The 60,948-nt window shown below is 35.0% G+C and overlaps 4 protein-coding genes and 1 non-coding gene across 6 annotated transcripts; 1 reads left to right on the top strand and 4 right to left on the bottom strand.

Annotated features, from left to right (window-relative positions):
- Positions 1 to 6,764: 6,764 nt before the first annotated feature.
- Positions 6,765 to 6,836, bottom strand: TRNAT-CGU (transfer RNA threonine (anticodon CGU)). Its single transcript has one exon. It is a non-coding gene; the product is annotated as a tRNA-Thr (tRNA).
- Positions 6,837 to 10,790: 3,954 nt separating this feature from the next.
- On the bottom strand, positions 10,791 to 11,829 carry mRRF1 (mitochondrial ribosome recycling factor 1). The gene has a single exon (XM_068772225.1). It carries the CDS (start codon positions 11,744 to 11,746, stop codon positions 11,000 to 11,002), a length of 747 nt encoding a protein of 248 aa, XP_068628326.1. The 5' UTR covers positions 11,747 to 11,829; the 3' UTR covers positions 10,791 to 10,999.
- A 578-nt stretch (positions 11,830 to 12,407) lies between these two features.
- Positions 12,408 to 17,621, top strand: LOC137929340 (poly(A) RNA polymerase, mitochondrial-like). Its single transcript, XM_068772238.1, has 7 exons — positions 12,408 to 12,532; positions 12,602 to 12,777; positions 13,190 to 13,513; positions 13,806 to 13,934; positions 14,932 to 15,143; positions 15,804 to 16,036; positions 16,740 to 17,621. The coding sequence occupies exons 1-7, from the start codon at positions 12,439 to 12,441 to the stop codon at positions 17,363 to 17,365; spliced, it is 1,794 nt and encodes a 597-aa protein (XP_068628339.1). The 5' UTR covers positions 12,408 to 12,438; the 3' UTR covers positions 17,366 to 17,621.
- Positions 17,622 to 20,802: 3,181 nt separating this feature from the next.
- THADA (Thyroid adenoma-associated protein homolog) lies at positions 20,803 to 51,981 on the bottom strand. The gene is made up of 27 exons (XM_068775424.1): positions 51,864 to 51,981; positions 48,666 to 48,837; positions 47,409 to 47,642; positions 46,122 to 46,377; positions 45,230 to 45,408; positions 44,483 to 44,706; positions 43,549 to 43,733; positions 42,948 to 43,138; positions 40,545 to 40,734; positions 40,005 to 40,160; positions 38,934 to 39,148; positions 38,246 to 38,360; positions 36,875 to 37,020; positions 36,125 to 36,295; positions 35,103 to 35,267; positions 34,489 to 34,564; positions 33,114 to 33,298; positions 31,141 to 31,282; positions 30,300 to 30,527; positions 29,064 to 29,216; positions 27,393 to 27,512; positions 26,232 to 26,335; positions 24,644 to 24,728; positions 24,351 to 24,526; positions 22,784 to 23,535; positions 22,234 to 22,496; positions 20,803 to 21,201 (listed from the first exon to the last, which is right to left on the bottom strand). Exons 1-27 carry the CDS (start codon positions 51,979 to 51,981, stop codon positions 20,917 to 20,919), a joined length of 5,286 nt encoding a protein of 1,761 aa, XP_068631525.1. The 3' UTR covers positions 20,803 to 20,916.
- Positions 51,982 to 52,416: 435 nt separating this feature from the next.
- Positions 52,417 to 55,690, bottom strand: LOC137930725 (neurofilament medium polypeptide-like). Of its 2 annotated transcripts, none has more exons than XM_068774054.1 (2): positions 54,241 to 55,690; positions 52,417 to 52,616 (listed from the first exon to the last, which is right to left on the bottom strand). In XM_068774054.1, exons 1-2 carry the CDS (start codon positions 55,688 to 55,690, stop codon positions 52,459 to 52,461), a joined length of 1,608 nt encoding a protein of 535 aa, XP_068630155.1. In that variant the 3' UTR covers positions 52,417 to 52,458. The 2 variants fall into 2 exon arrangements, with proteins under 2 accessions (XP_068630155.1, XP_068630157.1); XM_068774056.1 differs by lacking the exon at positions 52,417 to 52,616 and adding an exon at positions 53,751 to 53,774.
- Between the last annotated feature and the right edge of the window lie 5,258 nt (positions 55,691 to 60,948).

Below are 60,948 nucleotides of genomic sequence, written 5' to 3' on the forward strand. Positions count from 1 at the left end.
AAATCATTGATTTTTAGATAAGGATTACAATATAGTAATCGACAGTAGTTTTTATATCTATAACTAATCATCCTGTATATCAACCTTTTCACTATACAGTAATACCCCGCTTTACGCGAGGTATACGTTCCAAAAAAAATCGCGTTAACTGAAATTCGCGTATAACGAAGTTTATGATTAAACATAGTCAAAAATTATTACATATAAATACAAATCATTTTAATCAATCACTTTAATTCTAGGAACATATATATACTCTTATTTTTTACGGAAAACTACATCTATTGTCTTTTGGGTAACGTTTTATTTACGTTCTTATAAAATACGTTCATAACACCCAACACTGTTTTTAATTGTTTGACAGATAGTCAAGACACCATAGAGAAGTTGATGACTACATTATATCTATACGCACTCTTTCGCGTAATTCGAGGCATTTGAACGCGAAATTTGCAATTCGCGTTATAGTGAAACCGCGTATAACGGGGTCGCGTAAAGCGGGGTATTACTGTACTTAAAATAAATATGACCGACAGAGAATATAATGCAGGTGAACAGAGAACAGAAATAGACGACGTAATGTAAGTAATAATGTAATAATGTGTTTGTAGATTGTACCACTTGGCGCGGCTCCAGCTGAGATATGTCATTCATATACACTCGGCGGCCATCTTTAGAATTCGAGAGCATTTCGAAATCTAGAACGAACGCATTTCCTTATTGCTTTGACATCAAAATATTCAAACGTGTATTACGCATACGACGGGTGCATTATCATCATCATATCAGCTAATCAACGCCGCAGGGCTTCCATGATCACCGGTGATGTGTTGCCCGTATCCAGCGACTTCTTTGAAGGCTTTTCGTTCCTCTTCTTGTTTTTGCAGAACCTTATGCTACTTTATTCTTTAAGTTCACGGACCCTTCCACTAACTTAGTTCCGATGAAGCTGTAAAAGTCCCCGGGCTAACAGCATCAACTTCAACCAAGAAAGCTTAAGCTTTCTATAAATGATTTTTTCATTTTTTCATTTTATTATTTACTAACATTCTAAGTAAGAAAAGTACCAATATTTAGCCACTTCCGCACATGCAGTGGTAGTCGTGCAATGAAATGCACCGCCCGCCAGCCCGCTGATACATGCATATGCGGCAAACAATGCGAATCACACAACCGCCACCACCAAATTACTCAACACGTGTTTCACCCCTCAACGGGGCATCTTCAGGAGTTATGTTACACCGCTTAGTGCCAAACACAGAGGCATTGACTCCATTAAATATTTACTAACATTCTCTTTCTTTCAAGCTTCACATTTTGTCACTCTTTTTTCTTACATTCTTCTCTCTATATTATATTCGTTACTAATATTTTCATTATTAAAAACTCTTAAAAACTTTACAAGCTTTGTAAAGTTACAATTTTTCCTTATTACACTAGTCACAATTGCTTTCATCTGTATTATATCTTTTATTACACTATTTTGTCGGTCCATCAAGTTGGGGACATATCCACGCCTCGTCTAGTGTCTCGTGGTCGTACCTTGACAGTCTTTAATCATTGGTCGCCCGAGCTATGTTACCCGTCACCGATGTTCTTCGTTCTTCGGTGGAACTTCTTAAATGTTCAATCGACTCCGGCTCGAATTCGAGTGCCGGTCTGGCGTAAAAATCAGGGGGGAGTCAATAGCCTCCCTGATAAGCTGAATAGATAAAAACTCATTCATAGCCCTCTGCAAAACAATTGCAAAATGTGCCATTGAAAGGAACAAAACGCAAATACAATAAATAAATAGAAAATAGATAAAAAAAAGGATAAAATAGAACCAAAGTGATACATAAAACTGTGATAGAGAATAATTATAGGATAAGTAATAATAATGTAAAATGAAAAATGTAATAACAAAAGAGGAAAGAATGAAAGATTGAACAGAGCAAAAGAGAAAGATAGAAGAACTGTAGTATGAAAGATAGATAATAGACCGAAAGAGACAATAAAGTACGAAAGAAGAGAAAGAAAATAAAAAACTATGTGAAAAAATAAATTGCAAATAAAGTCCCTGTCCCACCATAAATAGGGGTACGAGAGGCCCCCAACAGCGGGGGTTATAAAAAAAAATGTTCAATCTTGGTAAATTTGGGAACATTGTCTCCTTGCGTTTATATTTCAATTTACATGTTTTATTTCATTTACCGGTCTTATTCTGCCTGCATCAAGTGACTTTCCGCGATCTTCACTATGCTGTCCGAGTAATTAGTAGGTTGGTATATCCACGCCGCATCTAACGAATCGTGGTCGCCAATTGAAAACCTTTGATCGATAGATGTAACATCTTTATGTTAAAATCTTTTTTACATCAAGAAATTAATACCCAATTTGAACAGCCCATTTTGATAGAAACTAAAATCAATTTGAGGTCTCTTAAGATGACATCCGTCAATTTAAAACTCCAAGAGTTCCTAACATCTAAACACGGAATGAACAGATTACCAGTTTCGGTTGCAGTATAGGATCGAGGAACCAAACATCGTCTCTCTAGTGATCAACGAGAAGAATCTCTGGAATTTTCTAGAATATATCAGAAATGTAGTTTAGTAGAAACCATTAGATGTTATAAATAAGTAAGGAACATAAAGTAAAGGTTATTGTGATTGAATAGAATTGATAGTGAAAAAATTGTAATATAGGATTAAGAAGTAAAGTAAGAAATTAGGATAGCAAAACAAAGTGTAAAGTAAGCTAAAGAATAGGACAGAAATAAAAAACAAAATGAATGAAAATCGTCTTGTAGTATATCTGAGGAAAAGCGACTGAAGCGAGGCGATGAATGGAAGGAGATAAAGAACGAAGAGGTTTGGAGGAGTTTGTGATGGAGAAAAAAGAACAGAAAAAGATCGGACTTTGCCTGGAGGTTTAACATGGCAGGGCACAGAGAGCGCCTAACCTAAGACCCCTTTTAAGGAACGAAGCTCGTAGGCGGATCGGTAGGGAGGGGCCTTTATTTGGGCCGCTGAAATCTAGGTTCGATTTGTTGGACGTTATCAGTAGTGACTACATTCTAATACTGCCAAGAAGAGACCTCGGCTTGAGCTGTCGTCAGTAATAACCGTATAGCATTCCGACACAAGGGCAAGCGAGAGGACCTGACCTTGACTTGGTCAGTTGCTACTCCTTAGCTAATAACACTTCTACTACTATGGAAAGCATTCGCGCTGGGAGAGATGGCGGAAGGAACTCTAGAAACTACTATCTAGTATGATACGGGGTTGGCGTACCCTGTGATACACGATCCGACCTTATTTCCGACGAGACCGGTTACTTATCGGTGGCTTGTTTTATTATCGTCGCGTCGTCCGGACAATATACAGCATGGTTTTATTTAACTGGATCGTCCTCTCTCGTCTGACACGGCAGTTATTTACGGAGTGAGAGTGTCGGGTGCGTCTGCGCATGTCGCTGCAGCGGTGAGTCACATCCGACACATAATTAAACGACGCTTGGCCGCCCCTTTCGGCCAGAGTGAGACGGACGTGTCACGCGCTCGCTCTCGTGAAGGGCATGTATGGTATTTTGGCATCAACTCGCTTCATTCACTGATGAAAGTGCACAATGTCTACATACGGCTATCTAGTAATATGTGACTTACAGTGCTCTGGTTGTGTGTAGAGGTGACATTAAAAATCAAGGTCCCCCACTAGGGGACGAGGCGCCTTATCACTATAATGCATTTGTTTAAGCGACTGTTCTTATTTCGAATACCAAAGATAGTCGCTTAGGCATATTTAGACAAACCCACACTTGATAAAAGGTTTTATAAATAAAGAAACTGAGGAGTACACCAACTTATAATGTTTGGGTCAACATCATCACCGTTTCAGCAATAGCACATCCACTACTGGATATTGGCCTCCCCCTTTGATTTCCTATAGTACCGAGAAGTTGCGGCCTGTATACATTCTTCCGCAACTTTAACCAGGTCGTCTGGCATTATCCGAGCCGTGTGGCATATACATTTATTCAATTTTTCACATAGCGTTCAACGTGTTAATGTCGAGGTTATTCAGGATATGAATAATGTACTGAATGTGAAGGTCCGGGCGAAGGCGGGCGGATTTGGCGGCGGGCCAGGCATGCGCGGGAAACGGATGTACCGCCCAAAGCGCACCGGACGCATTACAACAACACACACACACGCCCGCAAACGCGTCAATTACTTGACGTAGATTCAATTGTTTATTAATTGATACATATATGTACAGAGCTATTGAATATATGTATAATTTTTAAACAGTTGAATGTATAGATCATTTGCTGTCAATGTACGGTCCAATCTATACAAAAAATGGTTTCAGAAATGTTTATTTACTTACACTTTATGTACACCATAGATAAAAAAGAAACAATTTATATAGATGTACAAAAGGCTGTCTTATCACTCGAGGTGATCTCTACCAAACAAATTTTAGATGAAGATGAGAGATATGAAGGAGAGCGCAATTTAGTGTGTACATACATACAAATACATACATTCCTACATACACACACATATATATATCACGGACCCTTCTGCTCCATGAACTCAGCTCCGATGAAGCTGTAAAAGCCTTCGGGCTTGCAGCAACTACATTAACAGAGAGTAGTACCTCCCTATATCTTATTGCATTGAATACGTAGAGATATGCAATAATTTAAATTGCGAGAATTTGGTCTTCATTTATATTTGGACTTTGTTTACCCATTTATAATTATCGTACCTCGCACATACGAGAACACTCCGCATCACTTTGGTTAATTGCTTTTATTTATTTTTGTACTCCTTCTTTTCAGCCGATATACTCTACTAAAATATACACCACCAAAGATCTTCACGACAACCGGTATTGCTTCTCCCGTATTCAGAAACTTCACGTGATCTTAGCTATGTCAGTTCGTCTAGTGGAAGGCCTATCCACGCCGCGTCTGCTGGCCCGTGATCGCCACTCGACAACCTTTCAGCCCCAGCGGCCACGAGCGATCAGATGAGAAATTCTAGAAAATAGGTTAGCCCAAGAGGATAGGCCTTAGTTCTATAATAATATAACAGAGTATATAAAAATAAATTATAGGAAAAATCTATAGTATAAAAATAAGGTGATATACGAATTAGACAGATAAAAATTTTAACTGCGATACCGTGGAAATTGTAGAGAAGAAAGCCTCACTCTCTGATGTATGGAAGAAAGAAATAAAAAGTACGAAAGAGATTGTGGTAGAAGAATGACGAAGCGAGCGAAAGAAAATGTGATATATGAGGAGAATTAAACTTAAGTAATAACTGAAAAAAATATTAAATTGAATAATAAAGTCCCTGTACCATGATAGGGGGTGAAAGAGAGGTTCATAATAACGGAGGCCATAAAAAATATCTTGGTTCTTCTGTGGATTCGATCTCGCAGTGAAACTCTGAACATAGCTCTCTTTCTTTTCTTTGAGTGGTAGTGGGGGAAAAGGTGGCATATAAATAACAAAGCAGCGACGGATTGAGCTCACTCTGTGTATAGCTCTCTTTATAACTCTTTGGGTGACCCTGAACATTCTTATAAAGTTCACTGTAAGACCACGTCTCGGATTCGTAAGTTACCGTCAACTCTGTTCAAATACCTTCGTCTTTCGGCATTGCTGTATTGTATACTATTTTATTTAATTTTTTCTTAATATTATTTAGTACACTTTCTTTCAGATAAAATCATAACTTCAGAATAACTACGTAAAATTATATAAACACAACTTTAACCCTTAATTGCCTAGAGTTTCAATTTTGATGCCATTTTTTTAAACCGAATCTTCACATTACTATTAGTTTTTTTTAGGTTGGCTTGTACGAATTTTACTGTTGTATAATATTCTTTCCAACGAAATTAAAAAAAAAATCTATTTTTCCATTCATCTAGACCCTCAAACAAACACAGTAATATTAAAATAAAATCACTTTCGTAAATCAGGATATTAAGGGTTAACTATTTGAAATGTAACCACTAATAGCTCTACCACACATGCCTGAGAATCTAAAGGAGAAATAATTATAAAAAAAAAATTTACTGGACAGTATAGTACAGTACCCGGCGATAAATATTACACATCGACGTTTGGAAAGAGACAATCTAATTTCGGCTTCGTAGAGCGCTATCTCTGTCGCACCTTTACTTATGTGACGTTTTGTCAGTTGTGCGACAAAGATAACACTCTACGAAACTATAATTTGCCGATTGTCTCTTTCCAAAGGTCGATGTGCAATATTTATCGCCCGGTACTGTATGTGCGTGTTAGTCTAAAAATTAAAAAAAAAATCGAAATACAGTAACAGCGCCATCTATTATATACCTTAAACAACACCGAAACATTTTCATTGCGATTTCACTATGTAGTGTTTACAAATGTTAAAACTGATAAAATAATGAGCATAAGAATCTAACACAATTTCAGATATATATTATTTAAAATATTTACGGTAATATCAAATAATTTAATTACTTCAATCGTAAATATTTTATTAAATAAAAAGTTTAGCAAAAATAATCAAATGTAAAAATATAATTACACAAACAAGTTAATATTTTATAATATACTCTTCTCAAAATTTTAATGTATCTATAAAATAATACATTTCACAAAATAAGTTCAAATTATTTAATTAATTTTTTTATAAAAATGTCAATTTTGATTTCAAAAACCCTGTAGTACTTTTATAAAAATTAGGTAAAGAAAACAAAATGTGAGATAATCGATGCCTCCTGTGAGGATTGAACTCACGACCCCTGGTTTACGAGACCAGTGCTCTACCACTGAGCTAAAGAGGCGATGTAAGATACTGTGAAATAATGATTTAAATTCAATTTTACATCACATTTAAATTTTTTATATTGAATACGATTTTTAGAAGAAAAAAAATATAAAACTCTATCTAGCGCTAATCATCGACATATACATATCCTCATATACTATAGTTATCAAAGTAAAAGGCACTGACATATATTCATTTTTATAAGCTCACTCTGAACCAGAGATTACCAACCTTTTTTGTACCATGAACCACATTAGACTTGCTTTAATTCTTACGCCCCCTTATGTAACATATATAACTTTTAAGGTTCAACTCGTCTCGAATCCATTTTCGAATTGTCCGCCTTAATTAACAGATTGCCCCTCTGTGGGTTATATGCCCAACATTTGAAAACACTGCTCTAAAAGATCGATTTCAAAGCACTGTATATGTCATAAGATTAACAATATACATTGCGATCTTCGGAGCAGGCTATATCCAGCAATGGGTATCTTACGGTTGAGATGATAAAACTAATTCGTGTTTAAATAAATAAAACGTATATAAAATTGTTCGTTACCTCGCATCCTTTGGGCTGGCATCTGTGAACAAAAATGAAAATATTATAACACAAATTTTCACTACTAAACTTTTTTTCTAGACACCTAATGAGTCTGGAAGCTTTATCGTAGATCACATCATCGCGTTTCATCAGCCGCGTTGGTGAACGTGGACATTTATAACAAATGTCAGTTTTGTTTTATAAATAACTCCTTGTATGCCTCAAGAACTCAATGAATACAACTCCATGATTTGGTTCCAGTAGTACCACTTGTCACACATATAATGCCAGCATGAAGATTGACACTAGAAAAGTTCCCAGGTTATATAGAAGAGGTGACATTGAGTCCAAAATGAAGTTCAGTTTTGTCATATTATAACATATATTTTTAATATTATTTTTAAAGTTGACTTTGTTATGGCCCACCCTATATATTAAAAGTTTTAGTAAAGAAGTAAATATCTTTTTTTTTTAAATAAACTACAAAAATAAAATAATATGTAAAAAACAAACTACATATTTTAAAGAGCATTTTTTTAATCCACTCTGCAAACCTTTGTCATTACATTAAAATTAATAATTAATAATTTTTCGCTGGCCGTAATTAAACATGTAATTAAAAGTGATGCAAAAAGATATTAAATATAGAAATTATATTGATGGCATATTAATAAAATTAAAAAAAAATATGTATAATTACACATATTTTACTTCTATCAAGAATTCTTTAAAATTCTTGATACAAGTAAAATGAATTTGAAAAAATGTGTATTCATCAGTGATTTTATTGGTGAAAGCTTTTTTCAGTAGCTTTTCCAGATGCTGGTTAGTTAACACTACCCGATCTTTGAATCCCAGGTAATATGTTTTTTAGAATAATAAGACAAAAATAAAAAGATTCACAGCTACAATTATTGAGAGTTACAAATATCCTTCAAAGAGCCAGATATCGCTGGTAGGCCACATGTTGCCGACCTTAGATATATAAGCAAACCTATTTTCAAAAACTTTACCATACACCAAGCTACATTGGCTTGGTTAGGACCTCTCTGACAAGAGTGCACTAATGAGAAGAAAATTTTAAGAATTTTCAGCTATATCTTTTAAAAATTGTGTTTTAATGTGTAAATTACAAGATAATATATTCAGCATTACCAATTTCCTCTGCCTGGATTGCCTTATCAACTGCAACTTGTCCAACGTCATTTAGAACCACACCACATCTTTTGTACAAGCGACTTCTCAGCCTCATAAGTTTCTCCGTTTCCTGGTAAGCCTTTATTTCGTCCTGAAATTTTCAAACTTTATTTACAATTGGACTTAAAAAAATTGAAACAAGAGAATGACCTAGACACTGCAAACTTATTTAACTGTAGCAGAGAAAGCCTTCAACAATTTTATATTTATTTATTCATTTACATAATGTTTTAGGTAAGACTTGTTAACATTTTTGGGTAATAAATATAATTCAAATATATAGTGGATCTTTCCCAAAGCTAATAGCCAAATACACTATTGGAATTAGTATCTCTAAAATGGAGTGTTTTATGTACATCAGATGATATTAAAGGAACAGGTGACACCTTTTCATCAAATATATGGTTTTATTTAACATATAACATTACTAAGGAGTCTGGAGTAAGGCTTTTTGTACAACAAAAGTGAATACTTGTAACAGCATTTTGGCCTTCCCTATTTCAGAATGAGCCTTCATGGAGTGATTGAGATATACTTAAAAAGAAACTCCACTAAAAAGACCAATATATATAGTATAATATTTCTGTTGACCAGTGTATGTAACATATATTAATTCTAAGAAGTTTAGCAATAAATTACCTAGATAAACAACTTTAAATTAATATAAATGTGAAAAACCTCTTATGATCATTGCATTAATATTTTTGGTACAAATGCAGTCTCAATTGCTAGATAAAGTTGAACAATGATTCTATTTTTGTTTTGTCTTGCAATATATCATCATCATATAAGCCGAAAGACATGTGATACAAGGCATGGGTCTCTTACATAATTCATCACAATGACCCTGTCTTGCTTTGCCTGCATCCAGTAACTTACTGCGACCATGAATATGTTATCGGTTCACTTAGTGGGTAGGCCTTCCACGCCGTGTCGACCAGTAAGGGTGACAAATAAATAAAATTAAATTGTTTTCATCTACTCACTTTTAATTCTTTTATTCTTGTGTGAGATCTACTTGAAAAGCACTCTCTCAGATGCGCATCAGACCAGTCACTTTCTTGAGCCCCTTGTAGCACGGAAGGGGCAGATGCATGCTCTAATGAAGGCGTTAAATTGTCGCGCTTCCGATGCTTCATCACTCGCGGCGGTACATTCACAGGCACTAAAGATTTTAATGTCCGTTTCGGTTTTACGACTAAAGTTTGTTTCACTTCTTTCTTACGAACAGTTTCCGGGACGTAGTCATTCAGCACGACTGGTAAATCATTAAAAACGGGTTGAATGTTCGAATTGGATTGACGCTTCGCGCCAACTTCCGTCGAAGAAGTTTTATGAGTTAAAACACTAGAGCTTGCCTTTAGATTATTTCGGTAATGATTATACACACGAGGCATCACTCTACCGTAACTTTTTACTTTATTTTTACTATTATTATCCATTTTTAATAAGAGTCAAAATTTGCGAATTGTTCTTTGAACCGTTTTGTAAACAAACCTTTGTTTTGACAGCTTGACGGATAAAACCAGTGTTGGCATATATTTAAACATAAAAAACTTATGGTTTATTCTGTTCCTTAAACCGATGTTTGGTTTTGCATCTATTACGGTTTAGTTATTTTTTTTATTAAAATACCTACTTGATCCAAAATTGTAAAATAACGAAACAAATTCAAATGCATTAAATTTCTTTTCAAAGAAGTAAGATATGTAAAATATGAACGTATTACATTTTTAAAGACGATGTAGACAATCAAACCATTAATATATTATGTCTTCTATGAATAGTATATTTTTTTAATTTAATTGATAATATAGCTGGCTATATTACTTAAAATCCAACGGTGGTGATAACTTCTGACCCTTTTAATTAGGCCCGTACGATATCAAAACTTTATATATATTTTTAGTTCACCTCTTACCTTAAAGCGCAGTAGTCAGATTTACCATGATAGTGTAAAGACAAAAACCCTAACAAAGTAAAGTTTAAAAAAAATGTAGTCACATTTCAGAATCATTTTATTACAGGATTAAAAGTATTGCTCAAACTTAAAATAAATGGATTCTTAGAGAAATTACTGAGCAAAATTAGAACAATTACTTTGGTTACAATATCTAGTGTTCAAGACAAGATAAGCAGGATTTTTTTCAAGTTTTCCACACTTTCTGTTAGTGTAAATAATAAAAAAAACAGTAAAAACAGTTATAAAAAAGATTTTTTATTATGCCTCATTGTAAATATTTATACATAATCAAATTTAACTTGATTAAAGATTGACAATTTAAATTGCAGCTGAATTCCTTCTTAAACCTAAACCTACAAATTTGTTCTTAAAATTTTTAAAAGCTTTGAACATCATTTGAACAACTTTTAACATGGCATGCTTATAAACTACTTTATATAAACAGATAATTATAGTAGTTAGGTGACTAAATAAAATATTATTTGCCTACAAGTTCTGTGTGCTTTGTTTCATAAATGCTCTTCGCCTCATTTTGATATTCATCACACAATGCTGTTATTTGCTTGCTAACATTAAAAGCTAGGTCCTCAGATAATCCAGTCTGCTTCTTAACTTTTTTAATGAAATCATTTTGTACATCTTTAACTGTGTCTCTACATTTTATGTACAATGCTTTTGCATTCTTTGCTAATGCTTCCCGGTGCTCTTTAGTCACTTTTGGAACAGGCACATACAACGTGGTACCATCTTGCTGGGGATTAAGGTTCAAACCAGAATTATTAATCGCTTTTAAAGCATCAGGTATGACTTGAGGGAAGGATGAAAAGTTAATTACTATTGTTTTTGGATTTTTACGAACAATCTGCGCGAGTTCTTGAAGCTCATATTCCTTCCCATCGAACTTTACTTGAAGCGATTCAATGGAGCCGGTTGTGGAACGGAGTGATAAGTTTTTGGCGAAATCATCTTTCATTTTCTCAATTGCTGCTTTACATCTATCTTGAATTTTATCCACTGCAACCACTTCCGCCATCATTGCAGGATTAATATCCACTTTCGCACCCTTCCCCTTTTTATCTTTCCCTTTGTCTTTATTCTTGGCATAATTTCTTATTATAGGAAAATTTAATGGAGTTGTGATAATTCTTTCGTGTTTGAGGTTAGGATAACTTTTAAAAGAATGATTTATAACAGGTAGCAACCTTTGTAATATTCGAGTTCCCATTATTAATAAATGTAATAAACTTAAACCTAAATAATAACTGGTTTATTTATTTTAATACAGATATTTCACCAAGTACTCGGCAGACTTGACGTAAGTAAAAATAATAACCACAGATTATGCACTTGCTCCGGTAACATGTGATATATACACTAATATTTTAATTCGGTTTTTGTTATATTTATAAAAGATAAATATTTTTATTTAAGCTTTTGCGACATTCGGTTAATTACGTGAAATATTTTATTGCGATATGATTTCTTTGTCATTCATTAATTTTTTTACAATAAGCATACACATGTGTACCACACAGCGAAAGCCTGTGACATTTAACTTTATTTTCAATATGATTCTCATATCATGGAGTCATTATTATGACTTACGAAAAAGTACTCTGTCAAAACTTTGTAGCATTAATTTAATCTTAGCAGTTAATTATTAAAATAAAACCAAATGTATCACTCCGAACATTTCTATTGGCCAATTCAATATTTATAAAGTATTTATTAGTTACGTTTGGGAAAATATGTCTTACTATATTTTAAATAATAAAAAGGATATAAACATGAAATTAGTTTTGCGTTCCTTTTTATGTGTACTATGTAGATATAAATCTTGGGTCTTACATTAGTTGACATTGACGTTTTGGTATATCAAATTTGAATTGATGTTATGTTTATATATTATCGTTTAAAATGACTGTCTTTTTTCAAACAGGAAAATTATGTATATTTCGAAAGACTTTAAACACCTCGACATTTAAATTATTGTTTTATCGTAATTATTCAGGTATTGATGATTTGAAAATTTTGTGAAGTTAAAGGTGGTTTGGAGGTTATATTTTCAGATGATTTTCAGATCCCGTAAGAAAATTTAAGAAATTCAATGATGTGGTCGCCGAGCGGAAGGGCGAGGCGCGACGAAGTATTGTGGTCCAAGTTAATTCGGAGTCCTCTTTTAACGAACTGTACGGATATTGTTCAAAATACGCTTCAATTAAAGACATTCACCACTACAGGAACTCCGAAAGAGAGGTGTTAAATGGTTTATAATTATTAAATATATATATATATATATATTTAAAATGACTTAACAAAGTTACGCTAATACCTACCCATTTTATTCAATTTACTATAAAACTCATCAACATAAAAAATATTCCGAGTGGTTTCCTTATTCCTTGTAGTGGAATTGTGCAGTGCTAGTTTGTATATAGAAGGGAAACTTTTCTATACTAACCAAATAGCACAATGAAAGTCAAAAGAAAAAAAAGTAAACATTTGTAGTCATAGTTTAAGAAAGAACATTCTAGGATGAATGGTGAATGGTAATAATTCTAAAAATATGCAGCATATATTATTATTTTTCAGCTGTTTCATATGATACCCTGTCTAGTAAAATGTATATTATTTGTTTATTTAATGGAAGTTTTGTTCTTGTTTACAGCACTTCATGCTTATTGAGTTTGCAACAGAGGAGAGTGTTAAAGAAGTTCTGAAAGCATGCAGTTCTCATCAAAACAATCCAGATGTAATGCCAATCAAGTCGCCATTTCTCTGGTTTAAGTCGGTAGGGAATAACAAAGCAAAATTAAACTGCCCAAATACAAAGAGGCTAGCGACCACAGATGGTGTTGTTTCAGTTGACAATGAAATCCTGTTGGAGGAGTTACATAATTGTGAGACAGTCTCCAGTCAGATTCAACACTTGTATGAGAGAACAAAGCTGAATGATTTAGGTGTGAGACTCCGATACATGGTGGCAAGGCAGGTGAGACAGTCTTCAATATTTTATAGTAAGTTACTGGAGGATAATACTATTTAGTACTAATAATCAATGTTCAAATAACCATTGCTCCATTGAAACAATATAGGAAGCCATGCGGTAGCCAAGCAGTAGAGGACTGAGACATGTGGTCATAGGTTATGGGTTAGATTCCTGGGATACAATCTTATAAAATTCATACTAACAAAAACAACTTTGGAGGTGACCTATACCTTGCATAGGATGTAAATGTCTTGAACTGACGGCATTAAAATTTCAACTGTCTCTATTTTTTCAGTTTGAAGTAATATTCAGCAGTCTATATGCAAATACGGAGGTGCATCCATTCGGCTCATCTGTCAATGGCTGTGGGAAAATGGGCTGTGACTTGGATCTGGTTCTTACCAGTATTTTAAATAATGATATGGTAATTTGATGCATTTAACATTAGTTGATTTTGCTTATTATATATAGAGTAACTAAAAAAAAATTCATAGTGATTTTGAAAGTGCTGTAGGAGTATAGGAGCGAGAGGTATAACAGTGAAATCTCTTTATAACCAACTGATATATTTATGCTTGCAAGCATAAATCCATCAGCTGGTTAGAGGTAACAGGTGTTAATTTTTAGAATGGGTTTCTAAAACAGCATTGGTAGGGTCAACTCTGGTGCACCAATGCATTGCATTGAGGCCTCACTAAGCCTAGTATTTAGATTATCAGCTCTGTACCCATCCTTACTTTATACAATGTAATGGGCACACATACAGTGACTCCATGTAATGCTAAGAAGTAATACAATTTTGCATCGCAGGAAGATGACTAACACAAATTTATTATTTTGTGCAATAAACTGCAGTTTTGTATTATATGTACAAAATTCTTTAAACTTATTACTAATATAGCTTTACTGCCACATTACTTGTCGTGTAGTTATGATAAATGCCTTCAACTAGACAAAGCAGCTCATGCTTGGATTGATTAACATCAAATATGATTTAGAGTTTTGGTTTCAGGATAAGTTTTTTCATAACATCAAAGTCAAAGTCATATTCTGCTATCATTATTCAGTCTATAATTGCTAAGATTTGACTATCATAACTTATTTCAAGTGAAAGTCATAGTGCTTAGTGACATCAAAAGACAGTAGTACTGCTGTAGTAGTACTGCAAAACATATATTCCATATTTATCAGTGGCAAAAAACGCCCCTTCGCTTTCCAATTGCACGCACTTGTCTTTACGCATATTTTTTATTTGTTCCACTAGTAGCAAGCCTTCCTTTGCGGAGAGCCAAATCGAAAAAAATAAACAACTTGTGTGGTTCCTTTATTCCTACTGATACACAGCAAAATTAATATTTTTGTTATCGATATGGCAAGCACAATACCACAAAGTAAAATTGAAGTTAATATGTTGGTGGCAGAGCGACGATAGGCGGCGGTTGGTGTACCAGGAGAAGCATGCGGCGAATCGCACGCGCGGTACCGCGCAGCAGCTGGCGCTGTTGGGCACGCTCCTGGAGCTGCGCGTACCGGGTGCAGCAGGCGTAGTGCGAGTGCTGGCGGCGCGCGTGCCTATCCTCAAGTGCACGCACCAGCTCGCCGCGCTGCACTGCGACCTAACTGCCAATAACACGTAAGCACTCTCTATCTCTCTTGTCTCTCTCTATTTCCTTGTGGCCATCCTTAAGTTATTCCAGCGGATGAACGGCTACTGCAAGGGATAGGCCTCCCTCAAAGATTACTATGATGACCGATCAGCTACTTCTCACATCCTTGACTATGTCATCGGTGTATCTAGAGGGGGGCCAATACAGATCACAGCTCTTTGTCGCCTCTAGAGAACCTTTTGGCCCCAAAGGCAGTTAGTTGATTCAGCGATGTGCCCTGCAATAGCAATGTTGGTGACCTTAGTTCTTTTAGAGACCTCCACCTTTTATATTGCTAAACAACTTTGAACCTCCTCCATGATATACCTACTGCAATTTGAATCCTATTAAATGATACCCAAAGGATATGAAATCTTAAAGAAGGTTATATGAAAAATCCAATTCCTCTTCCAAAATTAAAACTACATATATCAATAACAGAGTTATGCTAGCAGCATTTTAATTTGAATGATGACTATGCTTGTCCGAAATAGTAAATTATTATATTGTCTAAAAGTTATTTGTCAAAATTCATGTCTTAAGTAACAGTATATTGAATTGACAAGAATATTAGCATCTCAATAGCCAGCTCTATGCATTTATTGTTCATAACACCACCGGTGAGGTTAGATGCTTGTGTTCCTTAGCACTGGGGTGCACATGTCGGAGTTGCTGTGGATGTTTGGATGCCTGGACGCTCGCATCCGGCCGCTGGTGTTCGTGGTACGCAGCTGGGCGAAGGCGGTCGGCCTCACCAGTCCACACCCTGGACCCTGGATCACCAACTTCCCCCTCACCCTCATGGTGATCTTCTTTTTGCAGCAGAAACGAAATACAGGATTTATTTTGCCGCCTCTTAAACTTTTAATCGATAAAGCAGGTAATAATTTTATAATTACTATTGTAGTCTATTCCATAATAAAATTAAAGGATATTACTTTCACATATATTTTGTTTGTGAAATTGTAAATATGAATTAACAGGATTGAATCATCAACTTAACAATATCGCACAATAAATTAAAATAAAATCATTCTTTTTTAAATAATAATAATAGAGACTTTCAAACTAAACTACAAGGGGCCCAAAGCCCCCATATGTATGTATAAATACTTATGTTTAGACCAACTTTTTCATGATAGCATAAGAAATTATATGAAAAAAGTATAATTTATTTGCCATATGATATTCCATTGTCAATCATTTTTCATCGGAGAAACTTCTTTATTGCTCTGTCAACTTAAACCTGATAAAGTTTTTAAAACCACAAGTCTTATAAAAAATGAACATCTGCATAAGCATTAATGAAATTTTATTCAAGTTGTAAACAGACTTCCAATTCACAGCCATTACAGCTAGTACCTCAGAGTAGTACCTGAAAATGTTTGTTTCCAAACAGTGGAATGTCACAATACCATCTATTTTTTAACTCTCTAAATTAAAACAGATACAAAAATTTAGGAAAAGTCGAAAACAAACTATCATTTACATGTTTAATTATATATACAACATAGTAAAAATGCTCTAACAGAAAATTACATTTCCTAAGTTGATTATAATGTAATAAATCCTCTTCTGGGCAGGTAAAGATGATATCAGGATAGCAGAGGAGAACATCAACTGCACCTTCTTGAGGGACTTGAACAGACTACCCCAGCACACGTATGCCCAGTGCGATGAGGGTTTGCAAGATCTCTTGCTTCAGTTCTTCGAGTTCTATGCACAGTTCGACTTCAGAGAAAAAGCAATATCCATCATTGAGGGCGCCCCAATCCGAAAGCCTGATTCCATGCCCTTGTACATAGTGAACCCCTTGGAAAAGGCATTGAATGTGAGCAGAAACGTCAGCTACGAGGAGTGCGAGAGATTCCGTCTGGAAGTGAGGAACGCCGCCTGGCATCTGGAGACAGGACTTGACGGCAAGAAAGGAGACGACTGGGGTCTAATTGGCCTCCTGGAAAGATCAAACTTGAAAGGCTTGAAGAAACTTCTCCGTGTGGGTAACTCTCATCGTCTAGTGTCAGTGAAGGACCTATTTAATGACGACCCAAGTGAAACAACAAATAAAAGTGATGCGGAAATTGACAAGAGTGTGAAAGAGATGAAAGCTGATATAGTGACTGTGGAGAAAAAAGAACAGAAGTTGAAATTCAAGAACACTCAAATAGCAAGTGAAGTGTACAGGATAAGAAGAAATAAGGTGAGGTGATCGTTTGTCTATGACATAGTTGTATGTAATTTAAGATTTTCTTACCTGGATGATGTCTTTAATGAAAGTGACTGCAATGGAGAAAGATTTTCCTCAGTGTTTCAGTACTAATAAAGCACTGCCATCTCCACCCATTTTATAACATCATGAACCCCGTTTCTGATATAATTTTAAAGTTTATGTTACAATATTAATAAAATTTAATCATTATGATATGTTACTATTTGATAAAAAAGGCATTTGATTTATACACACACACACACACACACACACATTTATATATATATATATATATATATATATATATATATATATATATATATAATCTGTGAAAAATATCATAACTAAATTAAAATTTAATGATATACCTGCTGCATTATTGCTTAAGGCTTTGGCTGAAATTGTTTGTTTACATAAATTTCATTTTTTCAGTTGTACCAAACTGCACAGTTTGTAAAGAAAGATTAAGTCGATTCAGTATATATAGAGTTGTAAATAAATATTTGAACATTCAATTTATTGTAATTATAATCAAAGATGATATTTCAAATTGTGAAACCTGTACGAATATAATTATAAAAATGATTAATTTCAAATCAACAAAATTTGAAGACATAAATGCCATAATGGTAATTTAAACTGACTGATCTGTACAAATTACAAAATTTCATAGTACAGGATCACTTGTTATATGAGGGTCATGATATGTGTGTGCGATGGTATAAAACTAGTGTTTTAAAGGAGATGTACTGCATGTGTGTACTGTAATGGTACATGTCTTGTATATTGATGATTTACGTTTAGTTACCTTGAAAATTATTTCGTTATATGGTTTTTTAAACACCTTTAGCAGAGAATTGTTTTTATGCACAAATTTAATCACCATTTGTATGTTCAAGCTTGTTTTTGTTATTATTTATGTATAGATAGAACTCAACAAGAAATATCATACACATTATAAACAGAGTTTTGGCAATTTGAGGGTCAACAGGTGTTCCCTTTGAAATAACAATAGGTGATAAAAAGTCCACTGTACATTTGCTATTGTGGTAATATGTCTGAAGTTTCATGTCCAAGGCTATATTTATATTGTTAAATATATGTATAATAAAAATCTTTTACAATTATTTATGTTGTATTTATTTACATAATTTCTTATAATTATAAGATGATGATAATTAAAATGAGACGCTGCATCTTCATGTCTATGATCTAGTGCATGGTTGCACAGACTTATTAAGACTAGGGGCCACTCGGGCAAATCATGAACTGATGGCGGGCCGGCCGCCAGAAGTATAGGGAACTAAATACAATAAAGAATTGATAATAATTTATTAAAATTGAAAAAGAATAGAATTCAATATTTTTCGAATGTACGAGAGTATTATTTTTGCTTTTGGCGGGCCACCAGTATTCGACCGGCGGGCCGCGGTCTGTGCATCCATGATCCAGTGACATAAATAACCTATTGTTACAATAATCCTTGTTAGTTTCTTACCAATATAAATCAAGGCTTTAAGGGGTCGAATGTATCAAAAAAATTATGGTTTCAGAAACAAAAAATACTGTAATGTTTTCAAAATACGAATTAATACAAATAAAAATGACTTTTTATTTATGTTTACGTTATGTACGTACGCATGTACGTATGTTAACATTAATCCCTAGTGCTGTCTCGCTCGCACAGTCACTCGCTACCACATGGAGATCTATGCGCGTTCACTTACCCGCGAGTTGTACAACGCAAAATGTATATATACAGCGTCAAAATAAAGAAGCCAAATGAAGCAAAGAACAAAGAAGCGTATGAACAAGCCAGAAGAGATTCCAGAACCAAATCGTTAAGCAATATTAGATACAGTGTTATATGTTCGAAGAATTTTTATTCAACGACCTATCTCCTAAACTATATCGGCTAGTGGTATTCCAATTAAAAAACAAATTAATGTAACATTTTACAGGTGATTGGAAATAGGTGTAAAGACTTTAAAGCTTTTATAAATGAGCAATACATTCCCTTGTTTAAGGCTTTTGCATCTGTAACCAATTATTCTGTATATTATATTGCAAGTCACTTCAGATCCATAGGAAATCTATGGAGTGGACTTTATGATGTGTGACTCGTGATGTGTGTGTGTGTATATATATATATATACACACACACACATACAGAAGACAACCTATGACTAAAATAATGATTGTTTGTAAACGAAAAAAAATTCTTCTCCATTTAGTTGTGATATACACCAATACCCCGCTTAGCGTCGTTTCCTTTTGTTTTTTATTAATTTGCGTTGCTTCTTAATTAGTACTAATTTTCACAGTTGCTTTGGGTTGGAGCTTTTAATTCTTATTTAATTTTATTTTTTTTCTAAGATGGCAACACTTTTGTATCTAATAATGTCATGCTATCAAAACTCGGGGATTCTTTTTCTAACTAGAAATCAACGCAATTTGAAAACAGTTTTATTTTCAATTGTTTTGATACTTTTAGAGTTCAGTTTTAATTACGTAATGTGTTGAGTTTTTTTTTTAAAGAAAATAGTAAATCTATAAGAATTTTTTACGTGTTGTTTCTGGTAATAAAAAAGGTAAATATTTTTCCAATTTGTTTAGAGTAGAGTTACATTGTTTTTTGTTTTATAAATGTTTACTTTGTTCAATTTTCTTTTTAAAAAGTAATGTTTTCGTAATTTTGTATTGATTGTTTGGAACGTAACCACGACGGAATGTGAGGTGTTGGTGTATTTGGTTGAACAAGTTTGTGTTACTGAAATTGCATTCACACAAACATTTCATCATCGTGTATTAAATTTAAAAATCTTATTATTTTAAAACTTACCAGATAAATACACCTATTAGTTGACTAACTGGTGTCTATTATATTTACATTGCGCGAAAGAGACAGCGCTCTACAATATTTCTCGCCTTGTGATTGACTGATAATTTTCTGTCATTTCATTGGTTAAATATTGTTTTCGTAGTTTTAAGGATTTGTAAAAATAATAAGTTTAATTAATATAAACACTTTTACTTTGGAATTCGTGTCGAGTATGAATTCTCAAAGCTCTATCAGCTCCAGGAAGAATGGTTTCATGGCTTGAAATGTATTTTAATGGGAGATTTTTATTTTTTAAATGAACACTTTAATAAGTGTTGTTAATACAGTATAGTATTACGTTCCCAAGCATAAACAAACACTTAAAAATAGTGTTCTATTTTTTAAGTGTTTGTGCAAGGAAAATTTAAAAATATGTCATATGATATTCAGAGTCATTTTGAAGAAGAAGTATAATAAAGTATATACAAAACACGCAATTAATTTAAAGATATTGGAGTAATAATTACATTGTGTATCTAATTACTGGTAACATAATTGATATGTACAGGAAGTCATTGAAGACAATTGTTGCAATACAAGTTTACTAGAGAAATATTTACACGAGTAATCGGCATTGTATCTCTTCACTAAATAAATTTTCACTAATTGTAATGTTCCATCAATTGTATAAATCAAAAGTGTACCTTAATGCACCCGCATAGAGTTTAGATTAGCTTGTTCTTCTCAACTGTCGCACGAATACCTCTACTTTTGGACTCGATAAGTGTTTCGAGTCTTCGAGTAGGCTCTTGAAGACTTCCACATGACTCCCGCAGAGCTTCACGAAGGTATCTCGGTAGACGGGTGCGTCCAGCAGACGTAATGCGTGGGCACAGGCGTCGTCCACGCGTGGGATATTCGAGCACTTTTGCTTCAGCGCATCTGCACACTCCGCCGCCCACACGCTCTCTTCCAAAAACACATTGTACTTCTCGTTCTGGTCGAACACGCGACACTAGAAACAAATATAATTATTTTATTATTTATTTCCTATTTTCTATGTATTTCTAGCTTTTGAACTTCAATGACAACATTGAAGCTTTTCAGTGTTCTGATAAGAAACATCTCCAATCAGTGTGGAAATTAAAGTGAGAAAGAGAGACTAAAACAAGACCATGCCATGTTTAATAACCCACAGATATTGTACGTTTTCGAAAATAGCCGGCTTAAAGTTAAAGACTGGTAATATTACCATAAAAATTAAATTAAGTCCATATCAGATCCGACTTGCATTTATCACAGACAGTACAGTCTTACCGAAAGAGCCTAGCACTAATCGGTGTAACATAATTCCTGAAGATGCCCCGTAGAGGGGTGAAACACGCGTTGAGTGATGTAACGGTGGTAGTTGTGTAAATCGCATTGTTTGCCGCATGCGCATATATCAGCGGGTTGGCGGGCGGTGCACTTTGTTGCACGACTACCACTGCATGTGCGGAAGTAGCTAAATATTGGTCCTTTTCTTATTTAGGATGGACTTCCGCAAAATAACGCCTGATTCCATTAAATACTACCGAAAGAGTCCTGGTATTCCAGCAGTTTGAACATTTCGAGGCAACCACAAGGCAACACGCGCCTTAATATGAGAAAAGTTGAAAACAAACTTAACAGGGTTTTTTTAGATCACTTTAAACATCCTTTATACAACAGTTTAAAAAAACTTACAATAGCCGGCGATAAATATTGCACATCGATTCGTAGAGCATTATCTCTGTCCCGCACTACCTATGTGCGGTTTTGTCAGTCGTGCGAAAGAGATAATACTCTACGAAGCCGAAATTAGTTATTATCGATTGTCTCTTTCCAGAGGTCAATGTGCAATATTTATCGTCAGGTACTGTAAGTTGTATTATGTGTTTTGGTGTTTTAACTTAAAAAAAGTTTATTATCACGGAAGAGGAGAATGTAACAAAGGATAGACTTAACCTTATAGACAAGATTTTCATATACATGTTCAGTACTATATATATACAGTTCTTTCAGTCACCTCATCATCACAGTCTTCTGTCAAACGGACATGGCAGCCGAAGTCAAGTAAAGCGAGCACGCACAACAGCGCCCCATCGGCATCTCGCTCGCACACGTGTTCGCGTAGTAATTGAGCTGCGCGTGCGCAGACTGTAGGCCCCGCCCACTGCGCCTTCGCCCCGCCCAGCTCTGCTACAATATTCGCACTCGCTCGTCGCAGTGCCACCTCATCGTCTTCTAACACTGACACCAGGCACGCCCACAGCGTCGCTTTTGTCTCGACTAAATAACGTAATTATAATATTAAAAGAAAGTTTATTATCTGTACCTTCAGACTTTGTACTGCATCCTGACGCATTTAAATTAAAAAAAAAATGTTACTCATATTTTAAAAATGATAATTTTACACAAGGTGATTCAAAATAGGTATAAAAGATTCAAAGCTTTTTCTGAAATATAATACACAGATGATGACATCTAGAATCTCGTTTTATTAACCATCGGTAATGCCCCCATTTCAACTTTTCACTTATTATAATGGATACGTGATCAAATGTAGGTTTACTCACATTTTTCACTTTCACTTAAATCTTCTAACTCCTTATCGATCAACACTTTAAAATTCTTCTCCAAAAAAGCCACGACTACCTCCCTCGTGGCATCACTATTGTCTGACGAACTGCAAGCGAATATAACTCTTATTGCCTCGAGAATATATCTTCCATTAACATTCCCTTCTTTAAGTATTCCAGTAACGAAGTTAGACAGACTGTAAAGGTATATATGGGTCATGTTCTCGTGTACACTTTCAACTAGGTTGCACAGTTTTGATAGAATCTCTTCATTTGTGAGTTTTCCAACATCCTGTATTATATATCCAAATGTGTTATCTTCTAGAGACAGTAGTTTCAGGCACTTTTGTCTGCATTCTAAATATTTCACACTTTGTAAAACTTTATACAATGTTTCTGTGTATTTTGTGTCTTCTGTGATTTTGTCTATGGTATTATTGTTTTTTGATATCAGCGATAAATGTTCTAGAAATCTACCTTCGACTTCCAATTCGGTTTTGAGGTTCAAAAGATAGTCCAAGGCAGATAGGATAACTTCGTAGGTACTGCTAGAAAGAGTTTTGTGGATAAACTTTATCAGGTCATTGGTGTGACCATATTTATTGAGCAATACTAGATACAAACTCGTTGCATTTGCAAGACAGACCTCCCAGCCGGGATGCGCGGATGTTTGGGGAGGTCTATCTAGTAACATGTCCAGGGGTGGGATTATTTTTTCAACCATATCTTGATCTACCAATGATGGGAATCTGAAAATAAATTTTCCAAAATATAGTTCGAATAAAAATCAATTATAAATAAAAATGTATCTCAAACTTGACTAGAGATGGCGTTCAAATCGATGTGATTTCGAAAGACGCTCATAGATGGAGCTGGTAGTATAGATGTGCAACATAGTTTTGTGATGGAAGTCGTATATTAATAAACAATGTCAATAATTTAAGATATAAAATTGCTCCTATAGAAGAATTTAAAGATCTTCTTTTACCCGTTTTCTCTCTTTATTTTTCTATTTTGTTTTCTGTTAACATATCATAAGGAAAACTTTAAGAACGTTATGTGATGCATTAAGTGTTCTTAACATCGAGCCATTATTTTAATTTTGACCCTCGTTTTTGGGGACCTCTCGTATATTCCTACAAGTCGGAAAAAGACTTTGTTTACAAGAGTTGATTTTTCCAGTTCAGATTTTTATTTTATATTCTTCTTTTATGCCTTATATTTTATTTTGTTCATCATCTTTCGTACTTCACAATATCTATCACTTTACATTCTTTGCATTAAGTTTAGCCTTCTTTTACATATCTCTCCTGCATTCCCAAGATTTCACAGATTTAACTGTCACATTACTTTGCTATCAGAGACTTTGTTACTGGCTTATGGCTTGCGTCTGTATTTTTTTTGATTTGTTTTTTTTTTTTTAGTAAATACCATTATTAATTACAAATTTTATCTCAGTTTTTTTTTTCTGAATCATAGTATTACGGTCTTACCAGACACTGCTTTACATGAATAAGTCTTGAATTTTAAATCTAGACATAATTTAAGACTATACTTCACCTACCTCCAAACGATAGAGTTCATCATCTTGAGATACTCGTCGATGAGGGGGTAGCAGGGTAGTGTTACGTCACTTTGCTCCTGGATCCACGAGGTCTGGTCTATCAAGGTTTTAAGACGGACTACGGCTTCATCATCGATGACTAGATCATCTGGTCGATTGTCCAGTAACTTTATAACCTGAAAGAGTATTTTATTATTTTATATTTTGGGTACACAAACTTAAAAAACACCAGCTTTTACACCTATATCCAATCACCCTGTATAAGATCTGATTAAAATATCCGAAGTACTCACCTGCAAAAGTATTCCATGACAGAAGTTCCTCTCGATGCGATTGTTACTCAACAACTGTAGCATATCCTCTATGTGAGACACGTATCTGTTTTCGACAAATAAATAATTATTATTCCAACGAATTATTAAATAACAATATTTAATAAATATTCTATGCTTATATTGTAAGACCATTGCTATCATGCAAGTACTAGAAGACCGCACACGTGATGTTTCAGAATAGATATATAACAATCTATCTTAATTATAGTAAAAGATACATAATTATAATAGGTTTTATATTAATAAATACTCAAGAAAAGTATTTATTTCACTATTCTCGTTATATTATAAAATTAGCCCGGAGTTCTTTTTATAACTTCACAAAACTTAACCAGGTGATCAGTTTTATGATCAACTAGTGATCATCAGTATCATTATCACATATATGTATATATATATATATATATATATATATAGAATATATAGAATATATAGAATATATAGAAAATATATATATATATATATATATATATTATAGCTCGTGAATTCGTGGTACTGTCGAACCTATCTTAGGATATTTGTCTCATGTGCGTAAGTGGTATCAACGGACCAATCTTACGAAATTTTTCTCATGTGTATTCGTGATATCAACGGACCACTCTTACGAAATTGATCTCCTGCGATTTCGTGGTATCGACGGACCTATCCTAAGATATTTATCTCATATGTGTTTAGAATAAACTGGGACAAACAATTTAATAAGCAATCGTCGCTGCAGTCAAGAGTAGATCGAGATATTTGTCTACCTGCTCCTGCCCAGACATGCACTATGACAAACGGTCTTTAGGAAGAGAAAGGGAGATATATCTATCTCAAGATGGAGCTGTGTATCAACCAGCGCTGGTGATGCTGCAAATGCCTGACGCATAGAGACGAAGAAACCTTGACGTGGACCTCGAATGACCCTCCAGGGATCATCCAAATTTTCACGGCGTAGAGATACATGTTCTTTCTTATTGTTCACAGTTTAAATAAACAATTTGACCAAAAAAATCTAACTGTAAGTGGTCAATGTGAACACATCTTTCTCATTTACGCGTCACTTAGCTGACAACCAAAAAGATAGTTAGTATTTAACACAAGTATACTATACATTCGCTTGGTGGCGCCTATTATTGTGGGCCTATCGTCCTATCGTATTTGGGACAGGGACCTTATTTAGCATTTTTTTATTGTTACTATTTTATTTTCCGTCTTCTCTTGCATTCTGTACAATTTCTACTGCTACTTCCTCTCTTATTCATCTCATTTTTTTAGTTCTATTCCTTTCATTGCCAATTCTTACAAGCATCACTTCTCTTCCTTCGCCACATTCTTTGATATAATTTAGATTACAGTTTAAAATTCCTGATTCCTGTTTTTTTTTATTTAATACTTTTTCTCTGAATATATTTGTCTCCATATTTTTAATCAAATCTTTATTTTTGTTTACAACCTCCTTGACAACCTGCTTTTCCTTCTGGACTAAGAAGAACCATCAGCTGATAGCTAGCTTTATATCATGATAATACAGTGGGATATTCGTAAGTGGGTGGTGGAAACTTACGCGGCTGGTGAGATGAGCGGCACCAGAGCCCTGGCGGCCAGCTGTCTGGTCTGCAGCACGGGGCTGCGAGCGCAGCTTACGACCGCGTCCACGAAGCATGATAGCTGTGAACATTTGCACAGGTTTAAACGCACACACACATTTTATATCTCAAAAATTAATGATATATCTGAATGCAGACCTTAACAAACTATACTGCCTTCTTAATAACATTGGATTTATTTTCAATTTCCGCAAATTCGACCATATACCGTTCTCAACTAAAATGGCAGCCTATTTGACAGCGCCGTTCTTTGCGTGCACCAACTACAATTCACTCTTTACTCATTTCTCCCACTTCTCCTACTTGACATCTCAATTCCATTTCATAACCAAATACAAACGAAAAATACTTCGCTTTTCGAACAATGGTCTACTTAGATGTCCCCTTCCACAGTACCGACTTCACTCACTCCGTAATACAATCTATTCTTCTCTGAACTCCCCCTCGATATTAGGATGATCAGGAACCGTTCCGCATTCAAACCGAAGGTTTAAAACCTGTCGCTTGACAAGCTGACGGAATCATCATCATAATTCAATTCTATTATTTATTATATTTATATAAATAGTAAATGTATATATTTATACATATATATTACGGTACATTTATATATAAATGTATTAAGTAGCCATTAGTATATATAAGGTGTTTGTATCTGATTATTTTCCTTCTTAATTTGATTTTACTTTTTTAATTTTTTTTTTGTGTTTTATGATATTAACTTGTTTTACATACCTTTATTCATTTATCTCTGCACCGCCTAGCGGTTACCTGGTAGAGGATGCCTTCGGCATTAAGTTTGTCTTTATAAATAAAAAGCATAGTGTTTAAATAAATAAAAATAAAATATATGTTTTGCCGCCACTTCTGAATTCTTGAGTTTAAATGAAGAAACTCAAATCGTGTGTGTGACTAAACGAGAGATAAAGTCTACAAATATATAATTTCATCCAGACTGCAAATGACTCAAGGTCAGGTAAACATAGCCTGTTTGTTCCTGTTCATATAACTGAAATTGGTTTTCAGGATATTGATGCCTTTTCAGCTTTTACATCATCGTCGAGCCTTCTAGAATCCAAAACTCGCAGGCTGTTTTTGGATTATTGTTGTAAATTTACCTTCAAGTTAGAGACAGTGCCTTCCAACGCAGAAGGGTACAGCCTGGCTAGAAGCAGCAGTATCGGATACAGGGACGGCTTCAGCAACTGTTCCTCTTCCTTGACTTCGTTTAGCTTCTTCTGTAATTTTTTTCTCATCAATGGAATACGTAAGGATGCGACCATATCGTACCCTCATTTATTTTGACTGTTCACAATAATAAGCATTTATATAATTACATATAAAGGGTTAACGGTAAACCATGTTAGTGATAGGATGATGCAGGCTTCTTCCTACTGGTCCTATCGGAAACCTAAGGAAGAATTATGCCCAGCATTGGATATACTACGGCTTAAATGATGATATATATGTGATAGTGTGTCATGAGTAATTACAAAGCCTTAAATGTAAGTAACCTGCTGTCACTAATGCCAGCAAAAAGATATATGAAGAAAACAGTGGCGCCATCTGTCGTCGTTATAGCAATAGAAACCTTCGTGGGCTCATGCACAAGATAAAGATCATAACATGATCAAATGCATTCACGTGCGACTTTATAAAGAACATTCTTTGCCTCCCCCAGAGATCGCGACGATGTCAGGTCCTGCGATGTCTGCATTCAGCGACTTCCTGGAAACTTAACTATGTCTTCGGTCCACCTAGTGGGAAGCCTATTCATGTCGCGTATACCGGCACATAGTCGCCTGAACCTTTCGATCTCAACGTCAATATATAAATATATAAAAGACATATAGACAAACATTCATTTATGTATATAGATATATGCAAAGAAGTTGATTACTTAAGATACCAACATGTATTTTTTATATCTATCTAATTATACAGGTGAGAAAAGGACCAATATATAACTACTTCCGCCAATAAAGTAGTAATCGTGCAATAAAGTGCACCGCTCGCTAGCCCGCTGATAAATGCGAATTACACAACTACCACCGTTAAATCACTCAACACGTGTTTCACCCCTCCACGGGGTATCCTCAGGAGTGATGTTATACCGATTAGTGCCAAACAAAGAGTCTTTGTTTTACTTTGTGTTTGGCACTAATTCGCATTGTTTGCCACATGCGCATTTATCAGCGGGCTGGAGGGCGGTGCACTTTATTGCACGACTACTACTGCATTGGCGGAAGTAGCTATATATAGGTCCTTTTCTTACTTAGGATGGACTTACGCAAAATAACGCCTGAATCCATTAGGTATACAGGTGACACATATGTCCAGCAGTGGGCGTTTTACGGCTGAAATAATATTCATGAAGAAAATCAAATATCTCGTAAAGCTCGGTTTATTTTTACAAATAAAATCTCGAAAGATCAGAGTTTACAGAATCGAATTCGTAGCAATTTTGACTTTACGTTCGAAGTTATTGGACTAACAACCGGCCCGTTATAAAAACCAAGTCAATAAGGTATCTATTCCCGACCGTTAAGATAATCATTATTTAAATATCTTGTATTCAAACTATAGCATTCTTACTACAAATAAATATAAAGGAAATTGTATAAAAACGCACAATTACTTAAAGAAGTCTAAAGTATAGTATAACAGAGGCTTATATGCACTATTCTACAGGATGATCGAATATAGATGTTAAAGTTCTAAAAGTGTGAATCATTTCCATTTGTCAAGATAGTATATTACGTTAATAAACTTTGTAACGGTGATGTTACCAGCATGAAGTCGTAGAGGCGAGGATATCGGAGGAAGAAGACCCTCCCCGTCATCCGGTTCCTGGTGGGGAGGCGCTCGGAGTCCTTACCACGAGCGACTCCGAAGACACGCACCACTAACGCGCTCAGTAGCAGAGTCGAAGAGTTTCTCTCCTGCAAGAATGGTCACAACGATAAACTCAAGGTTAGATTGACCACATGGTCAAACTGACCATAATCTATTACCAGTTGCAGACGATGGTAGGCTGGGACAAAGTCCAGGAAGGCAGAAAGACAATTTTAGTGATTGATATTTATTTCGAAGAGCTCGTTTTTCGGATTTAAAGAGAACAAAACGTCGGTAAAACAGTACTAAGTCTAGGAGGTTTAGCAACTAGCGCCATCTAGTAGATGTTTAGACAAAACATGATGAAACAGTTCTATATATTTACCACAGTAATACCAGCTTGCTCGAGAAAACTATAATACAATTTTTTTTTATTACTGAGAAAAAATAAAATAAATAACCTTACAAAGAAAAGCCTATTAATCCAAATAAAGTACAAGAGTTTTAAGTGAAAATATAGTTTAGGAAGGAATTACTACTGAAAGATATTTCTGAAAATGATCACCAGGGGCATATAGATTTTTGTAACCGATGGCTGTTGGTGCCGATAGATTTTCGTGTTGAGAGCACAAGCCAGTAGGCGCGGCATGAGTAGGCTCCCTTTGGGGGGGGGGGGGTGTCTTTTGGATGGACACAAGATACCCTGCCCGCTGGAGGAAGGACAGGGTTATGTGGAATTACTACCCACTGAAACATACTCGGTGGTAGTCTTCGGTGCCTTTGAAGTGGCTACGGAATTATCACCTACCCCTCAGTAATATGTATAATGCCAAGACATATCCGGGGAGGAAGCTATGCCTCCTCCAGCATTCTGGCAGAGACATGAGACCGATTCGCGTTGCAACTGGGCGGACCAACGTCGAAGACTAGATCGTGGAATGTCTGTGTGTGAATGAAATCTATTGTCTGATATGATGATGTTGAGGAATGATATTATTATAGGAGACTTCAATTTGATTTTTGCTTCTATCAAATCTTTCTTTTCCGTTATGTTGCTGTCCATGTATAGAAGTCGTATATGGTCATATTGACCATAGCCAAAGGCAAATGGTTTTTATTAGTAACACATTAAAGTTACATATGACATTTTTTACAAGAGGATGTGTGTTAAGGTAGATTTGAGGGCATACCTCCCAGGTGCTGCCGTCAAAGCCTTTCAGCGCTAGTAGCAGGGCGTCGCCGACGTAAGGAGCGACAGACTGCTGGAGTGCAGAACATCGCACCAGCGCTCGCAGTACATTACAGCAGTGTGCACGACTCCGTGCCGGTCCACGCGCGCATTGTTCCAACAGTACGCCCATGCACTCCTGGAAGCACTTCGGCTTCTCACTGACCTGCAATTCCGTGGTCACCAGCGCCTGAAAGAGATGTTGCATTATAGTTTTTATTATTTTAATTTTAGGTTCACAAACTACTGCAACACTTTAAAGCACGTGTTGTTGAGTCTGACGTATGTATAAAGAAGGTGAGCAATTTGCTCAATGTGAACAGCTGCATTAAAGATATGAAATAAATAAATAGTTATATCATTCTGTAACAATAAAAAAGATGGTGCGATTGGAAATTAACTTGCAGTACACACTATCCCAGAACTAGAAAAGTATTGTAGCACTCTGTTTTGTCCGACAAAAATATAGAGCACTCTGGCGTGGGATTCCCCTGTTCGATGCGTCGCTTACTAAGACGTATTGAAGAGCGTACACATTCATTTCTCAAAAGCTTTCTCTTATATCCATATCTAATCACCCTGTGTAATTATGATTTTAATTTAATAATGGTAACGTTTTCATAACATTTAAATTAAGATCTATCTTTGGAGAATTCTACATCATCTGTCTGACATGACCCATCGTTATCCCCGCAATTTGTTATACAGTTTGTTCATTATCCTATATATGACATGAGGTGATTAAAATGATTTTGATGATGGATTCCGGAGGCATCTCATCTCGTGTAAAAGAGAAAACTTACTTGTATCATGAAGGGTAAGCCGGCACTTCGACGAGTTGCGCTGAACACGCTGCTGCCGTCGTCGTTGGCGATTGCCACCATCAGCTCGCGCAGCCAGTTCCTCGGCAATTCATGGAGCGAGGGACTTCTACACCGCCACAACCTATCGTGTGTTCGTCAAAGTATCATGATATCATCATAATTATATCAGCTAATTCAAAATTTAACTTATCTTTATTTAAGTAGGAATTTATATGCGCTTTTAAAATTTGATTTTTGAATTGAATGCTGATCTGTTTGAAATGAAAATTTACAATTTCTCTTGTGTACATTATAACATCAACCGTGTGAATGTGGCAACAAATCAAAAACTCTTGAATTAGATGTGTTTAATAATATAATTTTAATTTTAGACAAAGACTAAGAAACTTCGGAGATATGTTGTGAAACTTTATTATATATACGTACACCTAGACCTATAAAGGATTTCTTAACATTTTTAGGACGAAATTTATCATGTGTCTGTGACTATTTTTAAAATAACATTTTAAATTATGATGCATAAATAATATATTATCAAAAATATATTGCGTACTACCGTCAGAATAACAATTTAGTTAATTAATCGTATCGCTCAGGGAATCTCTAGCATTTACGTTTAATGCTCTTTTCTGTAAAATAAATATAGAATTAACATCTTCAGTTCTGCCCAAGAGAGAGAACGCTATACGAGACGCCCGCTGCAAGGCTTAAGTCTCCCCGAAAGCACCTTATATTATTTAATAAATATTTATGTAACATTCCACTTTTAAATTTTAATGACTCGAAATGAAACACCACCGGTTCGCAAGGAGTCCTTTATTCACAAATCAGATGGTCACCCTACTTTTAGCACAAAGTATACTTTGGATTAGTCCAAACTTCGCCTCCAAATCGTTTAAGAAGTCACTGTACAAATAACTTACCAAATACACCAATTACTCACTTTGCGTCGTGGTTACGTCTCAAAAAAAAACACGACGCAAATTGAAATGCCGCAAAGTGAACTAAGATTTTCTATAGCAAACCATGTGAAGATCGAAGATAGATTCCAGGGTTACGAAAATACTACTTTTTAAAAAGAAAATTGAACAAAGTAAACCTTTAAAAAACAAAGATATTATAACTCTGCCAATAAATAAATTGGAAACATATTTACCTTTTTGGAAAACAAAAACAATACATAAAAATTTATTATTCTACAATACACTACGTAATTGAAACTGAACTCTAAAATTAGCAAAACAAGGTAAAAATAAAACTGTATTCAAATTGCGTTGTTTTTAGTCAGAAAGGGAATCCCAAACTTTTGATGTCATAGCGCAATTAGAAACAAAAGTGTTGCCATCTTTTAGAAAAAAAAGGAAAATTTAAAAAAAAAATTAAAGACTCGAACTCAAAACAACGCAACCTCGAAAATCTAACGACGCACAGTGAAAACTAGAATAAATTAAGCAGCGACGCAACTTCGAAGAAAACGCAAAACGAAACGACGAAAAGTGACATATTGGTGTAGTCACTTTGTATCACTGATCGTAGATCTTAATCTTATAACTCGAGAAACAACACTGAACTGTCGACATGGGGAGTACACCTATTAATACTACTATAAGGTTCTAGTAAGTTCCGAGGTAGTAATCAGTTAGAATTTCCGAGAACCGCACACAAAAATGTATAAGTAACTTTTAGGTCATGCGTGTTTATAGCACTTCTTGATCCTAGGGTTCCGTGTTTATTATTTAGAGGGTTCTGTAACTCGTACTTTGTAACACTATTATAAAAATAAATTAGAAATAGTTCCTATATCTTATTTAGTAATTTCACTAGCTATGAAGTCTGTAAAATAGGAAAATGGTGATATTATATCCTTACTCATGAACTGATGCCCGGAGGCTGCGTTCCACGTACTACCTGTACCACCATACTACCTGTGTATCGTATTGCCCTTCGCATACCTCGCTAAAAGCTTCGTGAATCCAACGTAAGCTTGCTCGAAAGCACCGCGATGCTTCGTCTCTGCCAGGAGCTTCGTGAAGTGCTCCCCCATCAGCACCAGCTGTTGCTGCGTTAGCGTACCACCCTCCTGCTCTTCGCCTTCGATGCTCATCCTCGAGGATATGGATCCGAGTACCAGTGATACCTAGATGATAACCGTCATATAGTCACAAGAGTCACTGTGCTGATATATTTATTTGGATGAACCAGTGGTTGTTTCGGACATTTTTTATGGATGGGGAAAATGGATGTGTATTAAGTTTAATGGGTGATGAGTTTTATTTGGTATTACAATTCTTAGTAGCTATATAACTAGGCTTCATGCGTGTTTCAGCTCGAGACAATGACGAAAGTCTCTTATGGTGCTTGGAATTATACGGACGCTTAAATTTCTTTACAGTAAATTCTCGGAATGTTGTCACGGTCGACTTTAACAAGACCTGAAGGACACTATTTATTATCTTCAATCAGCATTTCGATGTTTATTGCTTTGGATTTTGTTAAGGTAACCGTTGTGTCCTCGTCATGGAAGGCCGATAGATCAGGACTATCTCGCAGCTAATTTGTTGCTTTCTGTATTTATGTCTATACCAGTTCATACACAAGAACGTCTGGATGTATTTTAATTATTTAATTTTTTTTTAATTTGTATCACATATGACATTCATCAGGAAGACTAGATGGCCAGCAATTTTTTGTAGTTTATAGGCGAAGCTTTTTATGTTTCTCGTCTGATATTAAGCGATGACGAGATCTACGATGGCACATACTTATCTAGAAACCTATTCACTCTTGACTTCAAGACTACTATAGTTGGTTGGAAACAACGACGCCAGTGGATTGTTCCATACCTTGGCTGATCGCACTATAAAAGTATTAGCAAAATGATTAGTTACATTGTTACATGTTTATATTTGCGTAGAACGTGGAAGGGAATTTATTTAAATTCCGAAATAACAGCTGCAACAAGAGCCGGGTGTTACGAAAACCAGAAAGCGTTTTCCAAATCCAAAGCAGTACCATGGGTTTTAGTTGGTAGGAATCAAATGTAAGCTTGTACTCCCTATAAAAGTAAGAGGGTATCGCAAGACAAAAGTTTGGTCAAAATGATGAAATCATTTAAAGCCGCTTATCTGTTACAAATGTCATAATTCATTTACGTCATATATTTTTAATTAACTTATTTCAATTAAATCCCCTGGTAATATCTATGCTGAACCTTTAAATAACTGCTGTAAATCAAACCATTATTTAATCAATTTATAATTTTTTAACAAATTTCACTTCAGCATCTTCCTCCGCCACCTATGGATCCCTGAAAACCCTTCAACTCACCTCTTTTACAGATCTCCATGCGCACAGCAGTACCATTTGCGCAGTGACCGGCCTGCCATCTTCCAACCGAACGTTCCTGAATAATTATTATATTTATTGTATTATACAATTAGCCATATGTTCCCACTGTTGGGACACGCGTCCACTAAGACACGATATGTGGAGCCCAGATATTTTCTTCATAATTATTTACACACAGAAAATATACATGCACGTAAGGGGAAATTTATACGTGTTTTGTATTGAGACCGAAACCGCTGTACCGCGCCTTATGTATGCGCGCGGCGAGAGGGAGGGGGAGGTATGGCGGCGTATGTATATATAAAAATATATACAAAATTTGCAATTTAGGTTTTAATGAATTTTAATACTATAAGTAGAATTCCCAGTAGTGGGAGGTATAATATGTTTGTATTTTTGTTAACATTTCTCGGACAAAAGGTTTACCTTTATTAATTGACTCTCTTAACTCTTACGTGAACCAACTTGTTATAAAAATGACAGATATTTTTTTTAATAGGAATAAAAATGATTGTAATCTTAAAAAAATATTTCTTTAAATTCATAAGGATGGATACGTACTGATGATAAAAATATTAAAATGAATTAAATACCCAGAGTTGCCGTGGTCGGTGACCACGACTCCCGACATGTCCATGGGCAGGTGACCTTCGGGCGAGGAGTTGTTCACCACGCACGCAACAGCCGCCGTCACCTCCATGCAAGTATCCACCACGAGTCCCACGAGCCGCGCCCACGACGTGTCTTTTGATATGGCTCTGAAAGCGTGTTAGAAATTCAGACCTGTACCATACGAATACAGTTACCACCATATTATTCACCAGATCCTCACCACCCTTTCCAATATAAATCACTGTTCGCAATAGTCAATGAAGTAAAGTACTGAAAAAACTGGTATCTCAAGGCGATAGCATACTAAGTAATGTGCAAACATAGGCGGAAAGAGGGAGACACAAAAAGAGAGAGTGAAATAAGGGGAGAGGTAAAGAGGAAAAGTAAGAGAAAAAGGTGAAGGTGAGTAGGAAATAAAAGTAACAATATTTTATTTCCTCTTGGTACAAAATTTTTTTCTTCTCTCTTTGTTTACATTAATGTCGTCTAATAATCTCTAAAACAATATTTGTCGAAACGGATTTCGAAATTCGAATGGCGTATATATTACAGAAAATTCACTAAATGGCGCTAAAATACAAATTTTGTATCAATAAACTGCATACTGTTGAAAGCGACGCAACTAGATGGCGTTGTCCTAAATAAGTAGAAAGTTTACGAGAAAGAGACAGAACGTTATATTTTTTTCACGTACTTTCTTTTATAGTAAGATAAAGATAAAATTTTCTATAGTCCTCTATATCTTGAGAGAGATGATATAGAATGTGCAAGTTACTGTAAAGGTTAAAAAGAGAAAGAAATATCCCTCTGTTTATATCGATACTTTCAAGTGAAAACAGAGTTTGTTAGCTCTATTCATTGCGTTTGAAACCTTTGTAGCCACGTGTTATAAGTTAAAGGATAACGGTAGAATGGTAGCTTTCAAGGACAATTCGAATGATGATTATATCTTACATCATAACGCGACATTGTGGTGATGAAGATAAGAAGTAATAATCCTCACCGCACATCGAGGTGTTCCAGCACGCGAAGCATACAATGCAGCACGCCGTACATGGGGGCGTGGCGCGCTGCCCTCACTACGCTGTGCGTGCACTCTTGTAGTTGCACGCGCAGCGTTCGGACCAGCACGCGCAGCGCTGCGAACTGTACCGCTTCCGGCACATACCCCTCGCTAACATACCCAAAATTTTAACAAAGCAAAAGATATACAGGGAGATTTTAAATATATATAAATGCTTGCTTATGTAATTGCTGTCGATTAATGCAATTGAAAATGATAATTGCTTAAATAGTAAGTAGAAGGTTTCTTTCGGCTAGGAATGCTGTTATAAAAAGAGTCGGCTAGATCCAAGAGTTGCTCTTTTTTAATGAAATGCAATTAATAAAACACTCATACCGACATGCTACGCGTATATATAATGGTACAGACCTTGTTACCGCGCCTTAGGTGTGTGCGGGGCGAAACGAAGAGGGGGGAGTGTTGGGTCTGTCTGGTCGGCCCCCACTTCACCACGTTTTCAGTTATAATAGATTTTACAACTATGATTTAAAAGAAAACCTATTGCCTATATATCTATTTCTCTTTCGCCTGTTATTTAAATCAGCTTAAGCACACATGGTTTTAAATTAGTAGATATATAAGCAAACGGTCAACCTGGACAGGCGAGAATATAATTCAAGTCTTTAATATTGATAAGTAAGGCGCGGTACAGAGGTGTCGGTAGCATTGTAACATCGAAAGATTATTTACCAGTCGTTCTCTTTAAGGACTGTCTCAGGGAGGCGAGTTGAGAGGAGGCTTAGCTTGTAGGCTGCTGACACGCAGTCGGTTGGCTTCACAGAGGACGCCTGCTGCAACACCTCTTCCAGCTTCAATCCCACAACGTGCTTCTGGCTCTGGAAGTATTCAATTTGATAACCCAATAATATACTTAACTGCAATATCTCACCTAAAGAACCATGATAACGCTTTTTTCGCTGACTTCCCTTGACTTTGACTATATTATCCATCCTCCTAGTGGGGTGTCGGTCAGTTACTTTATATATATTAACTATACACTATACCGGCCAGAGGTAATATAGTGCTCTTTCATCGTACTTATATGTAAGTGAAAGGGACAGAAGATATCGGACGTAAATGATCGGAGACAAATGTAAAGATTCGTTTACACATGACTTCTTTTTTGAAAGTAACTTAACTTACGTAAGGTTCTTTTTTAAATATTATATAAATTCGTGCATTATTTATTCCATCGTCAATTCATCTGTTGCTGGCATTAATAATAAAATGTCAATTTTAAATACTAAGACTTTTTGTCAATATTTTGTCCAATGTAGGAATCTTGTTTAACAAAAGTGAACAATATTCTACAGAGCAATATCAAATATTATAAATCGAAATGATAAATATTTGCTTCGATTAAACCTAATTAATATAGTAAAAAAATATTTCATTTCGTAATAATATTTTAATTAAAATGTTCTAATTTTGAATCCTACGAGATTATTTCTTATTACAAAAGATTAAATAGCGACATCTCCTTTTTCAGAAACAACAAAAAAGGTGATATACATATATACAGCCAGCATGATAAAAATGGTTTAGTACTATCTGAAACATTGTATCATCGACATTTAATATATCGAAATTGGCCGATTGCGTCTTTCCAAAGGCTGATGTTTAATATTTATTGCCGGGTGCTGTACATTATCGTAATTTTGGAACCTTTTTGCATCTACTTACATTTTAAATCAGAGTTGAGTTTTATATTTAATAATGGCGTCACTCTACATTCGGTTCGCTCTTTTGTATAAATGTAAGCTACAAATTAAAAACAAAAAAATCTTTGACAAAAATTAAAAAATCCACTGATTGCGGTCGCGAATGGTGTAGATCACATCACAAAGCTAACACCAGCTGTCTATCACCTAAAAAGCGTCTACGTACGTTTAAAACATACAAAAAAATTGTGAATATATATCTATACTTATATAATAAACAATGTAAATTATAAATTTTCGATGCTATATATGTATATATCATAAAAAATTTGAAAATATAGGATTAATATAAAAAATCTGTTGTTTTGTGCATTTATAAACAATATAAATTAAAACCCACCTGTATTAATTCGACGGGACAGAGCTGGAGTATACACAATGCGAACGCCTTGTTGCTTTCATAACTATCTTCCAGGTGCAGCAGAAGATTCTCCACGTATTCCTCTGTCCATGTTCTGTGAAGACACCAGTATTGTTAGTTTATACAATATTTTAGCGAAATAATCGCTGATGTCAAAACGCTTTCGCTTATCGGCCATGTTGAGTGATTTAATTATGGTAGTGATGTAATTCGCATTGTTTGCCGCATGCGCATTTATAAGCGGGCTAGCGGGCGGTGCACTTTATTGCACGACTACTGCTGCATGGTGGAAGTAGCTATATATTAGTCCTTTTCTTACTCAATTTTTGATAAATAAATACAATAAACGTATTTTGTACTTTAGGATACACATTTTAATAACTATATTTTCTGTAAAAATATTATACCCTTTTGCATCTTTTAAATGCGTATTTAATTGCAACGCGGAAAAATTTTCATAGAACAAAAAAATTATTCCTACTATCAAAAAACTTGACCGCTTCGCCCCAAAAATTGTCCATTCGTTTCAAGAATGCTGTGAAGCGTCATTGAGTTCTTTCTTAATTAGAAAATCAAGTTCACAGTGACCACTTACATGTTTGCTTTCGTACGGCTAATTAACTAGCTATGCAATAGGGCAGTGACCATTGAAAGGAGTTTTACATACTTCTGATATCCTTCGAATGTAGCTGTTTCACACCAAACCAGGACCTGCAGCGCAACGTAGCGCCTGCTGTAATTGACTCCAGGCATTAAACTTCTGTAACACAGCTTTCGAAGACTCTCCATAAACGTCAGGTAATAATGGACCTTATTTTCTTCAGAATTGAAATCCTTTTGCCTTTTCAATACTTTGTAGCTGTCTTCCAAACGTTTTATGAACTGGAAAAGAAGGATTTAGATTCTATCTTGTTATATGCATTGCGTGTCTTGTTCAAATATATTACTGCCTAGTGTTAAAACACTCAATGTATAAAAGCATCATCTCTTGGCAACACTAGCAGCAAGTATGCAAAACACATAAATTGGTGTAAGTATAAATTCATGTACATGTATATAAATATTTATATATATATATATATATATATATATATATATATATGAATTCTATAGTTTTGGCCAGCTCCGACAGATGGCGCTAGTTGTTTGGAATCAACATTAATAAAGAAGATTCAACAGCGACACAACACATGCGTTTACGGAATCATTTACTCCTATGTCCTCAAGATGGGGCAGAGGGCGTCTACTGTACGTCGCCATCCTGAGCGGTCTTGAGCCTCGCGCTTTACTTCGCTCCACGTCATTCCAACTGCCTTCACTTCTGCAGTGATCGTCTGCCAAAACCTGGTTTCCGCTTTCCTTGAGGATTCCATTCTAGGACTTGCCTCGGTATGTAATCACGGTCCCTTCCGAGCGTGTGGCCTATCCAGTTCCACTTGCGGCGTTTGATCTGCTGGTCGATCGGCATCTCACCGCAGCGTTTCTAGAGATCTACGTTGGAGACTTTCCCTGGTCAGTATATACCAAGAATACGACGAAGACTGTTGTTAACTTGGAGCCGACGGACTTAGAGATGTCTTTGGTATTTATATGTATACATACATATATATTTATTTATTTATGTATATATATATATATATATATATGTATATGTATATATATATATATATATATATATGTTTGTATATTTAAAAAATTATGTGTAGTTAAAAATTATTTGCGTATAGCAATACCTTACCTTTTTCATCATAGACAGGGTGAGTTGTCGAAAGTTAGGGGCCTCTGCGTTGATGTTGTACGTGAGGTACCACAGCACCAGGTCCAACTCCTGGACGGTGAACGGCTCCGTGCTCTTCGGGGAGTCGACGACCAGACCCAACGCCAGTGTACGTGTCTATGCGTCATACGTTTTGTAACCCTGATTAGTAACCTTTAAATTGTACCCTTCTGTGCATGTGAAAAGTGTATTTAGAAAATGAACCTTATGCCAGTTTTAATAGTAACAATAATTAGATAATCGAACATTTCAAATTTGGGAGGCCTTTTATATCCTTTATAGAGAAAGCATTTGACCTGTCAAGGAGTAGAACAATATACAGCTTTCATTGTTTCTGGACAATTATAACTTAGGAGTCTTCAAGAAAAGAGTGAATAGGTTTCCAGGCAAACATGTAGCATAGACTTCATCACCGCTTAACATCAGGCGAAACAGAGGTCAAATTCTTCGCCTATAAAAGATAAAAAGACCAAAAACATCCAGGGTAAGCTAAATGATCACCTCATCCAAGGCGTCGACAGCAGCTGTCTTCAAGAGCTCATAACTGATAAGACCTCTCCATTCCGCGTCCTTTTGAGGGAGTTTCGCTGCTGCGTTGGATTTTCGAGCTACGCTTAATAGCATTAAGATACATTTTAGATCGTCACGCCATGTTTCATTTGAACTTTGCTGTTGTTTTATATGAGGTAGTCTGGAATAAGAAAAATTATAATATCTTTTTAAATTCACTTGAAAATAAACTATGTCACCCAGAGAGCTAGCCTTCAGAAGTGAGATCTGCAGAAGAATTAAAGTGAACTGATTTAGCTAAAGGAATACTACTAGTAGTGGGCGGAGCTCGACCCTTCTCTAGTAGTAGTGGGCGGAGCTAGACCCTTCTCTGGTTGTAATGGGCGGAGCTAAACCCTTCTCTAGTAGCAGTGGGCGGAGCTAGACCATTCACTGCTAGTAGTGGGCGGAGCTAGACCCTTCTCTAGTAGTAGTGGGCGGAGATAGACCCTCCACTGGTTAGAAGGAGGACGCAGTCAATAGGCCTATTATGCATCACAGGGGGCATCTGTCGGCTAGCATGATCATGATGAAAATAAACTTTGTACTAACAGGCTTTATTGCAGGGTAATTCATATATATGTTAGTTGTTATACAGTAAAAGCTTCTTATTAGCGTTTTTACTAATTAAAAAAATGCAACCCAATTCCTATGCAGCAAAAATATCTTTATTCGCTGATCTAATAATTAAACAAACATAATAAAAGGATTCCAATAGGTGTCCAACCCAATATCCTTTATATATACCGTCAAAAGAACTTTGCCTATAGTATGTTGTTATATTATATAGCCGAGGTCTATACAAACATGTGAAAGCAACCTTAGCACTAAATAAATAGAGTATATTTTTAAATGTCGCTGTTCCGTTCTATGATAAAAGGCTTGAACAAGCACTGGAAACTTGAAAATAATATTAGAAATCTTGGTGAAGGTTGAATGACAAATTGGCTTTGCGGTTTCTTTATGAACATAGATCCGCCTATGGAACGAAGTCTTATTTTTAAGAGGCAAATTGCTAATGCGAGTGCTGCATGTCAGTCTAAATTGAGGAGAAAATTACAAAATTCTTCAAACTATCTTTAAATAGATTTTATAATATACTAGTTTTTTTTTATTTTGTTACCTAGGAACGTATTTCCTATAATCCCATATAAGTTAGCATTCCGTATTCATAGCATATTTATGGAATATATACACCGCAAATAAAGACCTTTTACTGTATAGTTACAAAGCACGAGTTACATCTGTTATGAATCTCAGAACGCTCTAAACCAGTGATTCCCAAAGTGGTCTATATCGACCCCTAGGGGTCTATGACAACCTGCAAGGGGTCTACGTCAGCGAAAAAAAATTTGAGGGACCATGAAATAAAAATGGGGGTCCACGATAGTGGATCTCAACAAATACACTGATAGTACCTATTTACTTACATCATACTATCTTATAATATCAAAACATTTACATTATTTATAAAAGTACCTATGAAGTAAAAAAAATATCATATATGTTTATAAAATTGTGTAAGTTGTATGATGTTGGTATTCGCTTTGTGTTCGCAATACATTTTGAACTTGTAAAAACCTGAGAGTCGCTGTCTCAGAGCTTCGCTACCTTGCACTGACTTGTTCAATTCGTCACTCTATAAATACGATTGTGGGACAAATACGTTTATTCATGTGTGTCAACATGTGTTTTTACTTGAAGTTTTTAACACTAAACTTCACAACAGTTAGAAATTTACAGGAAATCAATATCAGGTAAGTAGGGGGTCTACCCAACAAGAAAAAACATGGCAAGGGGTCTACGACACAAAAAAGTTTGGGGAACTCTGCTCTAAACAATTAACACTTAACCCTAGGATCAAGAACACGCGTAACCTTGAAGTTATTTATAACTTTTTGTGTACGGTTCTCGGAAATTCTAACCGAGTACTATCTCGAACTTACGAGAACCTTATCCGTAGTATAAATAAGTGTATTCATCATGACGACAGGCAGTATTGTTTTTCGAGTTGTAAAATTAAAATCTACGATCAGTTATACAAAGCGACTATTTGGTAAGTTATTTAGACACTGATCTCTTGAGCGATTTGGAAGTGTAGTTTGGACTGAGCGAAAGTATACTTTGTGTTAAAGTAGGGTGACCATCTGATTTGTGAATAAGGGTCTCCTTTTGAATCAATGGTGTTTCATTTCAAGTCAGAATCCACAGTATGCAACAGTTACACGTTGTTACAATTTGTAATATACTTAATTAATTAAACTTAATTAAAATAAACTAACATTATACTATATAAGATATTTTTAATCTTTTTTTTATTCGATATATTTATTTTTTTCACCTGGCAATACTCACAGGTACTCCATTAGCCCCTCATCCAGCTTCAAAGCCTGGAGTAACAGGTTCTCCAGGATACACAAGACCGCAGAGTCCACGTCGCGCGCCATCACATGCACCAGGATGGGCTTCACCCAGCTCCTGTAAAGTGCTTCACTCGAAGACGATCTTGAGTGACTTTGCAGAAGAATCTCCATACATGTTGTTGCCTGCAGATTATTTGTATATACAGGATGATTGTTAATAGGTGTAAATTAATGTATCGCACACATTAGTAAATATCATTGGTTTCAGAAATAATAAATAACATTGATATTAAAGTAAAAAGGCGTTTTAAATATTCGTATTTGTAGTAATATTTAAATTAATTATTATTTATTATCTGTTGCTGCAAGTTTTATGATTCCAGAATTTATAGGTCTGTCATATTTCAAAAGAAAAAAAAATATTATAATAAAAAATTGTGAACACAATATATAAGGTGATTAGAAATAGGTCCAAAAGCTTCAATGAATTTTGCTAAAAACTAAACATTCACTCATTAATAATATTTGCAACAATAACTAATCACCCTGTATAAAGGAAAAAGAGTTCTCTATACGTCTTGACCAATACTTACACTAGCTTGAATTGCCTGGACGTCAAGTGCCTGAATGAGGTTGCAGATGGCATTTGGCACCCTGTCCAGAATGCAGCTAGCGCCCAGCTGTGAAGTGAGCGCTGTAAGACTCACGTAGTAGCTCTTGCGACTTCTGTCCAGGCTTTCCAGGGCTTTAAAAAGATTGTCCAATGCCTTACTATCTCCTGTAAGAAGAGAAAAGAGAGAAATAATAATTTCACAAAACAATAATACACATGTTCACACAGAACCATTGTAAGGTTAAAATTGAACACAAAAAAGTTATACTAACAGCGAACATGATAAAATAAAAAGTAATAATTAATTAAAAAGTGTTATATCGTATTCTAGAGTGATCACTTTATATAGTGTGATTGGAAAATTTACCCCTTTAACCCTTAATAGCCTAGAGTTTCAATTATGATACCAATGTTTTAAACCGAATGTTCACATTACTATTATTTTTTTATAGGTTGGCTGTACGTATTTTACTGTTGCATAATATTCTTTCCAACAAAATTAAAAAAAAAATCTATTTTTCCTTAATCTAGACCCTCAAGCAAACACAGTAATATTAAAAAAATTACTTTCGTAAATCAGGCTATTAAGGGTAAAAGCCTTCACACCTATACCCAGACAACCTGCATAAATAAATAATCTACACAATGCTACATGTAACGCCATCTGTTGATTTTATACGTTACTAAATGTCAACTATTTTAAAGTTCTAATTAAATAACCCATTTCTGTTGACCGTCGCCATTGAAGCCCTGAAGGTTCTGGAGTGGCGGTTTTGAACCAGTAGACGCGGAGGGGGTACACCCCCCACTGTGATCTCTGTGGTAGGTCTATGCTTATGTGATAACTTACGCTAATCATATTTACGTAATTTTAGGCAATGAAAGAAAGAGAGGTGTATATAATATTTACTTACCTTTCTTTTTCAATTCGGCGCAGTACCGGACAATGTTAGCAAGAGCTTGTGCGGTAAGATGGCGGACGCTATCCATGTAGTGCTCGAGGTGGGACCACACGAAGGTTAGGAGACAATCCACAAGTCGCAGCCCTAGGACGCCGCTGGACGTCCTGCCGAGGGACTTGCTGATTTGCACCAGCGTTCTCGTCACGCCCAACGTGAGAGTGGAATCGGAACTGCTCCTGGAATCATTTGGAAACCATCATCATGTCAGCCGATACAGGTTTACTGTAAGAAAAAAGCCTCCTCCATATATATCCAATGGGTACTAACTAGAAGCGTGTAGCATCTAGCATGTTCCAACTGGAATTTTTAAACAATATGAACGTATTTTTTTTGGTCTAGATCAAACCTGTTGACCTTATAATATTTACAGATTCCAAAGTTTTTTTTAACGACCTTCGCTGTTGGGGACCTCTCATTCAACACCCGTCTTGAATTCACATAGAGAGTTTTTTACTGTTATTTTTACACTTTATTTTTTTTATTATTTCCACACTCTTCTTTTATCCGTTCCAATATCTCTTACTCATTACTCTTTTTTCGACTTCCCACGGCTTTAACTATGTCGTCGTCCCACCTAGTGGGCAGGCCTGCCCACGCCTTGTCTACAGGCTCGTGGTCGCCACGCCAGAACTTCTTGACCCTTACGGCCATCGTTTGCATGAACGATGTTCCTAGGTGATCTCGAAAAAAAAAACTCACTCTTCTCCTATAGCTAGTATGTTATTGGTGATCGTCAGAAGGGCAGACTCCTCGGCAAGAATTTGGCCGCTGAGCTGGGCTGCCGGTACCACAGTCACCAGAGCTGAGTAAAGGCTTAGTTTGCCAGCGTTATTTTCCAGGATATCACTATACTCCCAGCAATTCTTCGCTTCTAGGATCTGAAATTTTGGAAATTCATCAAAGTCTAATATTTTCATGACCAGGATACGTATGTCGTGTCATATGATCAAGCATCAATGATAGTAGTGGTACCTTGGGTACACTTGGTTTTACGATAATCTTCTGTCGTGAGCTACACGCATACACGACACCATAGTATACACACATCTACTACACACCAGAGTACACATGTATTACACTACACAATAAATTTACAATTAAACATGTGGATTTCACTGTCAGTTAAAAGTGTACACACTTGTCCATAGTAAATTTTGATCGAAGCAATAGGGATTTTGTAAAAAAAAATTGCTGTCGTGTTTTAGTGACACTGAATACCTTAGACATTCACTTAAATTTGAGTGATATATGCCTATAAAATATTGTTTATCTTATTATATATTACATTAGGATATATTATGGTGACATAGACCTACAAATATTTTTCTATTAGAACATAATACCATCTTTTCAATTGCCTATTTACTATGATTATTCATACAAAATTTTATTTTATTTTCATTGTTTCTGTAAAATAACATATAATAAATAACTACAAGAACTTGCGAAAAAAAAAAGAAAATTAAAAAATGAATACATAAAAAGTTGATCAATAAGGGTTCTGTTAAAATTTCCAATTTTAAAAAGAACTATTTTTATTAATAAAGATTAAATTAAATAAAAAGAAATAAATGAAAGGCATACATCCTACCTGAATCCAAGAGTTAGGTCCGTTTCTCAACAAACACATTGATATAAGGAGTATACCGCACACAGATTTTGTGTCCATCGGCACATCCTGATCGAAGAGCAACTCCTTTATATTAAGAGCATTTCTATCAAAGATAACCACTAAATAAGACTCCATGGAGTCCAGCTTCTGCACTATGATAAGCTGTAGTCTTAGTGTTAAGTGGACCAGGTTGAATATTTCATTTTTCTCCGTTGGAGACAAAGATTTAATGCAACTGAAAAAATAAATGTAATCGGTTTTAACTGTAGAATTATGAATTGAGTTGTCTCCCTAAAAAGGTACCGTCCTATAAAGTGTAGCATTAATAACATGTTATTTACAAACCGCTCTTTGCAGATATAACCTACCCTTTGTCAGTGTAATAAAGTATCATATATGTCAACGGGTATTGTAACATATTGCACACTATTGTGTTTACTGTGTAGTGTATGTGTACACTGTGATGTAGTGTATATAAAAACACTGTGTAGTAGTGTATTCATACATTATGTTGCAGTGTATATAAGAATACTATGGAGTATTGTATGCATACATTGTGATATAGTGTATAAAAGAATACTGTGGATTTGTGTATGCATAAATTGTGGTGTAGTCTAATAAGAATACTGTGATGCAATGTATGCATACACTGTGATATAGTGTAAAAGAATACTGTGGAGTTGTGTATGCATAAATTGTGGTGTAGTGTATATAAGAATACTATGATGCAATGTATGCATACACTGTGATATAGTGTAATAGAATACGGTGGAGTTATGTATGCGTAAATTGTGGTGTAGTGTACATAAGAATACTGTGATGCAGTGTATGCATACACTGTGGTGTAGTGTATGCATATACTGTAGTGCAGTGTACACAATGTGGTATAGTCCATATAAGAAAAGTATGGATTAGTGTATGCGGCTCTGTGGTGTAGTATAAGTGTGCATTCAGGTGTAGTAGATTTTTGTACACTGTGGTGTAATGTATGCATGTTTATTATGTAGTATAAATTATAGTATATTAGAAGTGTGTGTTTTGAGGGGCATGCTTGTCTTTTGCATAATGTATGTTTATGCTGTGATATAGTGTATTGTGTATTGCAGTGTAGTGTAACAATGACCTCATACACTGTCACATATGTTCACGAGCAAAGTTATTACAAGCGGTAGATTGAATCTTTCAGTCATAACATGGGACAATTAACGAATATTAAATAATATTACGGTAGATTCACAATATTCTAGTATTAATAATAAATTATACCTCAAATTTGTAACACAGCTGTGTAAGCATTGTGTCAAGTATTCTGCCAGTGTCTTTTCAACCTTTTTGATGGCCAGTGCACCAGCTGGAAAGTTTTCAATGCAGCTAGCCAATTTGGGTACAAATTCCATGTGGAAGTTAATGTCAAAATTTTCTTTTGATATATGTGATAATATTTCTTCAGCAAGACAATCAGAGAATGAATCTTCGAGATCATCGTTTTTAGTTATGTATCTGTGGATATAACAAATGAAATTCTATTAATATAAGTAATAATTTAAGAATCATTATCAAGTTGTCCACCACTAAACTTAGGCTTCTACACATTGATTTTCCATAAAACCGTGTGGAAGCAGACCAGATCTAGCATAATAAAGCATATTTTTCATTATGATTCCTTTTGGTTGAAAATGACAACAGGGTGTAAAGGAGTTGAAGGACGGTATAAAGTATGTCTGTGTCAAAGGATGATAATTAAATAAATATTTAAATGAGATTTGCTTCGAATTTTGTTTTCAAGTCACTATATATATATATATATATATATATATATATATATATATATATCGTATGGCGCGGTGCCAGTTGGTTTTATCAACTAGCCATCTGTCGACGCCGCCCTAAACTACAGGGTTCTAACTTGTGTATGTATATGTCGACTCATGGTTCGGCCCTTTCGGACACCCTCGTCTTGGAAGGATAAAATCGTCTCGTGGGAGAACAAGGTCTTTTTGAGAGTAAAGGCTCTTTTGAAACAAAAGGACGTTTTTAAATATTCTTTTTAAATATACATATAATACATGTCCTTTTATTTAAAGCTTAATAATTATTCATAAATCATCATCATCATTTTAGCTGTAGCAGTGGCGTACCTAGGGGGGGGCGGTGGGTGCGGTCCGCACCGGGCGGCACTTACCTAGGGGCGGCATTTTTTATATTTACTTAGTTGTAAAAAGCAACTTTTTCATTTCAAATTTATTTTCTTTCTTGAATAATAAATGATTATTATAAGTTTAATATCTAATAAGTCTAATATTTTATATTTTACTCAAAAACCTATTACTATTTAATTGACATATAATAGAAAGGGCGGCAAACTGGAGATCGCCCCGGGCGGCAAAAGTTCTAGGTACACCACTGAGCTGTAGCCTATAAACCTGTGTATCCATTATCTTTCAGCAACTTTAACACTGTCAGTTTACCTTGTGGGTGGACATCTGGCAGCAGACAAAAAATAAATAACAGACATCAACAAACCTCATAAGAAAACACTTCACAGGATGCTTCATTTCTGCTTGTAAAAAAATTAGTACAAGAAGTCTTAAATTCAGTTTATCATGTGAATTTAATTTGTCCTTCAGTACAGCCAATTGTTCATCAGCTGTGCAGCTTTGACTGAATTTTTCATACAGCGGATCATTTAGTATACCTGGAATGAAATTAGAACCCATGAAAAATGTCTTTAATTGTGTTTTAAATATATTATTATCTAAAGAAATTCTTTAATAAAGAATTTTGGATGTTTAGATGCAATTTTAGTTGTAAAAAAAATATTTTCAAACTCTACATATCCACACATGTCAACACCGTTATTACATATGCTATTTTGCAAAATTAAAATTAAATTATGGTAACACTATTTTTTCTTAGATATTTCTTCAAATATTACATTTTCAATTACACTTACAGCCATAGTAAGAAATCTAATAACTTGGAAATTTAAGAAAAAATTATTAACATTAGTTTCTTTTTCCATTCACAATTTTTTTTAAATAATAGTAGCTTAAGTTACTCCAGGATAAGTGCCCATCAAAATTGTTCAGTTCATTCCAGAGATTAGCCTGAACAAACAGACAAAGAGAGAAAAAATTTTCAAAATATTATTTTGGTATAAGTAATGTATATATATTCATATGCATGTAGTAAAAAGCGTTTATTTTAATATTACAAACAGACACTCCAATTTTATTTATTTGTATAGATGTACTGCATTGAGTTCCATGCGAGTTCCCAGATAAGAAACCCTTGTATTATAGCTTCAAGTTAAACAATGCCATTATAGGGGAGATTGATTTGATACTAAATTCTATGAAACAGTAAATGTGTTCAATATTTTTATTTTGTTAGCAGTGGTAGCTAAGCAGAAGAAGACTACGACTGTGATCACAGGTCGCAGATTCAATTCCCAGAATACAATTTTATTTCATTTAAATTTTATGCATTAATTGTATAGGATTGCCACTTCTCACAAACAAGTTTCCATTGGATGAGCAGCACTATATTATCCATACCATAATATAATACTACAATTGCCAACCAGTCTGGCAAACATGGCCTTTATAGTATATCCCCCCATAAATATCTTTAGTAGAGGCATTTGCCTCGTGTGTACATCTAAGGCGACAGGACAGTGTTTCTAAATTATGTTCGAAGGTACTACTGGCTTTAAATATTACATACACTGATATAATGTATAGCAGTTTCTTAGTAAACTTGTATAAAACTAGCATAAATTTAAGTTAGGAGAAACAGTTTAACAATTGCTCATCATAGCTCTTGTGTTCAGTTATACAGACCTTATAAGTAAACTTTTTACTTAAAAGACAAAACTATTACATGCTCTCTTATCAGTCTCTCTTGTCTCACCTCTTGCTTGTTTTAATAACAAAAACAAACCCTTATTTATTAATGAAATGAACAGTTTTCCAGTAGAGTTAATTTATACAAGAGAAATTTTTAAATCATTCATTGAAGATACAGTGATCAATCTATCTTCTTAAAATGTAATTGGGTTGAGTTTTTTTGTAAGTTTAATAAATAATCACAGAGATATGTTACATTAGCCCGGTGATTATAATTGCTACATTTGTCTAAGAATAATAACAAGTTCCTATAGAGTCGTATGTTTGTTTAAACAAATTATTAAAAGGGATCTATATTTGATTCGAGTTTTCGATAATTAGACGTTAACCATATATTGAGTAATAAATGTATTAAAATGTTAAATAAATTAAGAGCCTCATAATACATTTATTAATGTATAGTAATTTTTATTGCTTTGTTTATGTATAAACAGCAATGATTTTAAAACTAATTCTAACCTATTTCATTAATTAAACGTTGTGGTATTATAACTGGACTGAACGCTAAAGTGCCTTTCATTTTCTTAGAATTCGTTCCGCTTATCCTTAACGTTAATCCGTTCATTTTTAACAATTTTATTTATTATATTATAGCGACATCAAGCAGGGTGCAATTTATAGTAAACACATGTAAATGTCAAATTTATTGTCATAATACCTGTCACTTTTTTCATTATGTCTGGCAAAGTTTGTAAGCATTCTGCCATTAATTAAAATCACAAAATGTTTTGGATTAAATAAACTACATGTGTTGATAAATCAACATAAAATAGTAATCATAATTATTTAGAGAACTTTTATTACTTAGTTAATATTTGGGCAAGATATTTTAGAAAGTTTTTAATTAGAGAACCTGGGCCTAACTCAGAATTTTGTTATATAAAAGTAAATTATAATTTAATAGAATATTCCACATTTAGCCTTTCCTCCATAATATATAAGATGGTACGTCTCATTCACATGGCAAATATATAATGGTGATATTGTGCCAGAATTGTAGTAATATTTTATTGTGAGTCGTATCCAGTTAGTAGCAACAGTATAATGTACAATTCGCACATGTAGTAAGTAAACAGCTTAGATTATTTAAAAGCACATATGATATAATTTAGAAGTTCATATTATTTTAGATTAATATCTGGAATGGCTTTTCATGCATGGTGACAAAATTGAGTTTACTTTTAAAAACAAATATTATTCCTTAGTAGTAAATAACCCTTTTTAATGAAGATGATAGTGTTCTAAAAAACATCTATGTATTAGTCCAAAAATACATTTATGTATTAGCGCAAAATGTAAATTTTTATTTCTGATTTACATGTTTCTCTTTTTAAACTTTGTCGTCTTTATAGTAGGTTAAACACCTTTTCAAGAAAATAAATTTATCAAAAATAAAAATTCCACAAAGCTAAACTCGTTTTGCGTCGAAAATTTACCTGTTTACCTCATCACAGGCTGCTATATTGAAGCTTCAAAGTTTTGACGTGAACCCGTTACTTGTCAAAAATAGCAAGAGAAAGAGCTATGGTCAAAATTTCACTGCCAGATATAATCAGAACTGAGGTGATCCGCTGTAGAAACAAGATCACCGGCGTAGTTTGAAGAATTGCTCTTCAGAAGTGGCAATGGGCAGGGTACATCGCTTGTGCAACCAATCTATTGCCGCCGAAAGACTCCCGAATGGCGCCAACTAGGTGACATTGTCTTTATACTTTAGCTGCATTGTAGACAAGCACAGCCAATCAGCTAAGTATTGTTATTCGCGATTTAAGATCATCTCAAACGTAAAGGTCTCAAGCAGTTAGTCTGTGACCTTTATTGTATGGCTTGTGTTCCATAGATGTGTAGGAGTGGTCGTAGTACTGTAGCTTCTTGTTCTTCTGTAGCTTGTAGCTGTAGTCACAGATGAAATCACTGGTCCTATCTGACATTTATGCCACTAATAAGACGTATATGTATATATAAATATATATTATAATTTTTCACTAAGGTCATTTTACATATGAAAATAACTGAAGGCTAATGTATAGTCTATATTATATGTAAAAAGTATATTATGTCCAGAGATTGGTTTAAAATAGTATCATGTCATGTGGGATCTAAACATAGTATCAAGGAACAATGATGCGTTCCGAAGTTGATTCTTGGGCTTATCAAAAGTATTGTAGATGCTCACCAAGAAGCTTTTAGTCAATATAAATATAAGGAGGTAGCTCATTTAGCATTTATCGTGGCTTTATCTCTTCTTGGTACGGTCTTCTCTGAGTCTAAACATATATATAATAAATGAAATGTTCATCAAAAAACTAAAAACGTCAATTGATTTTAATTAATTTATTTTATATTATTTACATTTGCAAGTTAGAAATAATAATAAATTACTATTTTTTTATTATCACACTAAGGACCTATTCAGTCTTATCGGGCAGTAGTGCATTCTCTTTCTCTTCCTGTTCGCGTGCAACTTCTGCTTCCTTCTCCATTTCACATTTGTGTGGAACTTCTTTGATTTCCTCCTCGCTGTTCACAGCTTCAACGTTTATCCTGTCGCCGTCGTTATTATCGCCTGTAAAGTTATTATTTCGTAAATTATTCGCATAAATTTTTTTCCTAAAGACATATTTTGAAACCTGGAGTAAATTCTAAAACATTTAGGTTAAATACAGTTTGCATACAATTTATAATATGTTATTTTGAGACATTTGAAAGTGTTAGAACAAAAGTTTTATTTTATTGGTGAATTTTATTTTAAAATACGATAAGCTTTTGTTGAACAAAGATTATTATCTGTATTACATGTAATAATTATACGTAACAAACACAGATAATGTAAAATAAACATAAAAAGGTTCGTAAATAAGTTGTGCATGATATACAGTGAAGCGAAATATAGGTTAAGAGTATTATTCAAGTAATTGAACATGACAGCTAAAGAGGACAATAAATTGTTAATTAAAGTAAACAAATCATATGCGTGTAACGGAACGCGGCAGACGCTTTTTTCCGTTACTGTGTCAGGAGGGCATACGTCGAGTAACTTAGTACGAAGAAAACGTACTTCAATGATTTTATTCTATGTACAAGTGTTATAAACAGGTAAACCATTTAGGTCAATGTGTTCGTAAGACTAGAAATTAAAAGTGTTTATTTACAAAAACGTATTTGAGACGGCCCCCATATTAGTAATTTGACAGATAGTATGATATTAATGGATTAAAAACAAAATTGTTGTTATTAATGTAGATTTAGGGGATAGGAAAAATGTTGAAGTACACATTCTCTTATGACATTATGTTTGTACTTTATGCTGCAGTATTATAGTTTTATATTAGCACAGTGATTTTTAAAAAGCAAGATAACAAGAGGTTATAATATTAATTAAAAATTGAAATTGTACACATATCTTGTAATTTAGGTGATTTTCCATTACCACAATTATGCCGATATCTTATTAATGACAAAAACACAGAGCGACGATTAGAAGTTTCAATTATTGACGAAACATTGACACGAACCACACAGACAACCAAGCAAACGTGACAGAGTTCCCTGGTGGTACCTGAAGATTGGTGCCTAAAGTATTTATGGCGCTATTGACGGCGGTGGACACCGAAGCAGTCGTTCCGTTCACCACGGCTCCTATGGTACCTATAAGAGTGGTGACAAATCCACTCCACGCAGCCACTAGAGAAGTCAACAACATGCACATACACTGTTATTTATGCTGGAATAGAAAGAGAATTAAACACATGCATTCCGTGAAAGAAAGATGCTATTAAGCGAAATTATATTTGTTAATGAAAAGAAAATAGAAATGATAATGTAAATAATTTTATAATATGATTCTCGAAAGATTTTCTGATGAAAACATGCTTTAATGAAATTACAAAATAAATCCATAAATATAAATAGCAAATACCAGATGATATGAGCAGCTTTGAATGTTTGATATTTATACGTAATAAAAATATTTTTTGAGGTTATTTTTAATAAATTATACTTAAAATTGTATAATTCGCGGCTTTTACTGTTGTGTATTTAATCTATGCTATATACGAGTATATGTATGTTTTAAGAATATGTATATCTATACATATACGTGTAGGTATTTTACATATTCATATACTTTTAATGTAATTGGGTATAATATATTTTGATGTGTAATAAAACTTGTATCAAGTAATGCTCACCAGCGGTCGCAGGTCCTCCGTTCCCACCATTCCCTTCGTAGTATCCACCATGTCCGTGACCCTTAGTGGCAGGTACAGTTTCTTCCTTGATAGAATTTTCAGATTTCACGGGTTCAGAGTTCTTCTGCGGCTCCTTTTCTCTTGGCTTCTCCGGGTTGGTGATGCTCTGTATTCTCTGGACGATGCCTTTCACGATTGGATTATTTTGGACAATTTGCCTAATAGGTCCGGGTTGAGGTGTGACTGGTGTTTCCTTCTTCACTGGTTGCTCGTCTGGTTTGGTGGGAGCAGCGTCGTCACTCTGCGCCGGCTCGCTCTGGCTGGGTTTGGGTGTCACTCGCTCCTTATCTGGCTTCGACGCCGGATTGTTGGCTTGGGGTCTGAACTGATTTAATATGTTTGTAATGAACTGATTTGCCTGGTTTAGGGGATTCGATGTAGATTGTCCACTTTGCGGCTTTTGGCCACCGTTGAAAATTTGATTCATTTGGTTTGTGAAATTTTCCCAAATAGATGGGGGGCGCGAGGTTGCTTCATCCGACTGTGATCCACTGGGTGGAGCGTCTGATCCTGAATTGTTAGGATTGGTGAAAGAAGTAAAGGTATTTTGCACTTGGGTAATGGCTTGTCCTATCGAATCTGAGAAGAAGCTGAAAATTTGTCCGAGCGGGTTGTTGGGAGTCTGTTCGGTTGTCGAGCCATCAGTTGCGGAGCCTGCAGAGCCGGTTTCGGCAGGTTTTTGAGGTTCTTCGCCGTCGGCTTTCGCTTCCAAAGCCTTAACACCTGCTGTAAGAGTTTCAACGCCGGCTTTGAAGTTATACTCTAAGTCTTTCAAACGGTTCTCGACTTGCCTCAAGTTAGCGGTTGATTCCGGGTCTACGAGGACTGACTTGGTACTTTGCGGGTTGAGGTAACTTTTCAGGGATTGGTTGAGGTCAGCGAGCTGGCCGAGAAATTTGCTCTGCATCTCCTTGAGATCGTTCTGAATGGTTTTCAAGTGCTGGCTGTTGGGCACCCAGTTCTGGAAGCCCTCGTTGACGTTCAAGACGCTCTTTTTAAAAACATTCTCCGTCTCCAAAAGCTTCTGCTTAATATCGTCAACGAAGAAATCTCTGTCACTGTAAGATCCTGGATTCTGGGTTTCATGTTCTTGCCGCTGGGGCGGCCCAGGGTTGTCCAAGTCGATCTCTAATCTTTTAATTTGGATGCTCGGTTCGTCGTCGCTTGGGATGTAGTCGTTGGAGTTCTCGTCTACTTTTTTCAGGGCCGGGATGGATTCCTCTACTATTGCGACGGGTATGGCATCGGGGGTTATTTGTAGATTCTCCACGCTGACGTCATCTATTGGTTCCTTTTCCACGGGTTTGACGTCATCTGGTATCTCTTGTTCGATGGGAAGGGCACGCGCGTGGCACGCGACCAGGACGAGTATAAGAGCGTACAGTTTCATGGCGGGCGACGGACTAACCGGCCCTGGGCAGTCTCTACATTTATAAGAGGCGGCTAACGGTGCCGGTCGAGCCGTGAGCGCCGCTAAATGTTTCTGTCACTATTTGTGTTTTAAACTATCGACAGCTCGCGGCTTCGCTCTCTCATCTCGACTCACTTGCTTCAATACGGCGAAAGGTTTTCTCTTTGTTGTGCAAAACATTCTTTTGTTTGTAAATATTTACTTTATAACATACGCACATACTTTTATATTAATTTTGTAATTATCTTCACTGAGAGACTGAATTCGTTGAGTAAATCGATTCTAATAGTTATTTAAGTTATGGCCGAGTGTTTTTGCAAAAACAGGTTTATTAAAATGTAAAATACAGTCAATTCTACGGAATATTGCCATTTTTAATAAGAATAAGTTATTTAAAACCAATTAGCAATTAAAAGAAACCAAAAACATATAGTCATATATTAAAGACTGAACAAGAATGGAAAATTAATCGATAAATCGGTTTTAAGCAGTTAGTATATCAAGAGAAGAGATGGTGGGGTGACAGAAAGTGTAGATAAATTAGCACAGGAAGGGTTGCAGGCCACAGATAACAAAGAGAAAGGCATCTTGACCGATTTGTCGGAGATGCGGCGACAATCATTCCGTGAAGTCGTAAAAACAGTATTTGCATATGTCCACACGTTAATAATAACTATTCGCTCATAAATATTAAAGTTAACGGCGTTTAAAATTTATTGCGCATTTGACAGGAGCGTTGGCTAGTTTTCAACACGTTTTAACGAAATAAAAAAAATACACATTTCCATTTTGAATTATTTTTCCTTATTAGTATTCTTTTACGCATGTTTTGTATTCAATGTACATAAACAAAAAAATATGTTTTATTTTGTACAAAGCAGTTAAATATTATAGAAAACTATACAATTGTATTTTTATAAATTATTTTAATTCCATTAGACCATATATATATTTTTTTGGTTATAATTTTCAGGTCTTTGGTTTTAATTTCGCAGAAGAGACCTAGCTAAGTAACGACCTAATTATTTTTAATTACTAAATTATTATTTTTTTTTGATATTGTTGACAAATTCAAGATAATTTTTCTACATTATGTTATAAAAATATTCGACATTTTTTTTGAAAAGTAGCCGCCATTTTGTTGGTACTACTTATAAAAATACTTCAAGAAAATGAAGAGAAAGTATTTTTGTTTTTATTTTTCTGTTATTAAAATGCCATCTAATACTGCGACCAAAAAGTAAAGTAAATTTGTTTATTAAATGTAAATTATTTATATATTCTTCCAAATCAATTTCATCACAAGTAATCACCGTCTGATAAAATGCTTTTCAGTCCTCGAAACAGACGGAATAGCATTTTACCAGTAAAACCTTCAAGATCTTCGATTCGGTGTTATCTCCTTAATTGTGTCCAAACGTATGGCCTTTTGAGTTTGCCGAATAGTCAGAAATCGCACGGAGCCAAATCAGGTGAATATGATGGTTGCGGAACAGTATAAGCCGAGTTTTCGACGCTTTTGTTTCCAAAAAATTGAGCGATTTTGGTACCAATCAATACTTGATGCATATAACAAAATTCAAACATTTGACAAAAAAAGCATAGTTCGGAGATAATTAAAACCTTTTGATAAACAGATGTTTAGCAAATATTATAGACAGTGCTACCAATCTAGGAAAAAAAATCTGCCTACGCAATGTCCGAGACTTTTAAATGACAATTTTACCTCTTTGATCACAGAAGTACATAATAAGTAACGAAATATCGTGCCGCTGGTATCTCGAGTTTGCGTAAAACAAAATTTAAAAGTATTCACTTAATCAAAGGCGGTCTTTGAACCGGCTTTCCGGTTTTGGATCTGATCCCTCGGGCTCGAAAGATAAAATATCTTTATCTTCAATCGAATTGGAACCTGTTCGCGATATCGCCTTTTATGTCTTTGTTACAAAACTTAACATTTTTAACTTATTTTTATTGTTATTAAGTTCTGAAACGACGCTATGTATTACTTAGGGATATAACTAAAGTGAAGATATTACATCTAATATATAAAATTTCCATGTCACAGTATTAGTTACCGTACTCCTCCGAAACGGCCTGACCGATTTTTTATATGCGTATTCAGTAGGTCTGAGAGTCGGCTACTATCTATTTTCCATACCCCTAAGTGATAAGGGTTGTTCACCCTTAATTTTTTTTTTAATTTTTTGACGAAATTTTTTGATTTTATTTTTTTATGATGCAGCATACAAAAATACATACAACCCCAAAATTTTACTTCTCTACGATCAACCCTTATTTTTTATTTGCAAGTTAAAAACATTATTTTTTTTGCAAAACATCGTTTGCGGGATCAGCTAGTATTAATATAAGATCTCCTTTTGTATGATAACTTCTGTATATATAAGTTATTTTGTGGCATATATTATATTTTAACTGTTTCACTAACGAGTAGCTTGACTGTCAATTTTTAACTGGATTCGCAACCATATACCACCATCCCTGTTTCTATGTGGTACGAGTAATAAATCGACCCACCACCCTTACACTGTGGGGTTTCCTTGGAGACATACCAAGCGTTTCGACTCTTGATTCGCTTAGCTCGAGTATGGATCCATCTGCCGGCTTCATTATTTCCCGAGAATTAAAACCCAGGTCTCTTGAAGGTCAAAGTCAATAGACACCCACTGAGTCCACGTGTTTTACCTTCGACTACAACATAGTTTTCCAACAAGCTAGTTGGTGGGCTACACAGTAAACCGATAGTGGCCGGTCTAAGCCTCCACCATCAGAATATGTCGCCTTGAAGTCATTTATATGGGTCATAATAAAACGAAAAAAAAACCTAGTTGCTGGTCAACGCTGACAAGAAAGCGCTAATAAAATGGCTGACTCATCGTGATATCTCTCGAATAAGACTGGGATAGATTTTTTTATCCTTCATAGGCGAAGCATTTGATTTCTGTCTTACCTGACCTAAAGCGATGACGAGGTCTACGATGTTATATCTTGCCTGAGAAAAATCAAAATCAGCTAAGAAGAAACTAGGTCTTCTCTTCCGCAATGGAGATTGAGAGTGTTTATTAAAAAAATGCATATTTTCAAACTATAATTGTTATAGACACGTATGTGTGAAGTGTGTTCGTGTGTGTTTAAAGTGTATAAAGAGTTGCATAGATTTGTTTAATCATCGAAATTTATTTAGGGTCTAATTTTATTTTCATAATTATTTCTAAAGCATATCAATAACATTAACATAAGCGTGTTTAAAATCATAGCAATCTTAACAACAATGCATACGTTAAAAAAAGATGTGTATGTAACTAATGGATGTCCACTGGAAAGCACAGGCCTCCCCCAATGTCCACCTAATGGGGGAGGGGGAATATAAGAAAAATTAAACAAAATAAAAATAACGGTAAATAATAATAATAATGAGTGCAAAATTAAATTCTGTAAAATAAAACATAAAAATGTATAAAATGAGGAACCGGGTGATGAATGAAAGGCATCGAAAAAGAGGAAAAGTGGAATGAAAGGGCAAAACAGATGAAATGTAGAAAGTAAGGAAAAAAAATGAACGATCTTAAGATGAATGGAAGTAGAGCGCGAAAATAAAATAATATATGTGACAAAATTAATTAAAAGAAGTTAAATGACCCTGTGCTTCCCAAAAATATGGGTACGAGAGGCCCTTTAATAGCAGGGACCATAAAAAAATGGGCAGCCTACACGTCTACCGACTTATCGTCGCCATTAGAGCAAGGTTAACTAACAATATAAGCATAAAAATAATATGAGGTAAATAAAAGAAATAGCAGGAAAAATAACTTCTTAGAATCCATATTCGTTATGGAAGGTTAGAAGGTTCTGTAGTGGATATAAAAAGGCGTATCCCCGGTGACCACAATGCGACATGTGGGCCGACACATTGTTCTAGGAGATATGTGTTCAAGGAGCTCGCGGATGTGGGCCAACGTGCTAAGTGCAGACGTGCGTGGCATTACCAACGAGCGCACAAACAGATAACACGCAATTATATCTTAATTTTGTGACTTGTGTCCAAGATCCCATGTATTTTTTAAACGACCTTATTTTTCTTTTTGATTATACTATTTGTTTTATCTTTTTTCCTCCTTAATATCATTTATTGTTTCGGTTTATTTAATAGTTTAGTTTCGGATAAGCGAGTGATTAACCCATTATACCCTGGCCTGCTGGTGGTGCTGGCACCTTGGAGCCTGCATGCTCGGTTTTATATCGGGTTGCCTTCCTAGTGAGTTATTTATGTTTTAAGGCGCAGAAGACTATTTTGCCCTGCACTCTCAGCTCAGCTGCACCTCGAGGTGGCAGCAGTTCCTGGGCAGGACGACGAAGACGTGAGGTGATTCCAACTGGCCAAGGCTCTGCTTTAAAGTCAGTTTTCCACTACTAACACAGCAGATGATTTCTTGGCATTTTATAGGTAATGCTAATCTCACATATAGCGATTCCCACCAAGATCGTACCCTGACATCCCCCATGTTCGGGAAGACGACGTACTGGGGATGCCCTCTACCCCATCTTGGGGACATAGAAATAAATGATGAATATTTACAATTCTTCACAAATTCTTTCACTTTTTTCTAATCCTTTTACTCATCACCTCACTTTCGTCTCCTTCATACTTCACGTTTACATTTTGTTCTTGTTTCGATTTATTCTTACGTTAATATTCATTTATAATTTAATTTTTACTTTCTTATTGTTTTTACATTTATCACATATTTAATTATATATCTTGACTGCTATTATACACTTTTGTTTTTTTGCCTATTTGTTTTTTTAAATGGTTTTTTCTATGACCCTTCTGCAGTACTCTAGAAAGTTCCTGAGATTCTCCTCGTTATCAACAAAAAGCCAATTAAGGTGTTCTGCATACCACAAAATTAATAATTGCAACTTTCTTGTCCCTTCAATTACGAGCGTTTTTTTGAGAATTGCAACGACTGTAAACAACTTTCTTTCTGGTCCTCTAATTAAAATTCGAAAAAATGATTCTAATTTTATATTATTTGTTAATGTATTATTAGATATAAGTTACTGTGATTGTTGAATATTGGTCCTGTGATTAAAATATGTTATTAGGTTATAAAACTATAAAAATTATTTCACGCTCCAGGTACATAACAAGCTGTTGGTTCCATCGCTTGTGAGATAAAAGACCGTTTTAATTTTTAATTATACCAATTCTATGT

The sequence above is a fragment of the Battus philenor genome, unplaced genomic scaffold (genome assembly GCF_028537555.1).
Source record: "Battus philenor isolate CCGP_79_NKW_IND1 unplaced genomic scaffold, ilBatPhil1.0.hap1 SCAF_11, whole genome shotgun sequence".
Lineage (NCBI taxonomy): Eukaryota > Metazoa > Arthropoda > Insecta > Lepidoptera > Papilionidae > Battus > Battus philenor.

Coding starts and splice junctions, on each gene's coding strand:
- LOC137929340 (XM_068772238.1), top strand. CDS start 12,439: ATGACTGTCTTTTTTCAAACAGGAAAATTATGTATATTTCGAAAGACT. Junction 12,778..13,189: donor ACAGGAACTCCGAAAGAGAG/GTGTTAAATGGT, acceptor TCTTGTTTACAG/CACTTCATGCTTATTGAGTT. Junction 15,144..15,803: donor GACCTAACTGCCAATAACAC/GTAAGCACTCTC, acceptor TGTGTTCCTTAG/CACTGGGGTGCACATGTCGG.
- mRRF1 (XM_068772225.1), bottom strand. CDS start 11,746: ATGGGAACTCGAATATTACAAAGGTTGCTACCTGTTATAAATCATTCT.
- THADA (XM_068775424.1), bottom strand. CDS start 51,981: ATGTCAGATAGGACCAGTGATTTCATCTGTGACTACAGCTACAAGCTA. Junction 45,409..46,121: donor GACCTAACTCTTGGATTCAG/GTAGGATGTATG, acceptor CCAAAATTTCAG/ATCCTAGAAGCGAAGAATTG. Junction 21,202..22,233: donor CAGAAGACTGTGATGATGAG/GTGACTGAAAGA, acceptor ATTTGTTTCTAG/TGTCGCGTGTTCGACCAGAA.
- LOC137930725 (XM_068774054.1), bottom strand. CDS start 55,690: ATGAAACTGTACGCTCTTATACTCGTCCTGGTCGCGTGCCACGCGCGT. Junction 52,617..54,240: donor CGGAGGACCTGCGACCGCTG/GTGAGCATTACT, acceptor ATAACTTTACAG/GCGATAATAACGACGGCGAC.